The sequence below is a fragment of the Nannobrachium achirus genome (assembly GCF_963921795.1).
Source record: "Nannobrachium achirus genome assembly, chromosome: 6".
Classification (NCBI taxonomy): domain Eukaryota; kingdom Metazoa; phylum Chordata; class Actinopteri; order Myctophiformes; family Myctophidae; genus Nannobrachium; species Nannobrachium achirus.
The window spans coordinates 64607733-64660782 of NC_137815.1; the positions used below are offsets into that span (position 1 = coordinate 64607733).

General features: G+C 42.9%; 1 protein-coding gene across 5 annotated transcripts; it reads right to left on the minus strand.

Annotated features, from left to right (window-relative positions):
* Positions 1 to 26316: 26316 nt before the first annotated feature.
* Positions 26317 to 50684, minus strand: LOC308287516 (eukaryotic translation initiation factor 4B-like). 5 transcript variants are annotated; one of them, XM_080728720.1, is made up of 15 exons: positions 50640 to 50684; positions 47442 to 47591; positions 45838 to 46028; positions 44729 to 44845; positions 44403 to 44457; positions 44092 to 44238; positions 42770 to 42940; positions 38721 to 38894; positions 37088 to 37346; positions 35915 to 36006; positions 35296 to 35385; positions 34571 to 34829; positions 32691 to 32728; positions 28334 to 28406; positions 26317 to 26752 (listed from the first exon to the last, which is right to left on the minus strand). In XM_080728720.1, exons 1-15 carry the CDS (start codon positions 50650 to 50652, stop codon positions 26716 to 26718), a joined length of 1866 nt encoding a protein of 621 aa, XP_080584846.1. In that variant the 5' UTR covers positions 50653 to 50684; the 3' UTR covers positions 26317 to 26715. The 5 variants fall into 5 exon arrangements, with proteins under 5 accessions (XP_080584846.1, XP_080584845.1, XP_080584849.1 ...); XM_080728719.1 differs by having other exon boundaries at positions 38700 to 38894; XM_080728723.1 differs by lacking the exon at positions 35296 to 35385.
* Positions 50685 to 53050: the final 2366 nt, after the last annotated feature.

A 53050-nucleotide genomic window follows, 5' to 3' on the forward strand; every position in this document is an offset into this window, starting at 1 on the left:
GACGATTAATTGTCACTCAAATAATTGCGATTGACGATTTAATTGTGTATTTGTCGTTGATATTTACATTTCTGTTTGGCTTTTAAGCTTTGAAGTTGCACATGGTAATTATGATACATAACTTAAATATAGGCCTACAAAGAAATTACTGACATATTTGACAACTTTATACTTAAAAATGCACATTGATAGTGGAAACAGCTGATCTACAAGTTCACAAAACTGGTCTCTACATGACAAGAAAGAGACACATTCCTGCCCTGCCATGACTATTACCACTGACCCTGAACACCTGCGTCTACTGACCACCCAGCATGGCAAGACATTAATAATATGACTCACTACCCGCCCCCTGTTGACCGGGGCTGCAGTTTTCCTTGTGCAGAATGTCAGCAGTAGAAAGGGAACCCCACACATACTGTAGACTTACTAAAGAAATGACTGATGTGCCTGTGAGCCTATAATGACACCCAATTAGTCCACTGGATACATTTCACAATGGGAAAGAAAATCTTCAATTTGAGCTTTTAATCCAAAGTGTAATTTTGCAGACATAATCCTCCTTCCAGGGCCCTTGATCCCTGCCAAGACGTCATCATACCACACTCTAATACCAGATGTGGGAAATATTCATGACAACCCTGGCCAGTTTCAGTTTGTGTAGCTCAATGGGGGTTGCATTGGGGGTTGGGGCTTGACTTCTCTATCAGACATCTAGGTCACTGCACACATTTCCCCCTATATCGTTCACTTCACTTGGGGGCTCGCATCACATCAGGGTTCATTACCCAGGAAACTCAGATGGAGAATCTTCCAACATAATCAACCTGAGACTACAGCAGGGGTCTTCAACGTTTTCAGGCCAAGGACCCCTTAGTTGGGAGAGAGATGAAGCAGGGACCCCCACAACCTGTTCATATATTCCATATAGTTTCATCGTTTGACAGCACAATCGTCGGTGTATTTTGGATTCATGTCAATTTGTGTTTTCAGATATTTAACCACTTGATCCGCATCAATACTTAATAAACTTGACCTTTCACTCTGTAGACTACTTAGTCTGCTCTTTTTCCCCTCTACACCAAAGCTCTTTGCCAAAAATAGCCGATCTACAAGCTCACAACGCCTCGCGCTGCGAGGTGCTGTGAGCTAGTAGATCTGCTATTTTTGGCTAAAGTTCTCAGAATATGGACACTAGGGTTCAAGTGATTAATATAAAAAAATGTCTATCACTCAAAGATTTGGAGGACCCCCTGTAGTAACTCTGAGGACCCCCTAGGGGTCCCAGACCCCCTGTTGAAGACCCCTGGACTACAGACAAGGAGAATGCTTTGCAGCGCTGAATGAAAGGAAGGACCTTGTTATGGCTTACCTTGTTCTCGCATTTCTTGTGAACCGCGACCTTGCAGTCTGAGGGCAGTAGGGAGAGAAACAAGAGGTTAGGGCAAGTCATGGTGGTACGGTACGCGCGTCACTCCGTTGGCCAGCTTTGAGGCAGAGAAAGGCAGAGCGAGAGAGAGAGAGAGAATCGCGCAGACATAGCAAACGGTCTGGTTTGTGTATGCGTGAGTGCGTCCATGTGAGTCAGTTGGCCCGTGTGTGTGTGTGTGTGTGTGTGTGTGTGTGTGTGTGTGTGTGTGTGTGCGTCTCTTCTGGTTGACTTGGGACTCACCCTTGCAGAAAGCTCCAGGGTTGTCGATGTTCTGCCTGCACACGTTGCACGCCCGCTTCGTCCTGAAGCTCTTCTCTGTGAAGGCATGGCGTTCTCCTTTGGCGAGCTGGGAAACAATGCAGAAAAACAAAACAAACAAACAAAACAAAAAAAATCTGTCTATTAGTATGATTCTCACGCAGTTCAAATGGGAAGGCTGAAGATCAGTGGCGTCGGGTCAGCAAAGGCTTGGGCAGGGTTCCCCAATAGACGGCCCGCGGGCCATTTGCGGCCCACGGGGGGCTACTGTCTGGCCCACACCAACCCCAGTAATAATGGTGGTATAAGAGCAGCAACAACACTAGTATATTGTCTTTGTCGGGTGGAAAGCTTGTATCTCCAAATTTGTAAGTTCTTTTGCAAATCATACAAGGCCATCGCACAAAAGTAGTGAAAACAGCAGATCTACAAGCACACAACGCCTCACAGTGCGAGGCGTTGTGTGCTTGTAGATCGGCTGTTTTCACTAGTTTAAATCATTTTTAAAATGACAAATGCAAAACGAACGGTTTTGGACATACAAGATTTTCACCCGACAACGACGATATCTGAACTGTCGCTGGAGTAGCGGGAACGCCGCCGTCGCCCCCTGCAATGTTGTAGCTTGGTACCCTAGACATAATTCGGCCCTTGGGGAAAACAAATTGGGGAACCCTGGGCTAGGGTATGGCAAAGATGGGAGTCCTCATGAAAAAAAACGGGTTTTGTCCGTTTTTTTACCTGGGTTTCTACGGTTTATTGGGCTGGATATGGCAGCCTGGAACAGTTGTTCAAGTGCAGTTAAACTGACTTGGCATGTTAGTAAACGTGCCACAATTAACAATTATGCATTGCACCTGTGCAGCTGACCTGCATAACCTGGGATTATACCATTTTGTCAAGATGGGGAGAAATGAGAATACAAGTGTGAAAATTATAATACCTTGTTAATGTGACCATTTTGTTACATTTTGCATTTGTAGTTATTTTACTGTAATTTAACAACATAATAACCAGCACAGATAGACAAAGAGACATTCATGGATTTAAAATTAAAAGTAACTTTTATTTCCCCCCCTGTACCCAGGGTATGGCAGCCGCATACCCTGCCATAACCAATTGACGCCCCTGCTGAAGATGAGGACCCGTGCAAATCAGAAGTGCAGCAAAATGCTGCACTTCTGAAGGATTCAAATAATAAAGATCATCTACTATTCACACGATGAACAGTTGAACAGACAATGAAGCCAACTGTCAGCATGCGTTTGCCATCATCACACAGCATAATTAAGTGTTCTTTATAATTAGCCCTTACCCGTTCAAAGATATGAGCTCCAAAATGATGTGCAGTGTGTGGGTTATGGGATGTGCACTGTGCACACAGTATATGAGGGATGGAAAGTAACTTTAACTGGTGCTTGCATGATGTAGGAGCATCAATGTAAGAAACCCGTTTCGTTTAATGGCTACAGAGATACTGCCCCCCCCCCCCCCCAGCCCGCCCGCCCACCCGCCTGCACACACACCCGCCTGCCTGCACACACACACACACACACACACACACACACACACACACACACACACACACACACACACACACACACACACACACACACACACACACACAGAGCTGGTTAAACATTTTGCCTCAAGCTAGATGCAGAATAGATGTGCCTCATGCTAGATGCAGAATAGATAGTAGATACACCATAAAAATGCTAATATACAGCATACGATTTGTGAAAGTGACAAACGGGCTTCACAGTTATGTCAGGTGTGTTCATATGCTTATGGTGATGCGATTTCAGATCAATTTCTCCAGCCACTGAGGAGAAACGCTGTGACAGACAGACACTCACTCACTCAGACATTCGCAAAATTATAGTATAGATGAGTGTGACAGGTTCTGCTAATGAGATCTACTCACTGTCCCATTGGTCTTCATATTATTCTACTAGTAAGACGCCTCAGGGCGACATGCGACCTGGCCCTAAATGGTGAGGTCGAGCCAATTCTTGGCCATCTGGCCAGTGATGTATATCGGACCAGTTACCCATATATGAAGTCCCCTGGTACCCATATATGGTGTATCGTACATCCCTTTTATGCCCATACATGGAGATCCCTGTCTGAACCAGACACACAGATATGGGCTGTCTTCCTCCATATATGGGCATTCCTATATGAATTCCTGTTGTTAGATATGGGCTTAATATTGATGACATCAGGGATCTCCATATATGGGCATAAAAGGGATTCTGTTTGAGTGGTTCCCTTGACATCACAAGTCACAACATACAATCCCTTTTATGCACCATACATGGAGATCCCTATTTGAACCAGCCACTCAGATATGGGCCATGTCTTGGCCATCTGGCCAGTGATGTATATCGATGACATCAGGGATCTTCATATATAGGCATAAAATGGATTCTGGGGAATGACCATATATGGACTTTTACATAGGTGATGTCACCTGTGATGTCACAGTGATGTGTCAGGGGAACCACAGTGTCAGGTGTGACCTTCAGAATCCTTTTGCACAAAGTAGTGCATTGCAAGATTAGCCTGATTTCAGACTCTGCGCGATGCAGTTCACTCAGAGAGTGGGCGGGGCTATTGGCTGGAGCCAGGCTATTGCAAGATAGAGGGCGCCAGATCTTTTTTAGTCACACACTACCACTACTTCCTGTTCATCCACAGAGCATTGATTCTAGTTGTTTTCTCCATTAGATTTCTTTTCACTTTTTTCAACTTTTATTATGGTAAAAAGATGAGGCAGACAAATAAAATGTATTTTGACAAGTAATAAAAGTTGAAAAAAGTGAAAAGAAAGCACTTTAATCTAATGGAGAAAACAAATAGAATCAATGCTCTGTGGATGAACAGGAAGTAGTGGTAGGGTGTGACTAAAAGGGATCTGGCACCCTCTATCTTGCAATGCACTACTTTGTGCAAAAGGAGAAGAGATACACGGATACGTGGACAAGATGTGCCGGTTTTCATAGTAAAAGTGCGTCCTACGGTCGCAATCAAACCCACTGGAATGTCAGTACATGTGATCTGATAAGGCTGATGACACCACGGATCCCTCCATCTACTCTCACCCAACTAATAGTCACTTCATTCACTCAACAACAATGAGTAATATTTTGTCGTACGATGAAGAATAAATTAGTCTTCAGTTGACGCGGGGACCCGAGATAATGATAAATGTGATCATGCTAAATGATTGGCCCCCCACACTCTTTCCCCATATGCTGGCTAACATGCCACTGTGTTGTTTTACCTCGGGAGACTTCAGTGTCACTGAATGGACAGAGATTATTTATAATGTGTGATAACATAGGACTATTTGAATAGTTAACATGTTCTGTTCTGACACTGGCAGTTACGTTCAAACTGGCATCCCTTGGGGCATGTCATTTAGGGCAACATTTTCACTTCTATTTTAATGTTGCGACGTCCTTTTTTTATAGTGAAAATAGCAGATCTACAAGCTCACAACATGTCACACTCATGCACCTTGCAGCTTGTAGATTGTCTGCTTTCATTATTTTGTCATGGGACGAAGTAGCTATACAGGGCTTAAGACATGGTTAACTGGAACACAAGCAAACGGTAACAGTGGTGGTTAGGGTGAGATGGCTTGCGGGCCAAGGAGAAATGGACGCAAAAAGTGCACAACAAACGAAAACGCTGCTTCCAACTAAACGTGTGGAAAGTACTGTTGACTCTGTCTTTGGTGTTTGGCCGAAGTCTGTATTTAAGTCTAGTTTAGGTGGCCTGCGGTAACCACGTCAGGCTTACTACAAGTTTCCATTCAACAAGGTGAGGTGAGGTGGTACTACAGCAACACTGGACCAATCATGGCAGCTGTGTAAACATTAGCCTCAACCTTTTGCGGCCGAAGGAACAGAGAGCAGGGACGTGCAGAGAATGTTAGAGAGGCAGGGGCTGACATTTCTAAAAGGGCCTTTTGGTGAAAACATCGAAAATAGCAGACCTCCATGCTCACAATGCGTTGCGTGCTGCGACGCATTGTGTGCATGGCGGTGTGTGCAATGCTTGATTTCTACACAGAGAGGGAAATTCTTTCAACGTAAGATGCTGCATTCAAGTTCAGGAGAGTTTGGACAAGGCAATTCTCTTGAATGCTGCCTTCGGGTATATGGCATGGAAAGAGGGCATTTGCATTTCTTTCACCACAGTAAAAACTGCATGTCATGGTCTGGAGAGGGCACTTTTTTACAGACGGTTAAAAGGGCAGGGGCTCAAGCCCCCCTTTGATGTGTGCACGTGCCTGTTAGCCTCAACCTCTTGTGGCCGAAACCACAGAGAGGAAAGCAGTTCTCACCCACTGCCTTTGCCCTCCCATCGCCATAAACTTGAAAACTGCTAATGAAGGAGTGGGCGGCAGGTGTGATGTCATGCTTGACGTAAACACGCGTGCACACACACACACACACGCACACGCGCGCACGCACACACACACACACACACACACGCACGCACGCACACGCACGCACACGCACGCACACAAAGAAAGAGTCATAGCAAAGCGTTGTACATCAGGCCTTTCCAGAGTCATAATTCCATGGTTTCTCTCTGTTTTAAACACAGTCACTCAACTGTCCCGCACGGTGAGTGAATATAGAGACAGGACAATGTTTATTAGAACGGTTGTGGCAACGCTCTCCCAGAGCTGCCATCACACACAACATGTGAAGCACATTAAACTATTAAATCTGTCCTTCCAGCAGGGAGGAGGAGGGGGGAGGTGGCTGAGGAGAGCAGAAGGCTGGCGCTGTGTGTGCGTGCGTGTGTGTGTGTGCGTGTGTGCGTGCGTGCGTGCGTGCGTGTGTGTGCGTGAGTTTGTCTAGCTATACTTATGGGGACTAAACGTATGTTCAGTTCACACAGTCACCTGCAGGGGACCTAGATAGATAGATACCTTTATTATCCCACGGGGGAAATTCAGTTGCCCAGAGGCAGCACAGCAGTTAAGGTTACAAGTTACAGAGAAGTAAGAAAAAGAAAAAGAGTACTGTAGTATACAGTCCAAAGATCAAGCAAAAAAAAAGATAAATAAAACAAAGTGTCGAAAGCTATTGCAAAAAGAGAAGAAGAATATATACATAAAGGGACCACGAAACATTCAACGCTCTAATTGGATTACCTAGGACAACTCTTACCTTGCACTACTGGAACAAAAGTTGTACTGACTCTGACCTCTAACATACTTTTCCCAGAGAGGGTTGCTGTGGCGTCTTGCTGTGGCTCCCACTATTGCTTTAAAAGGAAAAATATATATGTATATTCTTGACTTATTTGCACTGACTTTGGTCACTTTTTTTCAGGCCCTGCACTATTGGGTTGTGTTGGTTGTACTGTGTATTATTGCGGTGTTGATATGGCGGTGCGATACTTGTGTTGCATGACTGCATTGACTAGCAGTGACTGTTATGTGCACTCTTTTGTTTGGCACTGTTTGCTAAGTTATGCTTGAGTATAGCTTTTTTTGTGTGTGTGACGTGTCACTTATGAGCGTTGAATGTTTCGTGGTCACTTTATGTATTCTTCTTCTCTTTTTGCCCTGACAGTGTGGGGACAAAATAGTAGGTCCCCACAATGGTTAGGGTTAGGTTTAGGGATAGAGGTTAGGGTAAGGCCACAGGACTTGCATAGAAATGAATGGAAGTCTATATGTAATGTCCCCACAAGTGACATTACGTGCGCGCGAGTGCGTGTGCATGGGAGAGAGATGGAGAGTGTTAGGGGGGCTAGTAGTAACACCCTACATGCAAACACTGATGTTTCTCTTCAAACTAAATGACTTGATGCAGTTGCTGAAAAGCACACTTCTCTACTTTTTATTTTTTTCAAATTTATTTACTTCTTTTTTTTTACATTTTCCGATTGCTTCTGTGAACAGGAGGGGCATTGAATCTGACTCAGTGAGTAAAAGGTGTCATGTTGTACGTACGCAAGTACGTACATACATACACAGTACACACACACCCATCCACCCCTCCCCACCCCCCCACACACGTACACACACCCTAACAGACACTTATTGTCAAACACTGAGAGGAAATCAGATTAATTTATCCAGTTAACTCTGAGTGTAAAAAGGTACCCTCAGAGTTGTGTTTAATATGGCTCTCAAGTGGAGTAACAGCCTAAATGCTTCACGAACCATAAAAGTATAATTTACATCATTGCTGTTGTGCAGAAAGCTTGTATCTCCATAAAACATGGAAATATAAAAAAAATATATGACAGTGTCACACAAACATATTGAAAATAGCCAAACCACAAGCTCACAATGTATTTTTGCCTAATGGTATGCCCAACATATGGAAGCCAGTTTCTAAGTGGTTAAGCCCATCTGCAGGTTTTATAAATATTTAACCAACTGAAGGTATTGAGAGCTTGTGACTGAATAATGACTATTGGATCCATTAGAACACATTTCCATCTCCTGACAAGCAACAGTTTACAGGGATTCCGCCCAACAGCCATGATGTGCTTGCTACTGCGTGCTGTGTGCCAAATACATATAACATGTCATATCGTCAGGCACATGCACACATAGACATCAAAGGGGGCTTGAGCCCCTGCCCTTTTAACTGTCTGAAAAAAGACATGGTCTGGAAAGTGCCCTCTCCAGACCATAAATGCAATTTATACTATGGTGGAAGAAATGCAAACGCCCTCTTTCCATGCCCAAGGCATCATTCAAGAGAATTGCCTTGTCCAAACTCTCCTGAACTTTTGCAGCATCTTATGTTGAAAGAATTGCCCTCTCTGTGTAGAAATCCATGTCATTGTGCCACATCTCCAGTATTGACTTGGTTATGCTTAGTTTAGTGTGGTATCAAGCACCAAAAATAGCAGACATCCAAGCGACGCGTCGTAAGCTTGGAGGTCTGCTATTTCCGATATTTTCACCAAAAGGCCCTTTTCGCAAACCAAAAGGCCCCTGCCTCTCTAACATTCTCTGCACGTCCCTGCATATTGTATACAACACTAAACCAAAGACTAGACTACTGTTAACTGTATGCACATGTATAACTGTTTATGTTGCAAAGCTGCTGCTGTCGCTTCACTGCCAGGCAAAAGTCACAGATCACATCTATGATCTGCGGCTTTAGCTTTGGAGCCAAACCAACCAACTGGCCAGGTTGTCATGAATATTTCCCACATCTGGTATTATAGTGTGGTATGATGTCTTCTAGTAATATTAATATAGAGGTGAAACTGACAGGCAAGACAAATAGAGGTCATAATGGAAGCAAAGTCTGCAAAATGTCATTCTGATCGATGTTGAAATGTTTTTTTTTCCCCCTTTTTTTTCTTGGTGACCCTTTCCCTCTGACCTGGCTGGATATTGGCATGCAGGCATGAATCAGCTATGTATTGATTACATAAGCAACAGTGTGTCACCACATTGGCCATTGACATGTCCCACATTGTCTATACTTCATCATCAGCATGTTCAATGGTTACTCTGTGCTGCTAAACTCTGGATTTGGCTACTGTTACTAGCCTATGGATCATCATTTGTATGTGAATATGAGATGACTATGTGAGAAAGGAAATATACAAGCTATATAGATAGACAGACAACACATAAGCCCATTGAGGTATTGTCTCACGTTTAGTAATATTTCATTCATACTGCATTATGTCATGATTTTCAGAGGTAGGATCAGGGACTCTATGTAATTGGATACTGAGCTGATGATTTATGAGTATGAGCATGCGTTTTGCCGACAGTCCTTTGTCCAACCTCCAGCTCAACTAGTCTACATGCGAGATTAATAATTAAATGACAGCAAGGGGATTTTGATTTAGATACACTGCACGTGCACACTTTGCAAAGATAGCTCTATTTTTTATTGGAACTTGGAGAAAAGAAAAAAATATATACAAAATGATACATAAATAAATACCCAAGTCATACTAAAGTCCAAGTTTAAATAAATCGATGAGAGACAACAATCTTTCTCTAGCTTCTCTGGTCGAGGAGTCTCAGTTGTTGTCATCATAGTTGACTTGTTACATAATTTACACTGCATGGGTTCTGCGCAGCCAGGCAACGTTCTGCATTTGTACCCAAAACAAGCATCAGGCTATTTCTAACAATGAAGTAACAAAGCAGCCGTATGACATATTATAGAGCCAGCTATCCACATGCACTCACCCATACCATATGATCCACGTTTTCCAATTGAGACACATTGAACGGAAAAGACGGAAACTAATAGCCTAGTAATTCCCCTACCTTATTATTCATAATTCTTTCGTTGCTGTTTATCTCCTCAGCGAATGTCCATCTGTATGGTAGGGTCTATATCAATGAGTCCTTATGAAACCATACGACTATCAAATAAACATAAAACTGAGATTAATAATGTGCACCGTAAAAGTCGAAGTGGGCGGAGCTGATGTACTAGGCTTCACACCATCATCCATCCATCATCCATCCATCCACAACGGATAGCAATTAACAACACGACTCAGTAAACATCAGTGGGGAGTGGTCCGTGCCTCGGTCACACATCCATTCCTTATCAGGCTATTGACAAAACAATGTGTTTCATTTATTAGTATCTTATAAAGAACAGCATTGATCAGAAATGGGCCTAAAATAGCCATCAAGCAAACAGCTCTAACTGTCACCTGGAAAATGCAAACACAGGAGGCATTCATATTCATGTCATTCATATATTATCTTTCACTATAATAAATATAGCCTAATGTAATTATATCCATGCATTGTAAGCCTAACTGTTCTGCTATGTATGTTTTAATTATTATTGAGAAGAAAATGGACCCCATCATTTAAACAAGCCCAAAAGCTTTCTTGTGGTCTTTATTCTTTTAGTTGACCTTGAGTGAAATGTAGGCTACTGTCCTGTGCCTTTTCCTATGCAGACCTCTAATAAAGTATTCAATCAATCAATACAAATAATAATAATAATAAAAATACCAAAAAGTAGCCTATAGTCTATGTTTTATGTTGAAACTACTGGTGAAAGGAAAGCCAAGGGGAGCACCTAGTGGTACAAAAGTGACATTGCAGCTGCTAAACTTTCACAATAAAGTCTAATAGAAGTCTCTGCTCAGAATCCCCATAATCAGAGGCGTCAATTGGGTATGGCAAGCTATGGCAGCTGCCATACCTTGGCTACGTGGGGGAATAATAAAATGTACTTTTCATTGCGCCTGTTGCTAAGGTATGGCAACATGACTGGTGTCTTGCACGCGCGCCCTCGTGGGGGCGCGTGCAAGACACCAGTCATGTTGCCATACCTTAGCTTTTGCCCGAACTGACGCAACTGCCCATAATCTCTGGTGAACTCTCTACACCACTAGAGAAGAATGAAGGGGAGTATAGCTTAAAGGAGAAGTTGGTGGAGCTGTTATTACTGGAGAAAGAGGAGGGGGAAAAAAAGATTAGAGTCAAACTTGTAAAACAGATAGGGTTTTTGAGAGAGAGCATTCGCCCACAGAGAGGCTCCCAGGGCTGTTAGTGAAATGACGGCATTTGAGCACCCCACCCCGTTTGGTCCGCTACAGCCAAAGTCTATGTCATTCCCCAGGCATTTTGGACCATTCCAAAGCAAGGCTCAGAGCACTTTCTAATATGGAGATGGAGAAAGGGTCAAGGCACTGACTCATGCATAATGGATTTCTTTATTACTTATGGGAGCACGAGGGCCCTTTGTTGTGTGGGAATAAAGACATTTGAAAATGGTTTTATCTTATCGTTTTTGCAAACTTTAGAGAAGCAGCAACTTCTTCAGCAACATGGTACACTTTCATGCACGCGCGCGCACGCGCACACACACACACACACCCAGCGGTTCTCAAAGTGGATTCCAGGGACTCTGTGGGTTCTGGGCTTTATGGGGGAATTGACCCTTACAAGTCTGTAACTCTGACAGTGTACAAATGGAACCAAATGAACCCGTTAGGGTAACGGGTTCATTTGGTTCCCTTTGTACACTGTCATTGTTAAGGGGAGACCTTGACATTTGAAAGTTTGAGAAACACTGCTTTAGACTGTGTGTGTGTGTGTGTGTGTGTGTGTGTGTGTGTGTGTGTTTGTGTGTGTGTGTGTGTGTGTGTGTGTGTGTGTGTGTGTGTGTGTGTGTGTGTGTGTGTGTGTGTGTGTGTGTGTGTGTGTGTGTGTGTGTGTGTGTGTGTGTGTGTGTGTTTACTCAGTGACAGCTAGTTGCTGATGACATGCGGGAGCTGTGATTCTGGCTCCGGGTAACACTAAAACACACACACACACACACACACACACACACACACACACACACACACACACACACACACACACACACACACGCACACGCATTCCAGCCAGGAGCTAAGGGACGGGAGCAGGTGGCAGGCCAGGGGTATGTCTGTTCCTACGATGGCAGGGTATTTATAACAGTTCATGAGTAGAGGCTGTCACCTCTAAAGAGTCATGAAACGGCTCAGAATAGGTTATAGGCATAAGTTACTGCATATGTGAGAATCACTGAGTGGAGAGACTGCAGGGGACTGCAAGGCTGTCTGTGTATGTGGGTGGGTTGGTGCGTGTGAGACGCACGCACGCACGCACGCACGCACGCACGCACGCACGCACGCACGCACACACACACACACACACACACACACACACACACACACACACACACACACACACACACACACACACACACACACACACACACACACACACACACACACACACACACACACACACACACACACACACACACACACACACACACAGTCACAGTGTCTCCATTGCAGTCCACCCAATCAGTAGGGACAATGTTTTCATGTTTTGGCATGGGGCACTCACTCTCCACACAGTCACAGACAAGCACGTGCAAATGCACATTAGTGGAGAGAATTCACATACATGCACATGCACGCACAGCCATGTACGATATGCACAGTTACACTCACACATGTGAGTAATGATGTCGTGACACATCATTTACATGTAGTTGTGCGTGCACAGAAATGCACACCCATACACATTTGGGTAGAGGGCCGGGGGCTTGAAGCACGTGTTGATGCAATGCTGCTTTTGTTCCAACAAGAGCTAGAATTGGACTGCACAAGAAGGGCCCACATTGCATTGAGAAATCAATGCACGTCTCGTGAGAACCCAAACATCCTGCCATCTATCCTGGATGCCGGTCCAACACGTCAAACAGGCACTTTTTTTATTATAGTCTCTATACAAGCTGTCCGGAGGTTTTATGTATGTCACTTACTTTGCCCCTAAAGCCACGGATGTGCACTGTTCCTAAATAGAGCCAGCAGGCAGACAGACAGACAGACAGACAGACAGACAGACAGACGATGGAACGACACCGAACAGTAACTTACACCGTTGCCTCTTGAACCCCTGACCCCCAGGGGACATGATTAACACTGACCAATCTGCCCTCTGTCAACTGTCTGTTTTTCATTTTCCTCACATGCTTTTGTTTGATGTATGTATGCCTACAATGGTTGAGTTGACATCAGTCATGATAAGAGCACCTACATTAAAGAAAAAGGCACCAAACAGTCTGTGATAATCCAGCACCTCATTCCTTTATTCTTAAATTGATATATTGGGTTTACTTTCTGGATGGCAAAATTGGTACCAGACGCCAAAATCCCGAGTCGTATATGTCTGCCTGTATATGTCTGTCTATGTAAAGTACTATGTTCTATCCTTGTCTTTCAATGTTTATATGAGATACATAAAGTGGTTCCTGTGTAAACAAGCCGTAAAGCTTACTAGGATCTCCTTTTAGTTGACCCTATGAGTGATTTGTACTGTCATGAAACTGTACTTTTTTCTATTGCAAACTGCTAATAAACTCTTCAATCAATCAATCAATCAATCAATCAATGCCAATTGACTGGCCTTTAATAATGCCAATTGACTGGCCTTTAATAAACAGAGTGGAAGCCAATGTCTACGATCTCTTTCCCTGCCCTTTACAAATGACACCGTACACATTCTGTGAATCAAATGCCTGGCGTGTCCCGGTACCTACAGCTGAACATGAGCTCCTTCTACTCTTCCTTACATGTTGATAGAAGAGTGTGAGAGGAAACATTAGCTCTGGATCCTGGCTGCTTCGGTTACACTTATAGGATAGTGATAATCGTTGACGTGCCTGTAGTTGACACATACATGTTTTACTATATCTGACACCAGTGTGATTTAAGGACTAAAGTTCATCTTGTCCTGCTGGGTCTGTTAATGAATTAGAGTCTAATGTCTTCACCCACTAAAATGAGTGCAACACATCAAACAAAATCCTACATTAAAACAGGGCCATTTGAAATAGATCTTTTTTTCTTCTTCTTAAAATAAATCATATTCAATCACGCATACAATATATTTTGTTATTATACTGATGGACATCCTGGTAATACCTTTAACAACTCAATTCTGCCATTGACAAGTAGTTTTCTTTTAAAGCGTCCCCTAGACAACAGCTGCCCACTTACCTCGGCAAGTTGAAGGATCTCAGGATCTATTTCAGAATCAGTGTTCTTGTGGACTTCTTCTTGCTCTGTATCAGATCCAGGTTTCTTTGCCATACGGGTCCTCGTGGTACTGTGAACGCACCCCATAGTTCAACCACCACTCTCCTCCTTGTCTTTTCTCTCTTTCTCTTAATCCACAAGACGGCTGTCCCAGCCAGGGACAACCCCTCTTCCCGTCCTCTGAAGCAGCCACAGGTTCTTCTCTGCAGAGTGGTCCCCAATTCCGTTACCCTCCTCTGCACTTCACTTCTTCATTGCAGAAACGGGACTCCTTATGTTTCCGTCAGTGACGGCTGTAAAGTCATGCTGCCCCTTCCACAAACACACCCCCGCGCCCTCTGTGACAGCCCGTCCTGTCTTGAGAGCAACCTCTCTAGAATGAAAACCCCTTTTCCCTCTCCTCTTACAGCAAGCACTCTCTCACACTCGCTCGCTGTTCTGCAAGTGTAGCCGGCACAGACCGTAGCCCCCCCTAACCACTCTCTCTCTCTCTCCACTTGCATCAGTCCTTCTCCCTAGCTCTCTGGATGTCCAGGGACTTAAAACCATGTGAGAGAGCAATGAGCATACCCTCCTCTCCAGGACTCCAGCACCACTCTTTTCCCTGAACCCCTTTACACTTGCTCGTCCCCTCGTTCTGTATACAGACCCTCCACGCTCTCCTGGCTCCACACTCACAGACCCTCCAGTCTTCCTCTGCCTCTCTATTCACGCCCGTCTCTCATGCTCCTCCGAGAGACAGAGAGAGAGAAAAGGGGGCAGCTGTTTTCAACCCATTGAGGTCAGGCCCTTCCCCTCTTCTCTTCTCCACTTCAAGCCCCTCTCCCTCCCTCCCTCCCTCCCACAGGGGAGTGATTAGATTCCGCTTCTCTCCAACACCTCTTCCTCCCACACGAGACTGAAGAAGCCGTGATAATAACTGATGATGTTGCTCGCACTTCTACCTCCAGTGCTTCAAACAAACAACTTGAGAAAACTCATCACACAGTGTGAGATCTTGTGCGTGTTTTCTCTAGGCAGTGTTGTATAAAAATTGCATCACACAGAGAGGAAGTGTGCACTTGAGGGACAGCAGATCTGAATTTCTCAGCCTTCATTCACCCTCCTCTCTAACCCTGTGCTGGGGCGTCACAAGGGGGGGGGGGGGGGGGGGGGGGAGTGAGACTGAGTTACTAGGGCCCAAGGTGGAGGGGCCTTAATTATTTTATACTTTAGCTATTGAAAAATAGAAGATATACAAGCTCACAGCGCGGCACCAAGTGCCGCACTGCGAGCTTGTAGATCTGCTATTTTTAAAAAGTCGTGAAAATGTGCGCTTTGAATATATGTATTTTTAAGCAAAGATTTGTAACTCAAATTTTGCTTCTGGGGGGTCCCTGGAACTAAATATTTTGAGATGGGGGTCCGTGGCCAAATACATATCATTTTGGGGGTCCATCACATGAAACAGTTTGAGCACCACTGACATAGAAACATAGGTTTTTCAAGAAGAAGAAGGATTTGAAAATATTCAAAGACTTGCACACGACTTTTCAAAAAATAACAGATCTACAAGCTCGCAGCACGGCACTTGGTGCTGCGCTGTGAGCTTGTATATCTGCTATTTTTCAATAGTTAAAGTACCCAGGGCCCAGAATTTGGTGCCACACCCCTGCTTCTTCCATCACTTGTCCTGTAATAAACACGAGACATGACATGACGGCAACACTACTGTCATCCAACCTCTGCTCGCTTCCTTCTCTCCTTTCCTCACTCCCTTCCTCCCTCCACTAAAGTGAAAAACAATGATGGGCTCTGTTCCTGCAACTGTGATTCCCCTCCAACTTCTCTGCAGTCTCTCTCTCCCTCTCACACTCACACACACACACAAGCTTCCTCAAACTGGGTTTAAACAGCCAACTCCAGACAAAATTCCCATTTAAGAAGGATTTGGTCTTGTGAGAGGACATTCCTGAACAATAAGCCCTTTCTAAAACCATGTTTACACCCCCTGGTCAGATCCTAGAAGACAAGCGAATGTGTTAAAAGCAGCAGGCTACATATCTGCAGCCTGCAGCTAAAATAGGCGACAAACTTTCAAGATGCATTTCGTCAAAGCTGATCCATCACTGAAAATAAATGTCAGCAACTTGGCTTTACCAACATCTTGCCTATATATCCAAATGCCAGTACAATAACCATTTCATGACATTGGAAGTTGGTCATTTCATGCACTCAGGACTTCAACAGACCTTGAATATTAAGAACATCCGAGAACTCAAAGAAAGACGGGTCAGTGAAACCTTGTCTAGTTGAAGAACAGTCATTTCAGACAATTCCTCACACTGTCCTTTTGACATCCCATCAACTAGAACTCTGTTTCCAGTTACGGCTCGCCAAATATTACGCAGCACAAAAGCATAACTTAATTTGAGTCTGCTCTCAATGTGATATCAGTCCAACTTGTTACAAATTACAATAAACTGCAGTGAGTCCAACTTGTTGCAAATTACAATAAACTGCAGTATTGTCCTATAACTTTAACTAGCCAACTCCCGCATGTGACATCATTGTGAAGCACACTAATATTCTCAGGCATGTCTTGCCTTTATTAACAGTCCACAGTATTCACGATATTCCTGGCCCCGCCCCCGGCTTCCTGTTCATATCCTGAAAGAAAATTAAAAAAATCACACCCGTGTGAAGTGGAGCTGTGTGTGTGTGTGTGTGTGTGTGTGTGTGTGTGGATCATGTGTACCGATTTTTGTGACATTTGAAGAAAATATGTAGGAAAAGGAGCAAAAAGTGTGTTTTGGAGAAAATTCAAGATGGCGGAAAATCTATCATGGCGCAAATGGGCGTGGCCTATATGGGGAGATGTGTCATGACCCAAGGAATCCAGGGAAAAAATAATTTTAATTTTCCGACCTACGGTTCAAGAGTTACAGGCCAAAACGTAAAGTGGGGTGTTATGGCGCCACCATGCGGCCAAATGACACAATTATTTTTTTATTTAATCCTTGAAATCATTATGAACCTCCTCTCCAAGTCTTGAAACTCTAGCCCCTATGGTTTGCGAGAGACAAATAATTGAATGTGAGTTTTTGCAATTCCCATTATAAGTCAATGGGGAAAATTAATTCACTAATAAATTAATATCAATTAAACTATAGAACCTTTCTCTTAGAAAAGTAATAGCCCACGATTCCCGAGTAAGCCGGTCGATTTGACATATGGCGCGAGTGTGTGGTGGCAAAACTGTGGGACTAGTGGCGTGCCGAAGTTTAGGAAGTTCAGGCTACATACACACAGACAGACACACACACACACACACAGACCCACACGGCCACGTATAGGGAGCCTGTGCTTCACACAGCTCCAAAAACATCATTTGGTTTCCTGTGTCCTTGCATTAAAGTGTCAGTAGAGGCGCTCTGGGCTCTTGGCTCTGAATGAACCGGTGTTGCCATGTCTGCTTATAATAAGCAATTGGTGTCGTTGTTTATTGGGCTTACTTTCTAATATTTTTTGGAGCTGTGTGGAACACAAGCTCCCCTATACGTGGCCGTGTGTGTAGGTATGTTTGTGGGTGGGTGGGTCTGTATGTAGCCTGTATGTAGTACCCTGGGTGACCAGAGAGGTGCTGTTGAGTCTAGCCTGCCCTGAGCATCAACTGCAACACACACACACACACACACACACACACACACACACACACACACACACACACACACACACACACACACACACACACACACACACACACACACACACACACACACACACACACACACACACACACACACACACACAGCTCCACTTCGAACAGAGGTTCGATTTTAAACCAGTGGTTCCCAAATCTTTTCATATCAAGGACCCCAGATTAACAGATTTGTCCACAGTCGCAGACCCCCATCTGAAAATATGTGGTGCCAGGGACCGCCACACAGATTTGTGTTGTTAAAATGTTTCAAAAATATTCAAATTATTTTCGTTTTTTCTTTCCTCTATATTTTTTAAATAGCAAATATACAAGCTCACAATGTGTCACAATGTGACACATTGTGAGCTTGCTGATCTGCTATTTTCAAATGTAAATGTAAAGTAGTAAAACTGAACCTAGTTAATTCTATTGGGCTTATTATTCATAGACCTGGCCGCTTGTCTCTGGCAATATCTGGCAACAGACAATTCCCTGTCACTTCCTTGGGATCTCTTGTTCTTCGACTTGGGAGGAAGTGAAAAGATGTTTAAAAATGCTCCAGCGCCCTCTGTAAAAGGAAAATGGCAGCCTCCATAGAATGGCCAGGAATATCGTGAATAGACTAGAGAGACAGGAAACAGGGAGTCAGAGGGGCCTTTTCCACCGGCAAAGAACCGGTTCCGGTCACAGAAATAAAAAGGTAGACACCTCTTCCGGCTCTCTGGTACCCATCTCGCCTTGGTGGGCATTTTTGATTGACAGGCTTGGAATTCTTCTGTGTGCGTAACAGACAACAAGGTCGGTAGGCAAATCAGAGGCAGGTTTGAATGGAAAAGTCCCGGAAAAGACGCGTTGTGATTGGCCAGTAGTTTTTTTGAGCGGCAGCCTGCCCTCGACACTTCCTCTTTTGTGCCCATCAAGGCGAGACGGGTCGCTCCAATCAACTGCAGTGGGTGGACGAGGTATCTAGCTTTTTATATCTGTGGTTCCGGTTCTTTCTCCCGCCTATGGGATGGCAACTTTCTTGGTTCGCTCTTGCAAACCGGCCGCGAACAGGCTTGCGTTTCCACCAGTGTGAACCTCTGGTTCATCCCACAGGTGGGAGAGAGAACCTGAACCGGTTCGTTGCCAGTGGAAAAGGCCCCAGAGAGTGACATGCAGCAAAGCACCTTCACTATCTGCACCCTGTTACAAATGCTTTTGTTTCTCAACCTGGCATCCCTATTTTGGGCATCTCGATCTCAGTACATCAGCATAGTGTAAATTATTCAACATCCAAGGAGGAAAGTTGGGAATTATTGAACTAGTAGACAATTGTGGTTGGCAAGGGATGGAATGACTCTCAAAGGGGTATTTCACTTAAAGATTTAAATACACTTCTGGGATTATCTTTTTGTCTACTCTGGGTTTTCTGTGCACCACCAGCACATGTTTGAGTTGCTTGATTGAAAATGTTTATATATTTGATCAGACATGCACCCCTATAAGCCCATTGAACTTCAAACTACATGTTAACCAAGTTAAAGGAGCTATAGTCAACTTTTTCTTGAAAAACAGATGCTAAAATAAAAATGTTTCGAAAATATTTTATAAAACATTAAGCTTCATATACTGTATGTGTTTCTATTCAAACATTACCACAAAAAGTGTAAATTAATGATAAAATAATCATTTTGGCCGTTGTCAGGCTGATTTTGTTTATATATATATACAGTATTCTTTTAAATGGATTGATAAGGGATGTAGTCAGTCTGACAATGGCCAAAATGATTATTTTATCATTATTTTATGCTTTTTGTGGTCATTATTGAATAGAAACACATACAGTATTAGAAGCTTAATCTTTTATAAAATATTTTCGAAACATTTTTATTTTAGCGTCCGTTTTTCAAGAAAAAGTTGACTATAGCTCCTTTAAACTAACTAAAAAAACAACAGAAAACAAAACTGCCACAATCTTGTGTTATAAAAGTCAGCATTATAGATTGTGATATTAACTTGATCCCAATTACAGTAGTTGAAATTAATATTCACCATTTTTTTAGTATGTCTCCATTACATTAATTCAGGTATATACTCAAATAGTAAATATGAAATGATTTATGTGAAATCTGCACCTTCATTCCATATTTATAGCATAATGCAAATTGTTTCATCAGTAAGCCATTATCATATCAGACAACTGGTCTAAGATAATCAGTAGGCCAATTTAAACGTTAACTGCATTGAAGTTAAATATTTTCATGTAATAGTTTCATTGTAACCTCCTCTGAGTACGAATGTACAGCTGTAAAAATGTGGCAAGTTAGAAAATTCTTCTGTTCTTAAGCAATGGGACCGAGGCCTTCTGGCCTGGCAAATAGCCCATTCTGTAAAGCAATTTGTCATGTCTACCAAATTCATGCAGTTTTAACATAATTCAACACTATGTGTTGCAACTTGTAAATCATCTGTCCAATGTATGGCCCCTTAGCTCACTTCATATAGCCATCTTGAAAAGGAGAGAATCCCACAAATATAATTTATTACCTTCAGTTTTCCTGTAAGAATTCTCTCTCCCGACTGGATAAAATTGGTATCTGGACCTATTTTTTTTTGTTTGTTTTTTTGTTCACTAAACAGCTGGTGAGACCCTTGTGTTATTTAACATCCAGTATCAATGATTTCTCAGAATACAGAGGGGCCTTGGAGGCTCTATCTCTGTTCCTGAATCAGCTACCAGCTACCACCAGAGTCCAAACCTGAAACTCATGTTCTCATAGAACTGACCGAGACTCTGCTCAGTCTCACACACAACCACTTCATGTTCCAAGACGAGAACTATCTACAGATCAAGGGCGTGAGTATGGGCAGTAAAGCTAGCCCGTCCATAGCCAATATATACTGTATATGGGTCTTTTTGAACAGAACTATGTACTCGATCCTACAGAGAATGTGTTTCTACCTTACATCAAAATGTGGAAGAGATATATTGATATTTGTATACTGTGGACAGGGGATGAAATGACACTGAAACTATTTTTAGATTTTCTGAATGTTAAAAATTAACAACAATACTCTCCTTTGGGCAAACATTTTAAAAAAATAATAAAAAAACATTGGCATCTACTAAGTTCAGATCCTTCCCTAGGTCAATTGTTTCAAATTCCCTCCCGTCTACTATATAGAAGAGCAGCTAATATCAGGGACATTGTGGTAAAATCAGATTTGCCTCCCAAAAAACAACGCACATTTCTAGACGATCTACCTGATGGCAACAGATGATGTGGATCTTGTGCCCAGTGTCATTTCACAGAGAAATGTAATTTTTTCTATCACCCTTGGCCTAGTACAGGACAACAGATTAAAATAAGAGGCAAAATAACTTGCACAACTACTCATGTTATTTACATGTTCAAATGTCCATGTGGGAAAGCCTATGTCTATGTTGTAAAGACATCACAAGCTTTGAAGACAAGGATAGCGGAACACAGGAGCACTATTCGATTAGGCGATGAAAAAAGCCCAGTAGCTTTACATTTCAAAAAAGCACACCACAATGTCTCATCTTTAAAATATTTAGGAATAGAAAAAGTGCTACCCCCGAGACGGGGAGGAGATATAGATAACCTCTTATTGAGGAGGGAAGTAGGTGGATCTATTATCTGAAAACTATGGCACCAATGGGACTCAACGAAGAGTTCGACATTAGGCCCTTTCTATAGGTTAAGAGATATTGTCTACTCTGTTTTTTGTATAGTTTATTATTTGGTGATGTGTTCAAGAAGAGGTTCAGAACAAAGTCGGGGCTTGATAATGCCTCGTCGAATAGGGTATTGAAACTTTGAAATTTTGATAACGTAACTTTTATAAGATTTTGTATTTTGAAAATTATGGAACTTTAATGTGTACATATTGGTTGAAAATCATGTATAATTATTGTTTTTAAAAATAATCATGTAATACTTTGAATCATGTCCTAATAGTCTCTAAATCGTATTTCTGAATCATGTCATGTATCATGAATCAGTCTGAATCAATCATGGATCACCGATATGCTCCAGCTCACCAGGTGGGGCTAATAATGACCAGTGTTGAATGTGTATATAAAGATTGTATTTCCTATTTCCGGTTATACTGAAGAAGACCTTAACCGGTCGAAAAGTCTATTTTTTGCTGCTTGACAATAAAAATTTGGAGCGACCAAAAAGTTAGTGCGAGCTACCTTTGTTCTCAGAATACAGAGCCATTATACTTATTTTGACAGAAATCTAGCACGTACACCCATTTCAACTGTCAAGCATAACTAATTCAAATAAATGTGAGCACCAACTTAATCACTCAGGTTGTTTATACCGTAATGAACAAGGTACTTCATAAACAAGATGATCCTTGCTCTGCGACGCGTTGTGAGCTTGGAGGTCTGCCATTTTCGATGTTTTACTCCAAAAGGCCCTTTTAGAATTTTCAGCCCCTTCCTCTGTAACATTCTCTGCAGATCCCTGTTAACAGACAATCATGGGAGGCCTGAACAGTCTATCCACAAGATTAAGTGGTCAACTCAAACCACACGAAGCCTAGCATCACCATTTGGCAAATATAGCAACAATCTCAAAACAAAGCAAACAATCACAGCCCTGAGGGACTCCGTGAAAAATAGCAGATATACAAGCTCACAGCGCGGCACCGAGTGCCGCGCTGCGAGCTTGTAGATCTGCTATTTTTGAAAAAGTCGTGCAAATGTGTGCAAAACCTTTGACTATTATGTATTTTCAAAGCGAAAGTTTGTAACTCAAATTTTGCTTCTGGGGGGGGGGGGGGGGGTCGCTGGAACTAAATATTTTGAAATGGGGGTCCGTGGCCAAAAAAATATCATTTTGGGGGTCCTTGACATGAAAAGGTTTGAGAACCACTGACATAGTAGTCTAACTAGACTAACTGAGCTCCATTTAAGTGAAAAGGACTTTTTCTTTGACGATGGCCAAACCAGATTGCTGACATAGAAACATTGGTTTTTCAAAAAATCTTAGGATTCAAAAGACACTTATAGAATCGGGTCAAAATGCAAATTTTCACGATTTTTCAAAAATAGCAGATCTACAAGCTCGCAGCGCGCTGTGAGCTTGTATATGTGCCATTTTTTTTATATTTAAAGCATAAAATATTGCATCATAATGTGTTCAGGGCAGGCCTAAATGGGTTAAGTGTTTGCAGGGGATAATTTCTCAATTCAACTAAACATTTGTTGATGTGGGACATGTTATCGCCCAAACCTACGTGTATTGGCAAATCAAACATGCTGCTTTGTTGTTCTATGTTTACGGTTTTGGGTCAGAAGGCAGAATGAGTGTCGTGGGTGGCTGTAGAAAGGCTCAGCAGGACTCTTGCCAGTTGCCATCAGGCGTCCAGCCCTCAGCAGGGGGTGGAGAATGAGCTCACAGAAGAAACCGTCGCTCCCTCTTGGACCACACCAGATTATTAACGACGTGGAGAAAAAGTTGTGTTGCAAAGAAGAGATGACAGACATATATCTGATGATGCAACACCCCCCCTTTCATTAGCAGCAGTATAGTTCCTTCACACCTTACAGCGATCTCCGACTCCAAGTGAGCACACACACATTAATAAAACACTAGTCCTTACCCGTTCAAAGATATGAGCTCCGAAATGATGTGCAGTGTGTGGGTTATGGGATGTGCACTGTGCACACGGTATATGAGGGATGGAAAGTAACTTTAACTGGTACTTGCATGATAATATGTAGGAGCATCAATGTAAGAAATACCCGTTTCGTTTAATGGCTATGTGTGTGTGTGTGTGTGTGTGTGTGTGTGTGTGTGTGCAGCGGTTTGGACCGTGAGACCATCCGCAGAGTAGTCTGTGTTTCTTTTTGAGAGGGTCGGTCCGCCTGAAAAACGCGTTTTGGAACGAAACGGTTACGTTTTGCGCGTTTGTGACGCCCTCTACGGGTGGAATTGGAAATGCTTCTGGGGATTCGTTGAGTAAGCCACCCGCAACCTGTGGCAGAAATTCAGTGTTGACTCGACGTTTTGTTTGTGATTTATGGCTATTGTTTGCAAAACGGGCCCCTCCCGCTAACTTTGGAAGCCCGTTACGAACGAACGGTATGGACTATCAAAATATCCCTTGACTATGTTCATTGCATGGGTTCAGAGATCATGTGTACCCATTTTCGTGACATTTGAAGAAAATATGTAGGAAAAGGAGCAAAAAGTGTGTTTTGGAGAAAATTCAAAATGGCGGAAAATCTATCCTAACGCAAATGGGCGGGGCCTATATGGGGAGATGCGTATTGACCCAAGGAATCCAGGGAAAAAAGAATTTTAATTTTTCGACCTACGGTTCAAGAGTTACAAGGCAAGTAGGCCGTTATAGCGCCACCATGAGGCAGAGTGGAAATGCTTTTGGGGATTTGTTGAGTATGCCACCCGCGACCCTTGGTTAAAATTCAGTGTTGACTCGACAATTTGTTTGTGCTTTACGGCTATTGTTTGCGGTCCCATCCTGCTAATAACTTTGGAAGCCCGTTACGAACGAACGGTACAGACTATCGACATATCCCTTGAGTATATTCATTGCATGGGTTCATAGATCATGTATACCGCTTTTTGCGACATTTGAAGAAAATATGTAGGAAAAGGAGCAAAAAGTGTGTTTTGGAGAAAATTCAAGATGGCGGAAAATCTAGCCTGGCGCAAATGGGCGTGGCCTATATCGGGAGATGCGTCTCGACCCACGGAATCCAGGGAAAAAATAATTTTAATTTTCCGACCTACGGTTCAAGAGTTACAGGCCGAAACGTAAAGTGGACTGTTATAGCGCCACCATGAGGCCAACTGACAAAGTTATTTTTTATTTAATCCTTGATATCATTATAAATCTCCTCTCAGAGTTTTGTAACTGTAGCCCCTATGGTTTGCGAGAAAAAAAATATTGAATGTGAGTTTTTGCGATTCCCATTATAAGTCAATGGGAAAAATTAATTCACTAATAAATTAATATCAATTAAACGATTTGTGAAAGTGAAAAAAGGGCTTCACAGTTGTGTCAGGTGTGTTCATATGCTAATGGTGATGCGATTTCAGATCAATTGCTCCAGCCACTGAGGAGAAACGCTGTGACAGACAGACAGACAGACACTCAGACACTCAGACACTCAGACAGACATTCGCTAAATTATATGTTAGATGGTCAGATTAATTCACAATGGTGCCAGCTGTAAAAATCAATAGAAGTCATGCAATCAGTGTAGTCTGCCTTTAGTTTGAATGCAATGGTCCAGAAAGACCACTTGATTTTGTGCCATATATTGCACTTTATCTTAAGAACTTGTGTATGGAATGCACTCAACAATACTCCATGGACATGCAATAACCACATCATTTACTGTATGTACATAATGACCCCAATTTATTACAAATTGGAAGACAAGTTTATATAATCTCCTGGTAATCCTCATATCCCCCCTTTAGGCAACTAAGACTTTTCCCCACATGTTTTGTCTCCTCACCTCGGGAAGGGTGAGGCATTAGAACAGCTGTGTTTGAATAGTAATTGGATGGAAACGGGGGATATGATGAGCCTTTAATTGGTGCCATTACTTCATCAGAAAGTGCAGAAGTGTTGAAACATCCGCAATCGTTGAGTGGACAACGATAGTAATGGTGCTCGACAAGAAGAGACTCCGGGTGAGAATCCCCTGCTGGTCCGAATTTGGCATGCAGGCCGCTGCGCTGTGTAATGGTTTGAGCCTTACAACAACTGGGTCCGTCAGCAAAGCAACAACTGCATATAATGATTTATAAATGATTGAACACTTTTATAAATCAGTAACTACCCAGCAAACATTTTGAGGTATATTAGACGTCTAATATACGTCTAAACTTATACAAGAGGTCTAAGTTTATACGTATAAAAATGGTCTACCAGAGGTATAGATATGCAAGCCCGTCCGGACGTTAGGTCTAAATATAGACGTCTATTAGACGTCTAAATTTAGACCCAGGTATAAACTTAGACGTCTATTAGATGTATATTAGACGTCTAGTCTAAGTTTAGACGTCTAAAAAACTTGCATATCTATACCTCTGGTAGACCATTTTTTATACGTATAAACTTATACTTCTAGTTCAAATTGTTTAGTGGGTAGTTTCAACATTTGAACATGATTGTTAACGGTGCATCTTCTTTAGCATTTCGCATGGAAAAGAAATCTACCACAAAATGATTCACAAATCATTTCATATCAAACCATATTTGCTAATGAATAAAACCGATTAATAGTTGGGAGTCATGAATTAAGTCATTTAGTAGGCTACATCTTCTGCTTAAAAAGATTCAAACTTCACCACGCCATGATCCACAAATATACAAATTCATTTTTCCCCACTTTTTCATTTATTTATTACAATTAATTCAATTTTATCCATCTTTTTTTCCATGTGTTATCTAACTCCTTTCCTTTTTCCATTTAAAACAAGTCCAGTATGTGACTATTCTCTTTTTAGAAACTGAAAAGTCCCGAAGAAAGGAAGGAAGGAATCGGGGGAGGGGAGGGTTGTAGGAAGTTAGGAGACGAGGGGAGTGATGCCCCCCTCCCCTCCCAGCAGCCTCTATTCCAGGTGAGGAGATTTTTTATTTCCCATATTTTTACGCAAGATATCTTTCCCCCCCGATTCACCGTTTTCTCTCTCCTCTTCGTCGTCGTCAGGGGTTTCTCTCTTTTTCGTTCATTCGACCTCCTCGCAGTCTTCTCCTTGTTCTCCTCCGTCCATTAGCAAAGCGGCATATTTACTGGCTGAGCTGAACTTCTGTAGGGGAAAGAAAGCAACGTTTTTTAACATCGTGACGAATGATCAGCCATTTTCTTTGTTTACTTGTTCCAATTATGAGCAGATTAACCCCATTTAGGCCTAGAATTATTGAATGCTTTAACCAGTGAAAAATAGCAGATACTGTATACAAGCTCACAGCGCGGCACTGATCTGCTATTTTTGAAAAAATGTGTGCAAAATGTGTTGCTTCTGGGGGGTCCCTGGAACTAAATATTTTGAGATGCAGGTCCGTGGCCAAGTAAATATCAGTTTGGGGGTCCTTCACATGAAAATGTTTGAGAACCACTGACATAGTAGTCTCTCAAGAACAGTCTAACTGAGCTCCATTTAAGTGAAAAGGACCTTTTCTTCTTTGACGATGGCTCGCCAGATTGCTGACATAGAAACACAGGTTTTTCAAAAAATCTTAGGATTCAAAAGACACTTATAGAATCGGATTCAAATTTTCACTTTTTTTCAAAAATAGCAGATCTACAAGCTCGCAGCTTGTATATCTGCTATTTTTCAATAGTTAAAGCATAAAATAATGATACACAATAATATGTACCCGTTCTAAATGGGTTAAAACTTAGCAGTAAAAAGGGGGATCTTCGTCTGCATTTATATACACGAAAATCTTGAATCTGACACGATTCCCAATGAGTTGTGTGTGGAGGGCTCCCGCTCTCACTCTGCACTGGAAAAGCTCCAGCCTAAGTAAAACGACGCGTTTCAATGAGTACAGGGGTTAAAGCCAAAACGAATCCCAAGACTGAATTATTTTTTCAGACCATGTCCCAATATGTGACATGGTCTGAAAAACATGGCACACCGATATCTGGGTTGTTTCCCTGAAGTTCTGAACTGCCTTCACTGAATGTGTGTGCCAATCCAAGCATTTTATAGAAGTATCTTCTGAAGTTCTGTTGTATTCTATTGCTAGTCTAGCCAAAGCAAATACTCATATCTTGAAATTATAACTGATCTTTAGTTTGGAGATCACTTGACCAGCGGTTTGACGACTTTGTCATTCACGGCGTGGCCATCGCTACACGTTATTTTATTTATTTTTTATGGATCTTCACTGATCTCAGAAATAGCTCCTATGGAATCCTCAAGACTGAAATCAGTCCCCAGGACTGAGAACTTTCGACATGAGCTCTAGACACACACAACGCATTGTAAGTGCTTTCTCGTGTCATTCTCATGATGATGGAATCCACATTTAATATCAGACAAGTTCCCCTTGAGGACATGGGCAGAGATTGATGAGAGATATGATGACAATCGGTACCGACGCTCAACATGCTCCGGAGAGAGAGTTGAAATTAAATGCAGGATGGAACCACAAGGGGGCTTTACAGAGGAACTGAAGCCAACATGAATGGACATTTTTCTTTTTTTGGGTGGGGAGGTGGGGGTTCTGTTCAAGGATAATTCTTTCTCGAGTTGCGAAATCTGAAGGTTTGGGGACGCTGGGAGGGCTAGTACACACACTCTGGGTGAGGGTGAAAACAGGGTGGGGTGGGGGGGGGGGGGTAGTGAGCCAGGAAGTGACATCACTCAGTAAAGACTCACAGGGGTGGGAGTCTCTTCATATTTCTTTGGCTCTGGTGGTGGTCTGGAGTCTCGGTCTCTTCTGTTATCCTTTCTACAACCAGAACGGACACATGAAGGTCAAAGTTCACAGGCTGAGCTGACCAATGGAGGCTATAGGCTTCAAAGTATGTGCACCTAAGCAACACACAAGTCAACAAGCACAATACACCAACTGGAACCAAACTACACTTATGACATGTTTCCTTTTTTTTTTAAATGTGGATCATTCTCAATCAAAATGATAAAGGAGAGTTGTAAGCTGTAAAAATAGGATTTGTAAAGGTTGGCCAACACACAGCCACCTTTCTTTCGGGGGAAGGAAAGGTCAAGGCAAACCTTCACAATATTTCACCAACACTATGGTGCATGAAACCATTAAATTGACTGATATTCTTCTCAAGAGAACCCAGTGTAAAAACACTTGTTCAACCAAAAACCAAATCAAAAGACTTCTTAGCCAGTTCCAATAGTTTCTATGTAATAGAAAGCAGGACACACAAGCAAAGTCAAGGAAAGTTGTTTATATACAAATGGCCAACATTACAATCTACTGCCATAATTCATCAACTGCATGTGAATGTGGATATAGTGTAGAAATCTATGGTTCAATGGTTGCAGGGCTTTAACCATCAAAAAGGAATGCTATAAAATGTGCCTCTGTACCAAAAAAGAAACTACACCAAAAAGTCCTGAGTTTATTTCACTCTGAGGGCCAGATTTACATACACATACATGAAAGACCGGTTAGCACTGCCACGTTCAAACAACTTGTTCAACCCAATCTGCATGACATTAACGAGACCGTACCTATGTTCCCCAGGTTCTATGTTCCCCATTTACCCCCCCAAAAAAGGGTTCCGTTCCCCGCTTATCCAAAAAAGGTCCTACAGTATGTTCCCCAGGTTCCATGTTCCCCACTTACCCCCACAAAATGTTCCCCGCTAAACTTAGAATAGGTTCTATGTTTCCCACTTATCAAAAAATGCAGGAAATATTCCTTTATAATTATTAATTACAACTCAAAACACCCAATAATGGGGAGAGATTACAAATACTAGTGGGACAGGGGGCACTAGGGACATCTGGACACCATACTTTTAATTATATATCTGGACGAGTGGGCACCTGGACATCTGGGCAATAGGGACATGTGGGCATTTGGACGAGTGGGCACATAGACGAGTGGGCACTTTGGGGTGGAGACATCTGGGCACCTGGGCAAGATGTCCCACCATTTCCTGCATTTGTGTGGGGAACACAAATGCAGGACATTTTTTTTGTGGGGAACATACAGTAGATCCTGTTTTTGGTTGAGAGGGGAATATAGAACCTTTTTGTGGGGAGGGTGGTTGGGGAACATAGAACCTGGGGAATATAGAACCTTTTTGGGGGGTAAGTGGGGAACATAGAACCTGGGGAACATAGGGTGGACCCCAAATTAACATCCTATTATCGCCACTCCTTCACTCCTGTGCCATGGCGCCCAGGAGTGAAGATAAAGCTACAAATATTGATTAATAAAATCAATTGAACCCCAAAACATTTGAGGGACGCAATGCCATTTCTAAGGCAATATAATTTGGTCCACACTATTAGTATATGAATTAATTAAGGATCACAAAATAACCTTGATGTTTATTTGGTTCATGGTCGCATTTGATTTCTCCCATAGTGTAAAGTAATTATTGAATGGCCTTTTAATCTACACACTTGAGTTGAAATAGTGTGACTCGTTTCGAAAGATTCTCTCTGAATGATTTCCGAGGCCAATATATTTGTCCATCATCGCCACAACAAAACAAGCTAATGTTTTGTTAAAAAAGGTTGAAGGACTATATTGTGATAGCAATCATTGGTATAGTGCAGGGTTCCCCAATAAGCAGCCCGCGGGCGGGGGCTACGGTCTGGCCCACACCAACCCCAGTAATAATGGTGGTATAAGAGCAGCAACAACACTAGTATATCATCGTTGTCGAGTGGAAATCTCGTATCTCCAAATGTGTACGTTCTTTCGCAAATCATACAAGGCTGTCGCACAAAAGTAGTGAAAACAGCCAATCTACAAGCACATTGTGTGCTTGTAGATCGGCTGTTTTCACTAGTTTAAATAATTTTTAAAATGATAAATGCAAAACGAATGGTTTTGGACATACAAGATTTTCACCCGACAACGACGATATCTGAACTGTCGCAGTCACTGGAGTAGCGGGAACACCACCGTCGCCCCCTGCAATGCTGTGGCCCTCGGCTTGGTACCCTAGACATAATTCGGCCCTTGGGGAAAACTAATTGGGGAACCCTGGTATACTGTTTGTTCAGTAACAAGGGCATCTGCCTCTTTCCCCGTCAGGAGAGAGTACACATTTATCAGCCTCATTTTTTTAGTGTTCCAGTTCCAATTTGTGTGCAAGTTTTATTTGTTTCATCACCTCCAAACACATTTTTTGGGGGGCTTTTCTATACCTTCATTTATAGTGTCTAGTGGAGATGGCCAGGAAACGGGGAGAGAACGATGAGGTATGCTAGGTCAGCGGCCCGGGCCATCACTTCTAATTTCACTTGTTTATCTGTGTGTCCTGTCAGAGTTCTCCATCCTGATTGGATCAAATTGGTATCCCGACCAGAAAATGCATTATTCTTTTAATAAAGAGATGGAGAGACAGACTCCTGTTACGGAACACTCTACAGCAATGAGTACTATCAGAATATACTATAACACTATATGACCCGTATTTTATAACACAGAAATCCCTTACCCTACCAATAATAGCCTAACTGTGACAATTTGGACCAATTTTTAACCACACTTGAGAAAATAGACGATCTTCAAGCTTTATCTTACATATACAGTACATACATGCATTGCTTGTAGATCTGCTATTTTTGCTTCTAACAGAATAGAGATGTTAAGAGTTCATGTGGTTAAAAGGCTGAGAATTGTCACAAAAAATAAAAAAAGTCTGACCCTCAAACTGCAAGATGGATCGTGAACCCAACGTAACGCGCAAATCAACCAGAAAAACCAAACACATCAATAACTGTACGTTTGGGTGATCCTTCCTTAAATGCATGCGCATAAGAGAAGGGCACTTCACAAAGCAAATTGCATTGAAGATGGCCGGTGTCCTTTAATAAATGACATGACAACGTTTAAGCACAGAATGCATTCTGAAACGCAGTGCAAAGGCTTAGTAAATCTGTCCCATAAGAGTTGAATTAACTCAGGATTTTTGTGTACAGATGCAATAGATGAGTTACTGAGCATCAGTCAGCCATTGGGGTTTCCCTAAAATGCCCTGCCTGTGTTGCTAAAGTGGGTCTGGGGGCTGCTGGCTTGCTGGTTGGCTAACCTGTCTGCCTCCCTCCGTCGGTCTTTGTTGGGCCCCTCTCCACGGCCCCGGCCCGCTCCAGGCCCCGCGGACCCCCCTCGCCCCCGTGGGGCCCCCGGGTCCCGATGCACACCGGCAGCCTTATTCTCGTCTGTAAGGAAAGCTCAGACAGTTGAGTGTTGAAGGAGAGGGTTGGTAAGACTTTCTATAGGGACTAAACTCATGCCAAACTGTAGCACATAGAAGGAAGGCACCCAGTTGGAATTCAAGAGCAGAAGCCTTAGTAAGCTCACACTCTTGCATTGCAAGCTGGGTTTTTTAGTCTAAAAACCAGCCATCCAAGTCTGGTCGTGCACACACACATCCCTAATAAAGCTATCAATCGAACCTAGGGGTTAGCAAGCACCCAAATACCGGTATTCTACATCAGGGTTGGCTGCCCAATCCTGATGTAAATATCAAATTATGGTTTCACACATTCAGAAAACTCTTTGAACGTTCCAACTTAAAGCTCCAGAGTTTCCTGGATGATCCAAAATGTGTCCAAAAAGGGGGTTATGAGTAGGGATTCACTTTCTCAACACTGACGCAACACAGTGTGAGGTACAAGAGGGTTAACCATTGAAATGTTCCCCAGAAACAAGGGGTTTATCATTCAGGACAAGGAGTTAGGCAATTCCATTAAGTTCCAGAGCAAGAGATCTACCCTCCACCACAACCTCATCCGTTTCAGCCAATCGCCAGTGGCCTGACCAAGGAAAGGGAGATTACAGAGTTCTCACTATTCCATAAACTTGCAGTGCAGCAATATGCAAGTGTTAAGGCACAGGGAACCTGTGTAGGGATGAGGGGGGTGAATGTAAAGACAACCCAAGCAGTCACACTCACTCTTGACTTCAGAACGTGTTTTAGTCTGAGAGACGGATGACAAGACTTCAATCAGGCCACACTGAGGGTTGGTTATGGTTAGGTTATTAAAGTTTGGATTTGACATTAGTGGACCTTACCCTTTCCAGATCCTCTTTCATCTGCAGAACTCGAAGAGCTAAAAAGAAAGAAAGGGAGAATAAAATAAAAATAAAACATTAAAAAGTTTTTAAAAAAAAGTAAAATTTGAAGAGGGAAATACATCTGAAGGTAGTACATCAACATCTATAGTTCGGGAAATTGTAAAAATTAAATAGAAGATATTGTCACTGTCGGGCAGAAACCTCATGTCTCCAAGTTTCAACGTTTTTTTCGCAAAGTAAAGCACTGCTTCATCATATGGCCATCGCACAAAAGTAGTGAAAACAGCTGATTGGCTTAAAGATCGGTTTAAATCATGTTAAAAATGATAAATACATAACAAACGGTTTTGGACATGCAAGGTTTCCACCCGACAATGACAATATATACATTATATTCATGATGAATGAATTGAATACATAGGGCCACAATGGAAACAAGCCCTTAAGACTTTGTGTTATCCTTTTAGCATCATGATATAATCCTACCACTACACTATTTGCAAACTTTACACATTCAATGCCATAGACAAGTACATTCATTTTCTTTTAAAAAGGTGGGCCTAATGACGAGACAAACCACAAAAAAGACCACTGGTTTCCATTGCATTATATTTCTGTCTCTGAGTCCTATCCGATCTACTGTATGTGCTTCTCTAAATAAAGGGGAGATGAAAATATTTGTGGTTAAATATGGGTGTTATTACACAAACGTGCACATTGTCAGTCGAATATTGAGGAAAGATCCACATCAGAATGCCACATGCACAGCGATTGTTTATGCTCACACTACTTGAGAATCTCATCGAGGGCGAGAGATTTCATTAACAGTAGTGTAGAACCCTGAGAAAACACTGCAACGGGCAGAATGTGCCAGTCTAGCAATCCTCAAACTAGAAGACAGTTTTAATCGAAGCCACCGTTTTAATGATTTTTCCAGTTAGCTGTGGTCAAAAGAACAACAACGACATGAAAACCATGGATGGGTATCGTTCACCTTTGAATCGATACAATACCTTTTTCGATACCTGGGAATCGATACGATACCCTTTTCGATACCATTTTTCTACCGCTGCTGCCGATGATGTTGATCACACAGTGTGGCGGAGCGGAGAGTATAGATGTTGGATAATCATCATAATAATAAACATTATAGGCTATTATCGGCTATTTTCCACAGTAACAAGTGTAGCCTACTAAAGCAGTCATTAAACTCTCAGTAGCCCAACTGTTACAGATGTGACCGGCCAGGGGTGCGTTCCAGAGTATCGAAACGAGGTATCGTTCGTTTTTTACGTGAACCGATACCCGATAGTATCGACGTCATGCAATCGATACCATTAAAAGTATCGCAGACGATACCCATCCCTAAGAACATAATACAATTAAAGATGGCTATACAATAATGATTTCATACAATAAGTTAACACATATGGTGCCAACCCTGAGTTTCCCGAGTTTGTATTGGTACCACCGCTGTGCCAACCCCGAGTTTCCCGAGTTTAGGCCGTTTTTGAAGATTTTTTTTTTTTTTTTTTCAAAAATGTTTTTTGGACCTCCAGAAATGTGTTAGGCATGTCGCGATCGCGAAATTGCATGTTTAACCCCCATACCAACCCATTCTTTCAAACATGGCAGCCATGTTTGTTTACATCTGAAGAAAACATAATGGCTGATAAATCATGAATGCCTGGATTTCCAAGCAGATTTTTTTGTTTGAAAGCTGTGAACAGTGGGCACACACGTGGTGCATCATCTAGGCATGGGCGTGCACGATCCGTGCACTATAAATTACATGGAAGTCTATGGAGACCATGGCATAAAGGGACATTGAAGAGAAAAAATCATGGCACCAAAAAAGTTAATAGAAGCATTCTAACCTGAGTTTATTGGGAGCAGAGTCACTGGGAGAGACAGGAGATTTCCCGTCTCCATCGCTGGATCCGGCGCTGACCGCACTGCTGCGCTTGGCCCAGGCGTTCTCCTTGGGCGGGGGAGCAGGCATCACCTTGAGCGGCTCCTTGGAAGAGCTGTTGGTGGTGGTGGGGGGGCGGGGGGAGCTGGGAGACGAGGGCTCGTCTTCTTTCCCGCTGAACACCTCGTTCTCCACAGAGCGCTCGCTCTCACGACGCCGTGAACCTGGTAGGGGACATAGGAGTTCTTTAATCCATTCAGACCCGTTGTAGTCTCCCGTAGCCAGACAACTATTCCACAATCTCTGAAGGATATAGAGTCTGGAACTACACCTCCCTAACGGCGAGTATCGGAAGCTGACATTTCCGTTCACAAAAGTATATTCTAAAATATCATTTCTGATAAGCAGCAAGCTATGTATGCTTAGATGATTTTTATTTATATTAGGATAAATGTGCGCACGTGTAAAGATGAAACGGAAGTGGGGAGAAGGCTTCACATCCGCTTTATAGCTTCTCTTGCCGGATACTCATCATAATAATACTTCCGTTGCCCCAGACTGTATGACGGGAGCATTTGCAAATCGCAGGAGTCAACAGTCTGGCCACACGAGACTAGACCCGTTGTAACCCGTGTGTGTTTATGAGAGGGAGTGGTGAATGATGATTGGTGATGGCGGCAAAGCATTCACCCTTTGTCAAGTCCAGCCCGTTGTCCTGTCCCTCTTCACACCCATTGGTTGCTGTGTCTTGGTGGGACAAAAGTGCTTTCTCTCCATCCACTACAATTGAAATTCAGTTGCTTCATATTGTTATTCTGTGAATTCAATTCTCATTTTAAACTTGGTTTCAGTAAAAAGCAGCCTCTCAGGTGCAGTATAGTGACTCAGCATGTTTTTAAATGTTTATTTTTCCAAAAATGTTGTTTCAGCAAATTCAACATAAAAAAGGTGGAACCAGGGCGGGACAAGGCAGATAGAGCCTGCTGGTTGGTCAGTCAGGGACCAATTAGAAGGCTGACAAAGGGTGAATTGTAAGCATCTAGCAACTAAATGTGACTGGTTATTGAGAAATGCACGTACATGGAGGAACTGCAGACCTGCCAACATAGGTTTCTGTTTACGCCACTTTGCTTGAACACGTACATTTTCCACTAGCCTCCATAACATCTAGTTATTCATCAATAAATCAGCTTTCTGTGATAAGTGATGATTTATGAGAAGTAATCTATATATATATTTTTCAGACATTTCTCTGATATGTTGTGTAATATCAATAATATTGACATGTTCTTGAATGCCGACATCTTACCTCTTGTACTTCCTGGCTGTGATGACTCACTTCCTGTGCGGGAACGCTCAGGACGCTCAGCAGTAGTGTCCTCATTCCGCCAGCTGGGATCCCTGAACACAAAGCCCAGGTCGTTAAACCATTCCGCTCAACAAAATGTAGGACCAAGCTAGGGATGTTAATCGACGCATTATTTGCGAATCGACGCGTCGCGGCCGAAAATCGACGCGTCGATCGACTTTTTTCACTTTTTTTTCTCCCCCGCTAAGCTGCAGCTGAGAGGAGACCTCAACGGCGCATTACTTTAAGCAACACAACTTGCTGCAGCACCCACCAGAACTTGCATCAAAGCCCTAATAATAATTATAATAAACAATTGCTCTTCTTTGCGTTAGCATGGAGTATGTTCTCTATAGACTAGAAGCGGAGTGACAAAGTCCATGATGGAACCGTTCCGTTGTGGGAGCGCTCAGGGCAGGCTGGCACCCCAGGCTATAGTGTATCAAATGAAATAATAAAAAAAAAAAAAAAAAAAAACTTTTTCGATTTTTCGACTCATACTTTTTGAGTCGCGGTGAGCATGAGTCGATTTTCGAGTCGATTTTCGATTTTTTTTCACATCCCTAGACCAAGCTATGTTACTTTTAGATTTTTTTTATTAAGCATTGTGGTTACAGGAAAGTCGATATAATTTAAGTAAATTATTCACAGGTCATATTTGTTCTGCATCAAAAAGGCTCAGTGTCCCTCAGCTGATGTATAGGACGTGGCAATGCTGTTCAATCAATCACATGGTACAACAGCAGAAAAGCTTTAAAAAGTTTAAACTCGGTTACATTATCATAGTCTATCATGTAACGGCCGGGCTACACCAGAAAACGTGCATGCACGTGTGTGCTGCGTGTGCCAAAAGCCCCTGGCTACTCCAAGGAGGGAGTATATGTGCGGGAGACCAGAGAGTCTGTGTACAAAACGCATACGCGCGCGTACAAAATAGAACCAATCTTATTTTTACAGCATGCGTATGCGGGGCTCGCGCTATCCGTGAGCCTGGTGTAGCCGACATCATTGATATATATTGGATCTTTCCAAACGCTCAGACGCGCGCACGCCCCGCGTACGCACTGACGCGAAAAGCCTTGGTGTAGCCCGGCCGTAAAACAAACATGAAAGATGCAGTCTGTTGTCTCTCACCTGTCCCTTGGCTTTCTGTCAAAACCCCGGCCCTTGTCGTCCTCCAGTTGCCTCTGCAACCTCTCCTGCTCCTTCTTCAGCCTCTCCTCCACCTCGCGCTCCTTCGCTGCCGTGTCGACCGGCTTGGCCGCGCCGAAAATAGAGGCCCTGCTGCTAGGGGCGCTAGGGGCTGGGGCGGCCCCACCCCCGCCGCCTCCTTGCTCCTCCTCCTTAGGAACACTGCGAGGCTTCAGGTTCAACTTGGGCCTTGATACCGGACCTGAGGGGAGGGTGGAGGAGGTTCAGAGTTAAAACTGTGCAGGTATCATTGTTCCATCACAGAGTCAGCTCCACCATCGACACCAACTTTCAGGCTATGTATTCAAGTAAATGGGAAGGGGCAGCAAGTGGAAGAATAGGAAGGATTACTTGGGGTTTAGCAGACTGGGAATTGCGATAGTTAGCTTAGCATCGCTAGCAGTGTTGCTAACAGGGCAGTTACATTCACCATCGTTAAAAACGTTGGAAATAATACAGTCAACGATTTCCATCATCAAAGAACCTAGACTCCTCCGTCGCAGACCTGACATGTCCACAGAGACAGCCCACATAACAACGTAAGTTTAGTTAACTACTACTATGGGAACGTAACAAATACACTCTGTCCACGGAGCGACTGCTACAGCCGTACGCTGCCTCCGAATAAATATAGAGCACCAACTGAACACCATTTCGTCTAGTCTCGTGAAGCCAGACCACCAGAGATCTCTGCCTACCGATATGACTGGTGACATTTCATTTCAATATCCTTGCTACTGGGGGGAAACTAGGGGTGGGCGATATGGTGATCATTATCGTGGAGACGATACAATTTCTCCACGATATGCCTTTTCAGAGGTATCGTATATATCGTGATACAATTGAGGGAGCCTTGTAAAAAATCCTGTTTAATCGTTAATGCAGAGATTCATTGCAGAATTCAATTTAAACCTGCATTTTGGTCTTAGTCAGTAGTTCTCAAACAATTTAAACCTGCATTTTGGTCTAAATCAGTAGTTCTCAAACTTTATAATGTCAAGGTCTCCACTTAACTCTGACAGTATACAAATTAAACCAAATGGACCCGTAAGGGTCCATTTGGTTTCATTTGTATACTGTCAGAGTTACATACTTGTAAAGTTCAATTTAGACCACCCAAAAGGAACCCAGAGAGTCTAAATTTTGTCAAGTAACTTGAAAAATAACCATAAAAACCAATGTGAAAAAGAATCGTGATAAAATCGTGTATCGTGATACAGCTTGGGAAAATATCGTGATATTGTATTTTTCCATATCGCCCACCCCTAGGGGAAACACTTCCGAGATCATTTAAGGTCCTTCATATCGATGTCTGTCATTTGTTATTGGCTGTTCTCACCACTGTTCTAGCAACTATACATGGAATTAAGACATCACCAAATGGCAGGCAGAAAATCACAATCATTTGGCAACGCAAGACAACGCATTTTATATACCATGTGAATACATCTGCAATATCTTTCCACTGAACAGGAAAGCTCATCTCAGATAATATCAGGACATTATTACAGGAATAGAAAAAAAAAACACATTTCTGTTGCTCGGTTTCTCTCACCTCTTTCATCACTGCCCTCACCTGATTCTTCACGCCTCTCGTCGCGTCTCTCATACCGGTCCTCACGGTCGCCGCCACCGTAACGATCCCGGCCACCACCATAGCGATCACTACTACTCGGATTGTAGTCATTGTCGCGCCCGTAGCCACTGCCAAAGGCACGACGGCCGCCTCCACTGCGGGAGTCACCAAATGCTGGGAGGCAGCAGGGAGGACAGATGAGAATCACAATGAGGTTATAGTTTAAAAAAAATATTATAGAAAGATGAGCTCAGAACGTAAATCATGAGGCATACTAGGGCTGTCACAATTATGACATAATCGTCTAATTGCAATTATTTGACATAATCGCGATTCATTTTCATAATCGTCATAATCGTTTCCATGTTGAGAAATGTTCATATATATTTTTTTAAGTAAAGAAAATAGTGTTAATAGCAGATCTACAAGCTCACAACGTGTAGCGATGCGACACGTTGTGAGCTTGTAGATCGGCTATTTCCACTATATTAAGTTAGTATAGTATAAATAAATATATATATATATATATAGTATAAAGTTGTCAAATATGTCAGTAATTTCTTTGTATATTTAAGTTGTGTCATATCTACCATGTGCAACTTCAAAGCCTAAAAGCCAAACAAAAATGTAATTGTCAACGACAAAAACACAATTAAATAGTTAATCGCAATTATTTGAGTGACAATTAACTCATTCTGTGCCAGATGCCAAAATGGCTCCAAGGTAGCTGTGCCGAGATTTTGTATGTTTTTCTTTACTATGCAATGAAAAAAAAAGATTTTTTTTTTATAATTTTTTTCCCCACAGAAACAGACACAGTTGTTGTGATTCAGTGGCAAAAAGAATTTTGGCAATCGGACAAATGGTTCCAGAGATAGAGCCGTTTGAATGAAAAAAAGTGTCCATCCACTAGAATGGACACACATGAACACACATTTTCTCAATCAGCTAAACGAGGGAGCGAACACACAAACAGAGAAAAGCATCTCTCTGATCTCAGGTCATTTTGACATCTTTAGAAAAAAAAAAAAAAATGATTTTTTTTTTTTTTTTCTATGTAAAAAACACAAAAACCGTCATAAGCCGTCATTGGCACACAGGGCTATTGGAAAAAAAACGTCATAAGCAGTCACTGGCACAGAATGAGTTAATCGTCATGTAAAATGGCATAATCGTGACAGCCCTAAGGCATACCCTGATAATAATAATAATAATGTATGCAGTTAACCGTCTTCCTCTTGCCATTAAAGATGCATGTGATTTTACATGACACGTTTTGATGTTTGATTTTTATAAACCCAGAGTTTTGAGGAATAAATGTAACTAGAAAATATTGTTCCTTCAAAACAATTGTGGGCTCGCTTCAAGCCAGAAAACAATGGCTATAAAAGTACAAAATGTCAAGATCGCAGGCAGTGCTCTCTTTGACGTTACTTATGTCAAAGATTGGTCCATTTTGTTCCAAAAAAGTTGACCCGCTGGTGGCGCTATAACAGGCCAATGTGAGAAGGGTGGTATCTGTTCCTTGACCTATTGGGAATGTGCTTGCAAGATTTCACGCACATTGCAGGCTGTGTTCATGATTTGAGGTGTTTTTGGCTTTGGCCACTTTATCGCTGCTTGCAGCTATATTTATTATTATTATTTTTTTGTGTGTGTGCACTTCATAGGCATATTAGATAAAGGTCCTTAGATTGTGTGTAGAATGTTTCATGCAAATTGCTAAAAAAAATATAAAAAGGTTTAAGCGTTTCACAAACTGCTCAAAATGATATAGCGCCCCCCCTTTGGCCAATTGGAGTAAGATTGGTTTTAGTGATATTTGGACTAACACTCTACATCTTTGCCAAATGCCATGAACATGTTACTTTGCATGTATGATTTAGAGGCAGAAGAATAATTTGCATAAAACTGCAATATTCATTGAATTATTAAAAAAGCATGTTTCAATTTAAAAGAAAAATCCAATCTGACAGATCTTTAGATATTGGTCCAAAGTTCATGTAAAAAAAGTTTTGTGGACGTGACGCGAAAATTCCAGAATAAAAGCGGGTTTAAGCGTTTTACAAACTGCTCAAAATAGCGGAAAATCTAAGGGCGGAGCTTACTTAACAAAGACACAGATGTCTTCCGCTCGAGTCAAAGCACACGTGTAAGCAAGTTGCATGTCTTCAAACGAAACGAGTCATGACTTATACCCGTTTGAAGTTTGAATTTTCAAACGCTTCGTATAGCGCCCCCCTTTGGCCGATTGGAATAGAATTGGTTTCAGTGATACTTTGACTAACCCTCTACATCTTTGCCAAATGCCATGAACGTGTAACTTTGCATGTATGATTTAGAGGCAGAAGAATAATTTGCATAAAACCGCAATATGCATTGAATTATTAAAAGATTATATTTCACTTTAAAAGAAATCCGACCAGACAGTTTGACCGTATTGGTCCAAAGTTCATGTGAAAAAAGTTTCATGCGCGTAACGCGAAAATCCCAGGAGGAGATAGATTTTTACTGTTTTTTATATAATTCCAAATTTTGGGGGATCTAAAGGTCAGAGGTCAAAAGTCAGAGCGTAAAAGTTGTTCGGCATGAGGAGATGCATACGTGTATACAGGTTTCATGGCTGGACCTCAAACACAGCATGAGCTATACCTGTTCAAAGTTCGCACTTTCGAAGGCTTCCTACAGCGCCACCATTTGGCCGATTGCTGTATAAAATAATAGCACAAGTCGCCACTGTAGGCTGAAAACATTGATGTTTTTATTTTCATTTTAGTAGAAAGGAACCGAAGTTTTTGAGGAGAACTGTCTGACTGACTAATAAATAATGACAATATCTAAAGTGTGCTCGCCTTACAGGCGAGCCCACAAAGACAATAATCGTTTAACAGTGATACTTTTTCTCCATATAATATAATCCACAATCAACGTACAATCAAAATCGCCCCATCCCCCTTGTTTAAACAGTTAACGGTTCAGGACGGGTCTTTAAAGTTTTTCATGCCAAGGACCCCTTAGCTGAGATAGAGATGAAGCAGGGACCCACGTTTGAAGTTGTGTTGCATATTAAACTTGTTTTGAGAATACCTTTGATGCAACTTGATAAGAGGGTTTCAAAGCTAGTAGTATTCTGCAGTGCATATGCGTTTGTCTTCAAATAATGCTGCAGCTTTGATCACTGCAGATGCGATCGCGCTACGAATTATGAATTCAACAACGCTGGGTTTATTTTTGGCTTGGCTCCCATGTGGATCTCAGACTTCATGTGGTCAGCTCGTGACAGTAGTTGTCTATCACACATCTATGACGTTAGCTCTGGTCCATAGCGTTAGTGGAGTGCTCCCTAACGCTATGTTCCTCTACCTCCGTAGTTCTTGGCAAAACCGGGAAGCCCCGCCGTCTGGTCCAAAAATAACAAAAACTGTTTCGCCCCTCACCAAACCAAACGTATCAGTGGACAGTTGAAAGCTTACTCTACTTAGTGGACACGGTCTGAGCCCCCCACCACAAGCTTAAAATACATTTCTAGGACGAAATGAAAAATAATCCACCTGACGGAGACACTCTTCCTGGTTGAAGACTGTTTTTACGTCTTCCAACGTCGCAGAGCTGAACAACACCCAACGAGACCAATGCTCTGTTAATGCGGTGCATTTCGGTCCTCTGACCTGCGCGGCAGTAGTGAGCTGGCGCCGTGATGGCGACGACAAATAGTAAAAAACAAGAAGAAATGGAGTCTCCATCCGGTGGAATATTTTTCATTTCGCCCTAGAAATGTATTTTAATCGTGTGGTGGGGGGCTCAGACCGCGTCCGCTAAGTAGAGTAAGCTTTCAACTGTCCACTGATACCTTTGGTTTGGTGAGGGGCAAAACAGTTTTTGTTATTTTTGGACCAGACGGCAGGGTTTTCCGGGTTTTGCCAAGAAATACGGAGGTAGAGGAACATAGCGTTAGGGAGCACTCCACTAACGCTATGGACCAGAGCTACTATGACGTATGGCGGCTGACATCCTACAGAGCAACGACGTACTAAAGAAAGAAAACTCACCTCCTCCACCTCCTCTGTCATCATATCGATCCCGACGGTCTCCCCCACGATCGTCATAGCGATCCCTACGGTCGCGATCGTCGTAGCGATCCCGGAAGCGACCCCCTCCTCCGTCATCCCTCCCCATCTCCCTTCTGGGCTCATAACGATCACCACCACGGTCACGTGATCCTACAAGCACAACAACAAGATAAGGGTATTAGTACTTTAAGAAAAAGAGCGCTCGGTGCGAGACGCAGCGAGCAGGAGGCTTTGATACCTGGGTACAAAACAGAGCCCTCCGCTCACTGCCGACAGCCGCGGCACGGGCCTCGGGGGAGGGAAACAACATTTTTTCGTTTCGGCAGCCGGGGTGCAGTGGCTTGTTTCGTAGCGCGGGCGGCAAGATCAAAGAAAATTTATACATTCGTATATGCCAGATGCCCAGTCCATCCCAGATGGAGTTACCTGACCGGGCAAGAACACGTTTGAGTGAGGACGCGACAGTCTTTAGTTCGCTATAAAGACAACACGAGATATCTGAATAAACAAACTTTGCGACCATTTAACTCTACTACGGGCAGGCGTGTGTGTGAGAGGAGCACGGCCGCATCCCACCCACGAGATAGACCCATTTATTATTTTTTTTATCTGGCGGGCTTTTGTCACATGTGCAGAGGTTCCCTCCTTGTCCCGAACCTGACCAACGTGTAAAAACAAGAATGCAGTAAGGCGCTTAAAAAGCCTTCCTTATGTCAGGTTCAAAACAGCAATGCCAGCCAGCTACAGTGTTTAGTGAACGTCAAACCTTGGCACGTGTCAAGTCAAACGAACATAAACTCTTGACTTCCGGTCAGTGGACTTCAAAACAATAGCTTGTTGTCAAATTATCGGAAAGCAAACTAAAAATATGAAATAACAAGTGTGATCCGATCAAATTCATACCTTAGCTCAATATTTGGCATAAATATTTAGTTATGATATTTTCATCTTGCAGCCAGAATTCACAAGTAGAAAGCAAAAATGTTATGATGGGCGAATTTTTGGGCAAGTGGGCAAGAACTGTAGGCAGGTGCAACATGACCGTTGCCTCTGAGGCAAAGTGCAAAATATGGAGATTACGTCCACCATCATACTCTGAAGTCATAGTACTGATATGACAGACTGATGCAACGGGTATTGCACAAATGGACATCAATGGTGACTGTTCTCTGCCCAACGGGCACCGGTCTGGGTCCTCCAACATTACTTCTGAGACTCAACTATGCATCACAGATAATGGCACGCATGCAAAATGCTTTTAATGCTGAATATTTGCTATGAGGCAGCTAGGTGGAACTCACTCTCTCCAAACGCATCGTCTCGTTTTGGAGGTGCATCGTCGTCTACAGTGGCCTTGGCCCTCCAGTCAGCAACGTCTGTCTTGTCAGGACCCATGTCCGACATGCGTCCGCCCCGGTCGCGTCCACCCATAGATCCATTGTCTCTCTCTGCGGTGCAGAGCACAGGAGATGTTAGATTCAGATACTACATTAGTAGGATCCAAAATACAGTTTTGCAAGTATGTGACTCTCAAAATGTACCAGCAAATTATATTAGATTAAGGTTCAAGATTTTGTCATCAGTGAAATGTAAGGGCTATGAACGAACGTACCCTTATCGTTAGACTGGTCTGCAATATCCACACGGATCCTTCGGTTTCCCAGGTTCTGTAGCCATAGAAACACGGGAGAAAGAACGTTATGGTTTCCAGTATTATTCCTTCAGAATGAATAAAATCAATCTGCATCTTCACTTGACCGTGCTCAAAGGTTCACTGACATTTATTTGTCCAAACTGATCGGGTAAACTTATCTCCACCAGCCAGAGTGACTGAATTTGGGCAGCCACTCGGGCTGGTGGAGTTTATACTTATACTTTAAAACCAAATTAAATACAAGCTGCATTTAAAACCAAGTAGGTACAAAACAAAGTGCTCACCTCCTCATTGAGACTGAGGGCCCTAAGAAGGGAATCCACGTCATCGAACTCTGCATAACCAAAGCCCTTGAGCCGCTCTGGGTTACTTGGCTCCCGAGGGAGACGCACCGCACTGATCTGGAGATGTTATGAAGAGAGAAACACGTGAATTGGGAACACACTGGCAGCAGACTGACAAAACCTCTTCCTCCCACTCAATTAGGGGCGAAATGATGAATCGTCCACTTTGAGAATTACTTTCATAAAGCAGCAGTGCAGTGTGCAGAAGAAGTGGGTATGCGAGTCTTGAAGCATAAATATATACTGAAAATGAAATAAGTGTCCGTCAGTGTTACTGCTACAAGTCTGTATGTCAACCACCAGAGACCTGATTGCACCCTCCAAGGTCAATTCAAACTGAATGATGCAACATTTGTTTCCAAGCTTCATATTGACACAATTTACTTTGTAATGCATACGTTGCAAAACATCCCTAGAGAATCTTGTATGAATTAATCTTGAAGGAGGACGTCAAATACTAGAGGGGAATGTTCAAAGTCTAAAGCACCAAGATTAAGCTTTATGAGCCTCCTAAATGGTCAACGTAAATAATACGTTGTACGTAACTAATGAGCTGGTATGACCTGTGTGTCCTGTTCCTATTAGCAAACAGAACTAGTCCTGATGCAAACAGAGGAGACCTCAAGGGCAAGGTGTCAACCAGGCCTCAGCCACGACACATTTTCTCAAAGCATATAAACAAATCACAATCCACACAAACCTACCTGGATATATTTTTAATTTGTTATCGCACAGGCCGAGAAAGTAAAGAAATAAGCGTTGAATTGAATTGTAATTCAAATTTTACCTATCATTTTATATATGAAAGATTTACTTTTCGGGCAAGTGGGCATGACCTTTGGGAAAGTAGAAAGTGACCTGTGCTTGCCCGACGGGCAAGTTGACTATAACACCTTAGTGTCAACGCCTGTCTGCCATTTACCATTTGTTTGACAGTAGTAATGATGAATCGGGTACCAATTAACAAATATTATGCTATATGCAAATAAATACAAGAATACAACATATTGTGCATCAGCCCTCATGTGTGCACAACGCATGACACTTACTGCTAGGCCACGGAAGAAGTCTTTGATGGACTCCTCGCTGACATCATAGGGCAGGTTGCCCAGGAAAGCTGTATAGGGTGGGCTCCGCGGCAGCCGAGAGCGGTCCACGTTGGGCTCACGCGCCGAGCGTGGCGCTGTGGGGAGGATGGATCGGTCGATGTGTGCCTCCTCAGTGTGCCAGGATGTTGAGACTTGGGAGAGAATGAGACCAGAGCTTTAAATAAAGTGGATCTCTCCAATACAGATTAGAGCACCTATACATTTAGTTGTGTAGGACCAGTGTTGCGGCTTACTAATGCTCACCCTCCCGACTCGTTAACAATCAAGCTTATAAGAAACAGGTAGGATTTCCACTGAGGGTAACATGGAGTCATCCTAATATTTTACCAGTAAGACTCCCTAATCGGGAGATAAGTGTCGGTCAGGTCGCATACTCAAACTTTAGAAGGCAATGGTAGCCAATCAGGAGGGAATATGGGAAATGGGACAGATTCATGTTGATGACATGACTTAAGAGATATTGTGTACCGCTTTGCGTGATTTTAGGGCAAAATCTGTAGGAGCAGTGTCCAAAAATGTGTTTTGCAAGAATCAGCCCCATTCTTTGTTGCCATGTGTGCAGGTGAGAGAAACAATGCCTCGCTAGAAATCAATATCATACTGCAATTTAAGAACTTCGAAGGAAAACATGGGTATGCTGGTATAGTGGTAGTCGCACAGAGCTACCGTTTACCAGTTGGTAGCCTCGGAAACCCAGGCTTCATTAGGCGCTCGGAAGAAAATGAAGCCTGGGCGATCCCATTAGAATCACTGTTGGAGGAAGTGTAGATTTTCCCTAACCAATCAGAGTGAAGAGGGGCGTTGCACGGAATGTGTTGACGACGTCATAACGCAGCTGCGTTCTCTGAGCGGGGGGAGGAGGAGGAGGAGCAGAGCGATTGGTTCACCGACCAACACATGACATAGTGTTGTTATGTGTGCCTGGCTGGCTAGTGGCTAGCCTGTTGCTTGCTAGTGCTACTTGATAACCAAAGAAACAGTCAGAATAGGAGCACTACGAACTAGTAATCAAACACAACATAACATGCCTGCTACTGGTGTTTCATAGCGAGATCGATACGATCGCATTTTACCGCATTTTACCGCGACACGATGCGCGGTGCGGTACAGCGGCGGCGCTGGCTGGTGTACTTGGAAACACACATGAGTTCTGGGAAACCCCCACCCACGCTGATCACAAGATGCTGATTCACGACGCTGATTCGCCGATCGGAATGTGTTGACGACGTCATAACGCAGCTGCGTGGTTCAGCAATGCAGTTATTTTGGAAACTTCCACCCAGTTTAGCGCACACATTGTCTAGAGCAGTGGATTCTAGGGACTTTGTGGGTTCCTTTTGGGGGGTCTAAATTGACCCATGCTAGTCTGTAACTCTAACAGCATACAAATACATTTGCATGCTGTTAGAGTTAAGTTAAAGTTTGAGAACCACTGGACTACTGAAATATGAAAGTTTGAGAACCACTGGACTAGAGTATATATCAGCAGTATCTGTCAGTAGCTGGAAATCTCTGATCCAAGTCTAGGTATGCCTTTAGCTCACCATCTCCGTCCAGGTCGTCGGTTTCGTCAGCCCAACTGGTGGACTTGGACGGGTAGCTGGGGGGCGGGGCTGGGGCATTGCCACTACTGTCCTCGGCCAAGAAGTCAGTCAGAGTTAGGGTCTTCCCCTTCTTATTCCCCTTCTTCTTAGCTGGAGATGGAAGAAATAAACACACATGAAGTGATGTCAGATCATGTAGAGTGACATTCTGGAATAGATAACCGTGCTTATATTCACACCTATTTAACCGCTTGAACCCTAACACACACACAAACACACACACACACAGACACACACGCACACACACACACACACACACGGCAAAGGAAACCCAATGAACCAACCTGCGCAGTTAGGGGGTCAGTATTCGTTAAGTACATATGAGGGGTCAAAGTCTTGTTTACAAATAGGACAAAATGGAGACCGTGGGAATCTTAAAAGCTGTCAAAGATGTGGGTTACAGCCCATATGTAAATTATTATTACACATCTACATATGACTTACACTTGTTTACACATCTTCTTGTGTACCAAAAATAGACAATCTAAAAGCTCACACCTGAGCTTTATAGATCTGCCCAACAACAGAGCACAACTAAATATAAATCAGGCTTTGGAGTGTCACACTACTACACATGCTAATGAATAATATATGGTTTTGGAGTTTGCAATGACTACTCTAAAATGGAAAACCAAAACATGCAATTTATTACAAGCATGTTTGTGGTAAAAGAGCAAATCATAATGCACACAACCTGACAACCACCTCCATTCTCTGCCACGACTACCAACACAACAACAACATACTGTTGTTCTGAAAGGGCTTGCATGCAGGCCTGCTTTCTATGGACAGCTGTTGTGTGTGCACTGTGCAGACAAACACTCCCATTAGTAGCGGTGCACTGAGCTGTGGAGTGTGCTCCAACAACAACTGATAAGGGAACTGCAATGTGTGAGCCATGATAAGGAAAACAGTCTGACTTTTTGTTTTTAAATGGAGGGATTTATTGTCCAAAACGCGGCCCACTCTACTGACCCACACTAAACAGGGAGTGGTCCGTCTACTGTTTCAATGCTGCCTGGTCGGAAACATTAATCACCACCAGACCAGAGACACCTCACGTCACCATTGCATCCTTCCAGTCAATTCAAAACAGAATGATGCAACATTCGTTTCCATGTTTTCAGAATGACACTAAGGTGACATAATTTGGAAAACATTTCCTGAGTAATGCACACTGCAACATTGCAGAACGTCTCTAGAAAACAAGGGAAAGCTGGGGGCTTGAAACGGCTTTGGTTTGTTATGGTCTGGTGCTGTCAGAGCGCCACAAAGCCCGCTGCCACGTTCATTGTGAAAATTCTCAGCTGTCAGGGCATTCTTTTCTCTCTCTCTCACACACACCCCCCCAACACAGGGGCACAATGTTTACAACTGTACCCTGTCCATAATGCAGACTCACTGTTTACAGTTAAGTCATGCTGGAGGCGGAGCCAACCAACTGTATTGAGCAGCATCAACAATAAGCAAATGAGTCAGCCCTTACATACAGCCCCCCTCCTGATGACAGAATAACAGTAGCTAAAATAAAGCTAAATTAACTGGACTGGTGTAATAGTTCATGGCTATGAATCCAGTCAACGGATGGATTTAACAGCAGGCAAAAACAATGCAGGGTTATTGCCTCGTGTGGCCAAGCAGTTCTCATTGTCTCTATGGCTGGGGCTTAGTCATCAGAGGAGTGCTGACGGGGGAAGTCTCCCCGCTTAGCTGTCTAGGGTTTAGGGCCTAGCTAGTGCTCGTGGCTGCGTCAGCCAGGACCCGCAAGTGCGCCATCATCATCGGACGGTCTCAAAGTTGCGGGAGGGGGGGGCGGGTGGTGTATTGAAATGCGACCCGGACACATCATGTCCCTCCTCTTCTCCCTTCTGTTACTAAACAATATCTAGTCTAGAGACCTAAGTTAGCACAGGCACACACGTGTGTTTTTATCTTTAGCAGCTACATACGGTAGCCGAGTGCACATTAACCTAAAGTAGGTCAGGTGCTGGATAATAAAGCACTCGGCACATGAGTTTGAGGAGACAATACATCTGCATTCAGACAGTGCATTAGAACAGTGTTTCTCAAAGTGGATTCCAGAGACTCTAAAAATTGACCCTCACAAGTCTGTAACTCTGACAGTGTACACAATGTACAGTTAAGGGGAGACCTTGAAATGTGAACGTTTGAGAAACACTGCATTTTGGATAGCTTTTTTAGGAAGCGAGGAGCGAGCAGCATGACTCGAATGGGTCTAAATGGACCCATACAAGTCTGTAACTCTGACAGTGTACAAATGGAACATTTGGTTCCATTCGTACACTGTCAGAGTTAAGGGGAGACCTTGAAATATGAACGTTTGAGAAACATTGCATTAGATAGCTCTCTAGGTTCCTTTATGGGGGTCTAAATTGGCCCATACAAGTCTGTAACTCTGACAGCGTACAAATGGAGGGTTCACTTGGTTCCATTTTGTACACTGTCAGAGTTAAGGGGGAGACCTTGAAATGTGAAGAAACACTGCATTTAGATATAGCATTTTAGGAAGCTTAGCTAGGACTAGGAGCGAGCAGCAGCAGCATGACTCGACCCAACCCCACTACCTCCTCCCTCACTCCCTCCTAGAGCAGTGCGCGTGCGCCCCGGCCGCTGCGCACACGGCTATCGCGCCACCACGGGCTGAACATCCATCGCTAGAATAAATGTGGCAGCCTGGCTGCAGCCGCCAGGCTAGCGGTGTAGCCGCAGTTTAATGGCAACGCTGCTTCGTAACAGCATGTTGTCAAACAACATGTCGCCAGTACAGAGAAACACGTCAAAAGTACAACCCCCGGTCGCAATCGCGGGCGTTGTCACTGTGTTTAACTGCGATCCCCAAGCATTAAAAAAACAAGCATTAAAAAACAATATTCCGATTGTGCCGCTGCTGCCTCGCGGATGCCTTGCCTCCCCGGCCCCCTTCTTTTTCGGGCCACTGCGTCCTTCTTTACCGGGCGAAAACGAGCGACAGAGACGTTCGGACGCCCGGGACAGTCGCGCCGGTCCACACGACACCCCTTCGGCGTTCCGCGAAGCCGGGGCGCCGCGCTATGTCGAGGTAATATCCTCCGAAAACCCCTCCACACGACCCAGATCGTTCACCCACATAAACCTCACCTGACGCCGCCATGTTGGAGAGCGAGCTCGAACCGAGTTCCCGGATGAAGGCGTCACAACTTTATCATCGGGAGCGCGCGTTGTGCTGTTCACGAGCCCGTCTTCCCTCCTTGCCCTTGTAGCCCAATAACATTACATGCTGACCAGACCAACACAGCTGGCAAAAAAATATATAACTAGCACATTCTTTACATTACATATCTGTGTATTAAGGCAATATTTAGCCTCCCAACTTATCTTTATTTCTTTCAATCTGTTGGTTAGAGTTGGAGTAGTGGTCAATATCATGTAATGTTGGCCTATCGGCCTATCATATAATACAGTAGTTCTCAACCAGTGGTCCGGGGCCACCAGTGGTCCTTGAAGGGGTTCCAGCCTCCAGGTGGTCCCCAGCTAATTGGTGGAGAGTTGGTAACCAAATGGACCGTTATAGGACTTTAACTCTTGAGAATGTAAAATGAAACCAAATGAACCCTTACGGGTCAATTCTGTTTCATTTTACGCTTAAATTATTGTTAAACATCTGCATTAGGCTATTTCATTTACAAGAAGTCTACACAATTAGAAAATGTAGAAGAATTCTTATTTTTATAGCCTAACATCAATACAGCATGGAATTGTGGACAAAATCCTATCCAACGACAACAAAATGTTTGAAGTTTTGGGTCTGAGAGGCTAAATACCATCAAATGGTGGTCCGCGGCAGAAATGCTGAATAAATGATGGAACTTGATAAGTTGATATGAAAAAGGTTGAAAACCACTGATTTAACACAATAATACACAATAGCCTACACAGTGACTTGACTCTCTCCCGATTGTCGTTAGCCAAATCATATTTTGGTAGCCTTAAGCCGGCATCATAGTCGCCTGGGCGGTGGAAGGCTTTACACCGCGGTGTAGTCTTTTCGAGTCTTTTTGAGTCATGAAACTACAACGTTACATCATTCCTCGCGGTGGAGAGCTTTACACCGCAAGTCCCAACACATCTCTCTGTTTTTACTATCAGACAGACAGGCTCTACACCCGTTCACTGATTGGTCGACCTGAACCGGTCTAGACGGTAAAGGACTTCACCGTGGGCCGTGACTATGATGTCCTGCACTTATTTTCTGACTTGAGGTGGAAAGCTTTCCACCTCAAATTTGCGGTGGATAGCTCTCCACCGTACACTCTGATACGGGCTTTATGGAGCACACACACTGTATGTCATACGAATACACTTATTGAATCCATATATCTTTCTATTTTAGTGTATTTGTTAAACAACAACACTATCTACAGTATGTGTGTGCAGCACATCTAGCTCAGTGTTCAGAGTGAGCATAAATGTACCACCAACAGTTAGTTTACTAGTCTGTATATTGTTGAATGAATATACAAATATAAACTAGGCTATACAGTATACCCTCCTTCACCATGGCACCTTGAAAGCCGCAGACTGAAAGAACACTTCATCTGTTACTGGTCAGCATTTTGGAAATGTGCTGTTATACAGTATAGGCTGTCCAAACACTTTCATTCTCAGTTCTCATTTTTATATATTAGGCCAGGCCTATGTTATATTGTACACATATAAATCTCATTTAAATAAAGACCTGTCCTACAGTAGGCTAAGTGAAAAGGTTGGTCAACATGACGTTCATATTATGTAGATATCTCTTATGATTAAGAGTCTGCTTTTATTGTGCATTCTGTTTTCAAGATGGCAGATGTATTGAGCGACCTTTCACAGCACTGCAGTCCAGAACAGCAGTAGTATTATTCCTCCTGCTGAAGTCATAACCCAGGAAGTGCTGAGTCCTCTATAGGAGCAAGGCTATTTAGTAAAATGGTGTCAGGGGCATTGCGTCAACTGACCAAGGTATTTTCATCATGTTTTTCCACTGTGCCATTCAAGTACAACGAGTTGTTATTCTGTGAAAAGGAAGATGGAACAATCTTTGATGTGATAAACACAATATATCAACAATACAAAAGCAAATAATAACTGCATGACAAATCAGAATGTAGTCAATATCAGCTCAGAATTGTCTAAATCAAACTAAATCCTCGTGTTCATTATTCACAATCCTCACATATCAATAATACACAAAACAGGATTAATTAAATCATTATTAAACATGCAAGTGCAGGTATACAGTAAGTGCAAAAATATTGTGTTGTTAAATAAGATAATTGTCCTATATGTTATCAATTACTTTCCTTCAGATAATGCTTTGGATTATCCAATGGAAGCAGCAAACAAAGGGAGCAATCGTTAATTGCATGTGTGTGTAGACACTCATAAATATTATCCAGGTCCCAAGGTAAGTTAGATCGAGGTCTGTGAAAATGAATGTTTTAAGAGAAACTCTCAATCCTGCATTCACACCTATTCTAGCTTCTGTACTGTATGTACAGAATAGTACT

Bases quoted from the DNA above. Each gene is read 5' to 3' on its own strand.
- LOC308287516 (XM_080728719.1), bottom strand. The intron at 44,846-45,837 runs GTAAGTGTCATG...TAACATCTCCAG, and splicing joins ACTTCTTCCGTGGCCTAGCA to ATCAGTGCGGTGCGTCTCCC. The intron at 38,895-42,769 runs GTGAGTTTTCTT...GCTGCCTCCCAG, and splicing joins TGACAGAGGAGGTGGAGGAG to CATTTGGTGACTCCCGCAGT.